Here is a 72089-nt window from a genome sequence, read left to right as displayed (position 1 = left end):
ATATCAGACAAAATCCAGGGTGGTAAATTTTTCAAATTCCAGTAAAAGCAACCAATTTTATGAATAGTAGTTCTCGATCCAATGGGGTTCACGGGCTCAACTTCATCAAAGTAAAGCTGCAAAGATATACGGAAAACTATTTCACCATCGTTACCGCGGGCAAACGTATCAACATCTGCTATTGCTGTGCTATTTGTTTCCAGTTTACCTTTTGTTTGCATACCATCAAAAAGGTTGCCAGACTTACTGAGAGTGTGGAGAAACTGGTCGTAAGCTAAACAAACGTTGAAAATTTCATCGTGAACTAGCACGACATTTTTTAACACCTCTGTTATTGAAATAAACTGACCGCAACGTTCAACTTCTTTATAGCGAGGAACACCATTAACATTCTTAATTTTGAACTGTGTGCCAAAGAAAAGATCCTCAGGACTAACAAAACATGACTCCTTCGTAAGAACACGAAGCAATTGACTTTTCGGCGATTCTTCAACAGAACAAGACTCAAAAAATTTTTTAAAAGTTTCGTTTTCTGAAACCTCTGGAATTTCAGTTTGTATTTTTAAGAGCGATAACTTAACAGTCTCAATAAGATCATTAGTGATATTTTCAGCAGCAGATGCAAAAGCGAAGCATTGGTTCCATGTTGACGCCGAATTTCTTAAACTCTGCAAAAGAATATCTGTAGACGAAGACTTGAAATCTAACCTTTTGAGCCTAGAGTCGAAGTCATTGACACCTAAACTAGAAATTTTTTCGTTCGGATCATCCTCTTCTAATTCATGGTCTAACATTTGTCCACCTAACACTTCCTGATCCTTTTCACTTGCGACAGGTTGTGCGCTCTTATGATTATCTCTTACATGTCTGCGGAGTCGAAATAAGCTACTGAACTCTCTCGAACAAAAACAGCAAAAAAGAGTAGAGGAAGATCCATGGGCATTACTCATATGAAAATGATAATTTAGAAACGTTAAACCATCATATTTACATGCAGGTTGCTTACAAGTAAAAATTTCCAATTGCTGAAGCGAATAAAAAACCTATCACGCGGCCAGTTGTATATAGTCACCGGTTTAGAAAGGTTCTCAGTTGGTAACAACATTGGCAGCGACTGAGAACAAAAAGGAAAGTCCGGAACAGTTGTGTCATCAGATACAGGAGGGTTGACAATAGATTTTACAGCAGCTTTTGCTGCTTTTTTAATTGAAAACGTAGCTTTATATCTCACAGGCTCCGCAACAGGATCTAAATTAAAACCGTCTGTTGAACCAACAGCTGAGTCTTCTGAAACTTCTAAAGCCAATTTGCTGCGTCTCTCTACGGAGAGTTGATAGATGTGTTCGCGCATGTGAGATGCAAACCTTGTGAAACTTGCAAAGTCTCGAGCGCAAAGCGGACAAATAAACACCGCTTCTAGTTTATGATTCTTAGTTAAGTGGGGGATGAACGAATTTGAATCTAACAGAACAGAGCCTGTCTGACAAAACTTGCAAAATACTTCAAATAGTTTATTGTCACATGAAAAAGAGATCTCCTTTGAGTTTTGATGCGCTGCGACGATCTAGCTTTGCCTACTAAATTATTCATATCTTCACTGTTATCAGCTTCCGTTTCTGCAGGAAAACCTGAAACATGGGAAACGTGGGTCTCATTTGTAATAGCGTTTGTCATGCTATTATTTTCAACCAAGACATTATCAACAATTTCTGATCCATTGACCTCCTCGGTATTATAAAACTCAGCATTTCTTGATGCATTGATCTGAACATTTTCATACACTTGATTTTCAGCGTCATCCAAAACACTCGAAACATTTACTTTTGATAATCCACTTCTTGTTTTGCTACTGCATAAAATTGCATGGTCTATATTAACCTTTCTGGATACATGATGACTTACATGAGGGCATAAGCAGTACTGATTATTCTCACCAAAAAAACTTTTCCCATAAAAAGTTGTTAATTCTTCTCCCGTCTCAATAGGACTGCATACTGATAGAAAAACCACACATTTTTTTCCTTTAATCTGCTTGTATTTGCAGTTTGACCTGCAGGAATGATTCACGAAAGATAGTGGACCTTGAAGTGAATAAGAAACTTTATTAATGTTGACCACTGAGAAGTTCAATTTGAAATCTATGTTTTCAGGACAGGATGCCAGAACACCATGCAATCCAGGAATAATCTCTCCAACTTGGAAATTTTTTTGCCACAACTTTTTAACCACAATATCCACGACTTGAGTCTTCACTAAATCTAAGATCTTTTTCATACGAAACAAAATTAAGAGAAACCTGGTACAGTTCATCCATATACTTATGCAAAGCTGATTTTGACGAGCAACGAATTCTTTCATCATTCCTTATTGCTCTGTGACTTCTGGCCCCATCACTGTCCACATACTTTTCCAACAAAACCCAGTCAGTACTCGCAACTTCGTAGTACTCTTGAACCATGTGCTCAATTTCTGAGAAATTCGCCCTTTCAGATCTGAAGAAGAGGTTCATGAAGACCCTGTGAGTCGGAGTTAAAGCTATAAAAATTGACCTCATCTTCAAGTACCAAATTTTGTGTTAATTCTAAACAAAAATTAGAAACCAGAATATTACAACACTCAATGGAAGCAGTTTTAGTAGCAACAGTAGATGCAGTCAATACAACCCAATCCAACATTTTTAAGTTAGCGGTAGGCTATCAATTAGTTTTCTTTGTCAACTTCAACGTTATTCAATTGACGTACAAATGCGTCAACTTGAGTTGGTACGGTTCCGCCCATAATTTTGAAGAGAACCATTTGAATATAGGACCAAACAATGCTCGTTGCTTCAGGGTATTTTAAGTTCAGCACATAGAACAGTCGGAAGGCGATGTCAACAGCTTCAAAGACATTTGAGACCATAAGCACAGATTTTGGTCCAACGACAAAAACCTGAACACAATTTTCTTTTGAAAAGAGAAAAAACGATGAACCTTTATTTTAAATATACCTGCGAATTGGAGCAGAGTATTGTGCCGACTTTATGCTGACGCGATTCAGCATCAAGATTACCGATGTCCTAAATATTGAACCCACGCATTAAAATTAGAAGCCAAAACACTTGCAAAAAAAACTAACCGATATTTCCACAATGAACGCAATACGAGCGTTTGTTATGAGCTCCGCAACCGTGAACCGCTTCTCTTTACCAACCGATTGTTTAACCAGAAGAATTAACGGCAGAGCGCGGAGCGCAAACACGGGATCGCTCACTAAACAACGTGAAAATTGAACGTTAGAAGCCAAGCCTACAGCAAATTAAATTGACATATATTAAATATTACAGTTCTGAGCTTTTAGAGAAGTCAGCTTGTCCATGCTTTCCCTTGGCGGCGCCTTCTCTGCGAGAAGAATCAATTGTGGCACCACCGGTTGGAAAACATGAGAAAATGTTTTCTCGCTGAAAGAGGGCACCCATAACCGGAACTCAGATTTCACCTAAATCCATTTTACAATTTAGAACTTAATTTATTGTAGGAGAGGCGATCCACCAAAAAGCAAACTTACTTCCTCAAAGCACCGAAGGTCAAGTCCGATTGTAAACAAATAAAGGTCGTAATCAATCACGCCCCGTGTCTGCAACAAAGACTTTCTGTCCGCAAACGTCTCCTCACGCTTTAGTGGATAGTCGATGCCCTCTCCTGAGAAAACAATTAATTTACCCAATTCTATGGGCTCCTCATTTACCTCAGCGGATTTTCTGATGCGTTTTGGCGGGGGTGTTCCTACGAGCAAAGCAAAAAAATAGACTACTCGACCGTTCTGATTATTTAAAAAAACAAGAAAAACAGGAACCTCCATTCTTCAGAAATAATTTTTTGCCCTTCGCTCTAAGGGTTTTTAGGTGCTCTTCAAGCGCCCCCGACTGCGGATGGACACGACGGACACCATTTTCGTACGTCGCATAGTACGGTTTGAAGAACACGGACTAAACACAAATACTATTTGAAGAAAATAACCAAAAACAAGATACAATACTAAACGCAAACTAACAGCAGAATTGGAGGAATCAATTGACTTCAACTCAGGATACGTTTCGATGGCAAGGTTGGCGTATTTGATTTTTGTTTTGTTGCACGGGGTTAGTGCTTGATCTGTAGGCTGCCTCTAAAATCATTTCAATTTTCAGTTTTAGATCTTAAGTCTTCTTTTCGATTCAAGTTATTACTTTTAGATTGAGGATTTCAAAAAAAAAGAAAAGAACGACAGCTACCTTTACCATTTCTGCAACCAGCACGCGATTAAATTCACGGAGGCCAGCAGCTGATTTGAGATCCAGAGTCTCAGTGAACCTCTTGAGTTTGCTAGCCGTCAGCATAGAAAGATTTTCATTGCTAGCTGTAGATGGCGTCTCTACATGCAATAGACTTGGAGTCTCCGCGTTTACAACTGGCGTTCGTGGCGTGTCTCCTCTTTGCTTTATCAGATCCTTGATCTCGATAATGGCTGGATGGGGGAAAGCCATACCAGTCAGATCCTCCTTGCTGAGCATTTGAAACGATCGAATCGTTAAACATGACTCCTTTACCAATTCAACCAGCTTGCTCTTTTGCGCCTGTTCTAGGTCCATACAATCAAGAATATCGAAAAGTGCCATTTCTGAAAATTTTGATTTGGTGTAGGGGCAACAAGGAGAAAGATAAGCCAAACACATTGCAGAGGACTGCATTTAAACCAAAACCTTAACTTTGAAGACCTTAACTTCATTTTGAAAGACGGAACTACATGCATTGGAGCAAAACAGTTAAGTTGCGAGTTGGAAAGATTGACATGCTGTAGAGCAAAACGCCAATCACCCTTGGAAAAAAAACTGACATGCTGTGGAGTAAAACGCCAGTTTTGTTAATCTTGATAGAGCGAGAAAACTTATCCTGAATGATAGTTACCGTTCTCCTAAAAACTTGATCGAAACTAGCATGCTGTCTAGCAAAACGCCGTTTCACTTTCAAATACTATTACAAAAAACTAAAATGGAAGAAAATTTAAGTTGAAAAGTTGCAAATTAGAAAGATTGACATGCTGTAGAGCAAAACGCCAATCACCCTTAGAAAACAAAAACTTACATGCGGTAGAGCAACACGCCAGTTTTGTTAATCTTGATAGAGCGAGGAAACTTATCCTGAACGATCGTTACCGTTCTCCTAAAAACTTGATGGAAACGAGCAAGCTGTAGAGCAAGACGCCGTTTCACTTTCAAATACTATTACAAAAAATTAAAGTGGAAGAAAATTTAATTTGAAAAGCTGCAAGTTGGAAAGATTGACATGCTGTAGAGCAAAACGCCAATCACCCTTAGAAAAAAACTGACATGCTGTGGAGTAAAACGCCAGTTTTGTTAATCTTGATAGAGCGAGAAAACTTATCTTGAATGATCGTTACCGTTCTCCTAAAAACTTGATCAAAACTAGCATGCTGTCTAGCAAAACGCCGTTTCACTTTCAAATACTATTACAAAAAATTAAAGTGGAAGAAAATTTAAGTTGAAAAGTTGCAAATTGGAAAGATTGACATGCTGTAGAGCAAAACGCCAATCACCCTTAGAAAACAAAAACTGACATGCTGTAGAGCAAAACGCCAGCTTTGTTAATCTTGATAGAGCGAGGAAACTTATCCTGAATGATCGTTACCGTTCTCCTAAAAACTTGATGGAAACGAGCATGCTGTAGAGCAAGACGCCGTTTCACTTTCAAATACTATTACAAAAAATTAAAGTGGAAGAAAATTTAATTTGAAAAGCTGCAAGTTGGAAAGATTGACATGCTGTAGAGCAAAACGCCAATCACCCTTAGAAAAGAAACTGACATTCTGTGGAGTAAAACGCCAGTTTTGTTAATCTTGATAGAGCGAGAAAACTTATCCTGAATGATCGTTACCGTTCTCCTAAAAACTTGATGGAAACGAGCATGCTGTAGAGCAAGACGCTGTTTCACTTTCAAATACTATTACAAAAAATTAAAGTGGAAGAAAATTTAATTTGAAAAGCTGCAAGTTGGAAAGATTGACATGCTGTAGAGCAAAACGCCAATCACCCTTAGAAAACAAAAACTGACATGATGTAGAGCAAAACGCCAGTTTTGTTAATCTTCATGGAGCGAGGAAACTTATCCTGAATGATCGTTACCGTTCTCCTAAAAACCTGACCGAAACTAGCATGCTGTCGAGCAAAAACGCCGTTTCATTTCAAAACACTATTACAAAAAAATTGGGTCGAAAAAGAATTAGGTTGAAAAGTTTCATGTTGCAAAGATTGACATGCTGTAGAGCAAAACGCCAATCACCCTTAGAAAACAAAAAACTGACATGCTGTAGAGCAAAACGCCAGTTTTGTTAATCTTCATAGAGCGAGGAAACTTATCCTGAATGATCGTTACCGTTCTCCTAAAAACCTGACCGAAACTAGCATGCTGTCGAGCAAAACGGCGTTTCAATTCAAAACATTATTACAAAAAAATTGGGTCGAAAAAGAATTAGGTTGCAAGTTTCATGTTGCAAAGATTGACATGCTGTAGAGCAAAACGCCAATCACCCTTAGAAAACAAAAAACTGACATGCTGTAGAGCAAAACGCCAGTTTTGTTAATCTTCATAGAGCGAGGAAACTTATCCTGAATGATCGTTACCGTTCTCCTAAAAACCTGACCGATACTAGCATGCTATCGAGCAAAACGCCGTTTCATTTCAAAATACTATTACAATAAAATTGGGTCAAAAAAAATTAGGTTGAAAAGTTTCAAGTTGCAAAGATTGAGATGCTGTAGAGCAAAACGCCAATCACCCTTAGAAAACAAAAACTGACATGCTGTAGAGCAAAACGCCAGCTTTGTTAATCTTGATAGAGCGAGGAAACTTATCCTGAATGATCGTTACCGTTCTCCTAAAAACGTGATGGAAACGAGCATGCTGTAGAGCAAAACGCCGTTTCACGAGGAACAAGGAAGCACTAACATGCCGTAAATAATTGTAAACCAATTCTTAAGCCTATTTAAACTTGACATTCTCAACCTCTGCTTGCAGAAAACTAAACAAGAGAAGACTACGTATTTTTACGAAACAATGATTGAGTACATCTAGGAACCGTTGCACAAAAATACGGAAATCTTTAGATCTGAAACATTATTGCAATCAAAGACCTACAGAACACAAATTATTACGAAGGATTGCAGCATCTGAACTCCCGACAACGAAAGCAGCAATATCACGTAATTTGGCAACATTCTTCGCATGCAAAACCAAAATTTATTAATTGAACATCCCTCAAGCAATTGATACAAGCCACTGACGTTTTTGCTAGCTTTGACTTCTTTATGAAGAGACCAACGTTAGGAAACTTCTTAATAAATGAGAGACACCACTCGTAACCGGCAAGTTTTTGCATTTTCCACGATGCTGGAATCTGAACCCTCATGTTTTTAGAAAACAAAAACACGTGTTTTCTGAGTTGCTTAACCGTCAAGTACGTGAAAAAGAGAGCTTTGAATATTGTCTTCTGCTGATATTCGCTGAATAGAGCAGGCCTCCAGGTTTTGGAACAAGATTCATTGAGCACAAAACGTCTCAGAGTAGAGTACGGGACACCAGTTCTCCTCGATGCTTCTCGAATTGATGAGCCCCTTTCAACTTTTTGCTTTGCAACAATTTTGAGATAACCCATAGACGTGCTTGCAGATCTCTTCCGGACATAAGATCGAGGCATCTAGAAACAAAAATAAATACTGTCTTTTGAATCCCGGCATCTGTTTTGAAAAAATCAATTGCAAACAATTTATAGGTCAATTGCAACCAATTTTTTTGCTTCTTTAACCTTTTATTGCGTTTGCACGAACAAATCATTACTATAAATCAGAAAAAGGTCTTCTGTCTCGAAATAAACGAAACAAATTTCGGTTATAGGGAAATTGCTTATTATCTTTCCGACCGATCTATTGCACATTTCGTCTCATTTCAATCAAAAGGTTTTGATGGCCGGTTATATGGGGCTTAGAGCACTTTAGGGCCCAAAAATTACAAAGATAGAAGAATTTTGATGAAAAAAATAGCGAACTTCAGAAAAATGGCAACCTCATTCAGACGAAAAAAGCACCAAGATGAAAGGGCTTCTGAGGCCTCAGATTTTTGATGCACCCAATTCCTAATATGTACAAAGCATTTGGAAACAGTATCAACCCTTAGAAACAATTCTATGTTTCTCCAGATGGTCGTGAAAAAGGACACCAACAGCCTCTCAGAAACAGAAGCAAATTGGACCCAAAATTCTATTTTTTTCCTACCCATTTCCAGTTCAAGAGTTTTCAAGCGTTTTTCACATTCAATCGCTTTTGCATGACCAAGTCATTACTGTGAATCATGGAAAAATGTGTTTTGTCTCGGAACACCGACTACTACAAAGTTTGAAACAAATTTCAGTTATAAGAAATTTGCTTAGATGGACGCCATTTGACATCTTTCAAACGTATTCATCACCCTTTTGTTGATCAAATTTTGTTCAAAAGGCATCTACAGCCTGCTATATGGGGGTTTACGGCGCATCAAGGCCAGAAAAATTAGGAAGATAGCAGAATTTTGATGAAAAAAATAGCGAACTTGAGAAAAATGTCAACCTCATTCAGACGAAAAAAGCACCGAGATGAAAGGGCTTGAGGCCTCAGATTTTTTATGCATACGTTTCTAAATGTTTACAAAAAGCATTTGGAAACAGTATCGACCCTTAGAAACCATTTTAATTTTCTCCAGATGGTCGGGAAAAAGGACACCAACAGCTTCTCAGAAACAGAAGCAAATTGGACTCAAAATTCTATATTTTTTTCGAACCAACTTCCAGTACAAGAGATTTTGAGCATTTGTCACATTCAATCGCGTTTGCATGACCAAACCATTACTATGAATCATAGAAAAATGTGTTTTGTCTTGGAATACCGACTACTATAAAGTTTGGAACAAATTTCAGTTATAGGAAATTTGCTTAGATGGACACCATTTGACATCTTTCAAACGTATTCATCACCCTTTTTTAATCGAATTTTGTTCAAAAAGCATCTACAGCCTGCTATATGGAGTTTTGCGGCACAATTAGGCCAGAAAAATTACGAAGATAGAAGAATTTTGATGAAATAAATAGCGAACTTGAGAAAAATCGCAACCTCATTCATACGAAAAAAGCACCAAGATGAAAGGGCTTCTGAGGCCTCAGATTTTTTATGCACCCTTTCCAAATGTGTACAAAGCATTTGGAAACAATATCGACCCTTAGAAACCATTTTATGTTTCTCCAGATGGTCGGGAAAAAGGACACCAACAGCTTCTCAGAAACAGAAGCAAATTAGACTCAAAATTCTCTATTTTATTAAACCAATTTCTATTTCAAGAGTTTTCTAGCGTTTTTCACATTCAATTGCGTTTGCATGAACAAGTCATTACTATGAATCAGGGAAAAATATGTTTTGTCTCGGAATACCGACAACTATAAAGTTTGAAACAAATTTTGAGTTATAGGAAATTTGCTTATATGGACGCCATTTGACATCTTTCAAACGTATTCATCACCCTTTTTTTGATCAAATATTGTTCAAAAGGCAGCTACAGTCTGCTATATGGGGGTTTGCGGCGCATCGAGGCCAGAAAAATTAGGAAGATAGAAGAATTTTGATTAAAAAAACAGCGAACTACAGAAAAATGGCAACCTCATTCAGACGAAAAAAGCACCAAGATGAAAGGGCTTCTGAGGCCTCAGATTTTTTATGCACCCGTTTCTAAATGTGTACAAAGCATTTGGAAACAGTATCGGCCCTTAGAAACCATTTTAATTTTCTCCAGATGGTCGGGAAAAAGGACACCAACAGCTTCTCAGAAACAGAAGCAAATTGAACTCAAAATTCTATATTTTTTTCGAACCAATTTCCAGTTCAAGAGTTTTCCAGTATTTTTCACATTCAATTGCGTTTGCATGATCAAGCCATTACTATGAATCAGGGAAAAATGTGTTCCGTCTCGGAATATCGACAATTATAAAGTTTGAAACAAATATTGAGTTATAGGAAATTTGCTTAGATGGACGCCATTTGTCATCTTTCAAAAGTATTCATCACCCTTTTTGATCATATATTAATCAAAAAGTATCTACAGCCTGTTATATGGGGTTTTGCGGCGCTATGAGGCCAGAAAAATTACAAAGATAGAAGAATTTGGATGAAATAAATAGCGAACTTGAGAAAAATGGCAACCTCATTCAGACGAAAAAAGCACCAAGATGAAAGGGCTTCAGAGGCCTCAGATTTTTTATGCACCCGTTTCCAAATGTGTACAAAGCATTTGGAAACAGTATCGACCCTTAGAAACAATTCTATGTTTTTCCAGATGGTCGTGAAAAAGGACACCAACAGCCTCTCAGAAACAGAAGCAAATTGGACACAAAATTCTAGTTTTTTCCAACCCATTTCCAATTCAAGAGTTTTCAAGCGTTTTTCACATTCAATCGCTTTTGCATGACCAAGCCATTACTGTGAATCATGGAAAATTGTGTTTTGTCTCGGAATATGACTACTATAAAGTTTGAAACAAATTTCAGTTATAGGAAATTTGCTTAGATGGACGCCATTTGACATCTTTCAAACGTATTCATCACCGTTTTTTGATCAAATTTTGTTCAAAAGGTATCTACAGCCTGCTATATGGAGGTTTGCGGCACAACGAGGCCAGAAAAATTACGAAAATAGAAGAATTTTGATGAAATAAATAGCGAACTTGAGAAAAATGGCAACCTCATTCAGACGAAAAAAGCACCAAGATGAAAGGGCTTCAGAGGCCTCAGATTTTTTATGCACCCGTTTCAAAATGTGTACAAAGCATTTGGAAACAGTATCGACCCTTAGAAACAATTCTATGTTTTTCCAGATGGTCGTGAAAAAGGACACCAACAGCCTCTCAGAAACAGAAGCAAATTGGACACAAAATTCTAGTTTTTTCCAACCCATTTCCAATTCAAGAGTTTTCAAGCGTTTTTCACATTCAATTGCTTTTGCATGACCAAGCCATTACTGTGAATCATGGAAAATTGTGTTTTGTCTCGGAATATGACTACTATAAAGTTTGAAACAAATTTCAGTTATAGGAAATTTGCTTAGATGGACGCCATTTGACATCTTTCAAACGTATTCATCACCCTTTTTTGATCAAATTTTGTTCAAAAGGTATCTACAGCCTGCTATATGGAGGTTTGCGGCACAACGAGGCCAGAAAAATTACGAAGATAGAAGAATTTTGATGAAATAAATAGGGAACTTGAGAAAAATGGTAACCTCATTCAGACGAAAAAAGCACCAAGATGAAAGGGCTTCAGAGGCCTCAGATTTTTTATGCACCCGTTTCAAAATGTGTACAAAGCATTTGGAAACAGTATCGACCCTTAGAAACAATTCTATGTTTTTCCAGATGGTCGTGAAAAAGGACACCAACAGCCTCTCAGAAACAGAAGCAAATTGGACACAAAATTCTAGTTTTTTCCAACCCATTTCCAATTCAAGAGTTTTCAAGCGTTTTTCACATTCAATCGCTTTTGCATGACCAAGCCATTACTGTGAATCATGGAAAATTGTGTTTTGTCTCGGAATATGACTACTATAAAGTTTGAAACAAATTTCAGTTATAGGAAATTTGCTTAGATGGACGCCATTTGACATCTTTCAAACGTATTCATCACCCTTTTTTGATCAAATTTTGTTCAAAAGGTATCTACAGCCTGCTATATGGAGGTTTGCGGCACAACGAGGCCAGAAAAATTACAAAGATAGAAGAATTTTGATGAAATAAATAGCGAACTTGAGAAAAATGGCAACCTCATTCAGACGAAAAAAGCACCAAGATGAAAGGGCTTCTGAGGACTCAGATTTTTTATGCACCCGTTTCCAAATGTGTACAAAGCATTTGGAAACAGTATCGGCCCTTAGAAACCAAACCATTTTATGTTTCTCCAGATGGTCGGGAAAAAGGACACCAACAGCTTCTCAGAAACAGAAGCAAATTAGCCTCAAAATTCTCTATTTTATTAAACCAATTTCCATTTCAAGAGTTTTCTAGCATTTTTCACATTCAATTGCGTTTGCATGAACAAGTCATTACTATGAATCAGGGAAAAATGTGTTTTGTCTCGGAATACCGACAACTATAAAGTTTGAAACAAATTTTGAGTTATAGGAAATTTGCTTAGATGGACGCCATTTGACAACTTTCAAACGTATTCATCACCCTTTTTTGATCAAAAATTAATCAAAAGGCATCTACAGCCTGCTATATGGAGGTTTGCGGCACAAGGAGGCCAGAAAAATTACGAAGATATAAGAATTTTGATGAAATAAATAGCGAACTTGAGAAAAATGGCAACCTCATTCAGACGAAAAACGCACCAAGATGAAAGGGCTTCTGAGGCCTCAGATTTTTTATGCACCCGTTTCCAAATGTGTACAAAGCATTTGGAAACAGTATCGACCCTTAGAAACCATTTTATGTTTCTCCAGATGGTCGGGAAGAAGGACACCAACAGCTTCTCTGAAACAGAAGCAAATTGGACTCAAAATTCTCTATTTTAATAAACCAATTTCCATTTCAAGAGTTTTCTAGCGTTTTTCACATTCAATTGCGTTTGCATGAACAAGTCATTACTATGAATCAGGGAAAAATGTGTTTTGTCTCGGAATACCGACAACTATAAAGTTTGAAACAAATTTTGAGTTATAGGAAATTTGCTTAGATGGACACCATTTGGCGTCTTTCAAACGTATTCTTCACCCTTTTTTGATCAAATATCGTTCAAAAAGTATCTACAGCCTGTTATATGGGGATTTACGGCGCTATGAGGCCAGAAAAATTACAAAGATAGAAGAATTTCGATGAAATAAACGCGAACTACAGAAAAATGGCAAAGTCAATCAGACGAAAAAAAGCACCAAGATGAAAGGGCTTCTGAGGCCTCAGATTTTTTATGCACCCATTTCCAAATGTGTACAAAGCATTTGGAAACAGTATCGACCCTTAAAAACCATTTTATGTTTCTCCAGATGGTCGAGAAAAAGGACACCTACAGCCTCTCAGAAACAGAAGCAAATTGGACTCGAAATTCCCTTTTTTTTGAACCAATTTCCAGTTCAAGAGTTTTTCAGCGTTTTTCACATTTAATCGTGTTTGCATGATCAAGCCATTACTATGAATCAGGGAAAAATGTGTTCTGTCTCGGAATACCGACAACTATAAAGTTTGTAACAAATTTTGAGTTATAGGAAATTTGCTTAGCGGGACGCCATTTGTCATCTTTCAAAAAATATTCATCACACTTTTTTAATTATATATCAATTAAAAAGTATCTATAGCCTGCTATATGGGGTTTTGCGGCGCTATGAGTCCAGAAAAAATACAAAGATAGAAGAATTTTGATGAAATAATAACGAACTTCAGGAAATTGTCAACCTCATTCAGACGAAAAAAGCACCAAGATGAAAGGGCTTCTGAGGCCTCATATTTTTTATGCACACAATTCCAAATATGTACAAAGCATTTGGAAACAGTATCGACCCTTAGAAACAATTCTATGTTTCTCCAGATGGTCGTGAAAAAGGACACCAACAGCCTCTCAGAAACAGAAGCAAATTGGACACAAAATTCTATTTTTTTTCCAACCCATTTCCAGTTCAAGAGTTTTCAAGCGTTTTTTCACATTCAATCGCATTTGCATGACCAAGCCATTACTGTGAATCAAGGGAAAATGTGTTTTGTCTTGGAATACCTTCTACTATAAAGTTTGAAACAAATTTCAGTTATAGGAAATTTGCTTAGATGGACGCCATTTGACATCTTTCCACGTATTCATCAAAATTTTTAGATCAAGTATTGTTCAAAAGGCATCTACAGCCTGTTATATGGGTGTTTACGGCGCTATGAGGCCAGAAATATTACAAAGATAGAAGAATTTCGATGAAAAAAACAGCGAACTACAGAAAAATGGCAACCTCATTCAGACGAAAAAAGCACCAAGATGAAAAGGCTTCTGAGGCCTCAGATTTTTTATGCACCCGTTTCTAAAAATGTACAAAGCATTTGGAAACATTATCGACCCTTAGAAACCATTTTATGTTTCTCCAGATGGTCGAGAAAAAGGACACCTACAGCCTCTGAGAAACAGAAGCAAATTGGACTCGAATATCCCTATTTTTTTTTCAAACCAATTTCCAGTTCAAGAGTTTTCAAGCATTTTTCATATTCAATCACGTTTGCATGATAAAGCCATTACTATGAATTAGGGAAAAATGTGTTCTGTCCCGGAATACCGACAACTATAAAGTTTGAAACAAATTTTGAGTTATAGGAAATTTGCTTAGATGGACACCATTTGTCGACTTTCAAACGTATTCTTTGCTTTTTTTTGATCAAATATCGTTCGAAAGGTATCTACAGCCTGTTATATGGGTGTTTACGGCGCTATGAGGCCAGAAAAATTACAAAGATAGAAGAATTTCGATAAAAGAAGAGCGAAATAGAGAAAAATGGCAACCTCATTCAGACGAAAAAAGCACCAAGATGAAAGGGCTTCTGAGGCCTCAGATTTTTGATGCACCCAATTCCTAATATGTACAAAGCATTTGGAAACAGTATCGACCCTTAAAAACCATTTTATGTTTCTCCAGATGGTCGAGAAAAAGGACACCTACAGCCTCTGAGAAACAGAAGCAAACTGGACTCGAAATTCCCTATTTTTTTTTCAAACCAATTTCCAGTTCAAGAGTTTTCAAGCATTTTTCACATTTAATCGCGTTTGCATGATCAAGCCATTACTATGAATCAAGGAAAAATGTGTTCTGACTCGGAATACCGACATCTATAAAGTTTGAAACAAATTTTGAGTTATAGGAAATTTGCTTAGATGGACACCATTTGTCGACTTTCAAACGTATTCTTCGCCCCTTTTTTGATCAAATATCGTTTGAAAGGTATCTACAGCCTGTTATATGGGGGTTTACGGCGCTATGAGGCCAGAAAAATTACAAAGATAGAAGAATTTCGATGAAAAAAACAGCGAACTACAGAAAAATGGCAACCTCATTCAGACGAAAAAAGCACCAAGATGAAAGGGCTTCTGAGGCCTCAGATTTTTATGCACTCGTTTCGAAATATGTACAAAGCATTTGGAAACAGTATCGACCCTTAGAAACCATTTTATGTTTCTCCAGATGGTCGTGAAAAAGGACACCTACAGCCTCTCAGAAACAGAAGCAAATTGGACACAAAATTCTATTTTTTTCCAACCCATTTCCAGTTCAAGAGTTTTTAAGCATTTTTCACATTTAATCGCGTTTGCATGATCAAGCCATTACTATGAATCAAGGAAAAATGTGTTCTGACTCGGAATACCGACATCTATAAAGTTTGAAACAATTTTGAGTTATAGGAAATTTGCTTAGATGGACACCATTTGTCAACTTTTAAACGTATTCTTCACCCTTTTTCGATCAAATATCGTTCAAAAGGTATCTACAGCCTGTTATATGGGGGATTACGGCGCTATGAGGCCAGAAAAATTACAAAGATAGAAGAATTTCGATGAAAAAAAACAGCGAACTACAGAAAAAAGGCAACCTCATTCAGACGAAAAAAGCACCAAGATGAAAGGGATTCTGAGGCCTCAGATTTTTTATGCACTCGTTTCCAAATATGTACAAAGCATTTGGAAACAGTATCGACCCTTAGAAACCATTTTATGTTTCTCCAGATGGTCGTGAAAAAGGACACCTACAGCCTCTCAGAAACAGAAGCAAATTGGACTCGAAATTGCCTATTTTTTTCGAACCAATTTCCAGTTCAAGAGTTTTCCAGCATTTTTCACAATCAATCGCATTTGAAGGATCAAGCCATTACTATGAATCAGGGAAAAATGTGTTGTCTCGGAATACCGACATCTATAAAGTTTGAAACAAATTTTGAGTTATAGGAAATTTGCTTAGATGGACACCATTTGTCGTCTTTCAATCGCATTCATTACCCTTTTTGGATCATATATCAAGTAACAGGTATCTAGAGCCTGTTATATGGGGGTTTACGGCGCTATGAGGCCAGAAAAATTACAAAGATAGAAGAATTTCGATGAAAAAAAACAGCGAACTACAGAAAAAAGGCAACCTCATTCAGACGAAAAAAGCACCAAGATGAAAGGGCTTCTGAGGCCTCAGATTTTTATGCACTCGTTTCGAAATATGTACAAAGCATTTGGAAACAGTATCGACCCTTAGAAAATGTTTCTCCAGATGGTCGTGAAAAAGGACACCTACAGCCTCTCAGAAACAGAAGCAAATTGGACTCGAAATTGCCTATTTTTTCGAACCAATTTCCAGTTCAACAGTTTTCCAGCATTTTTCACAATCAATTGCGTTTGCAGGATCAAGCCATTACTATGAATCAGGGAAAAATGTGTTGCCTCGGAATACCGACAACTATAAAGTTTGAAACAAATTTTGAGTTATAGGAAATTTGCTTAGATGGACACCATTTGTCGTCTTTCAATCGCATTCATCACACTTTTTGGATCATATAGCAAGTGACAGGTATCTAAAGTCTGTTATATGGGGTTCTGCGGAGCTATGAGGCCAGAAAAATTACAAAGATAGAAGAATTTTGATGAAATAACTAGCGAACTACAGAAAAATGGCAACCTCATTCAGACGAAAAAAGCACCAAGATGAAAGGGCTTCTGAGGCCTCAGATTTTTTATGCACCCGTTTCCAAATGTGTACAAAGCATTTAGAAACAGTATCGACCCTTAGAAACCATTTAAGGTTTCTCCAGATGGTCGAGAAAAAGGACACCTACAGCCTCTCAGAAACAGAAGCAAATTGGAATAGAAATCCCCTTTTTTTTCGAACCAATTTCCAGTTCAAGAGTTTTCCAGCATTTTTCACAATCAATTGCGTTTGCATGATCAAGCCATTACTATGAATCAGGGAAAAATGTGTTGTCTCGGAATACCGACTACTATAAATTTTGAAACAAAATTCAGTTATAGGAAATTTGCTTAGATGGAGGCCATTTGACATCTTTCAAACGTATTCATCACCATTTTTTGATCAAATACAGCTCAAAAGGTATCTACAGCCTTTTATATGGGGGTTTACGGCGCTATGAGGCCAGAAAAAATACAAAGATAGAAGAATTTTGATGAAATAAATAGCGAACTTCAGAAAAATGGCAACCTCATTCAGACGAAAAAAGCACAAAGATGAAAGGGCTTCTGAGGCCTCAGATTTTTTGTGCACCCGCTTCCAAATGTGTACAAAGCATTTGGAAACAGTATCGACCCTTAGAAACCATTTTATGTTTCTCCAGATGGTCGAGAAAAAGGACACCTACAGCCTCTCAGAAACAGAAGCAAATTGGACTCAAAATTCTCTATTTTCTTCCAACCAAATTCTCGTTCAAGAGTTTTCTAGCGTTTTTCACATTCAATTGCGTTTGCATGACCAAACAATTACTATGAATCATGGAAAAATGTGTTTTGTCTTGGAATACCGACTACTATAATGTTTGAAACAAATTTCAGTTATAGGAAATTGGTTTAGATGGACGCCATTTGACATCTTTCAAACGTATTCATCACCCTTTTTGGATCATATACCAACTGACAGGTATCCAACTAGCGAACTTGAGGAAAATGGCAACCTCATTCAGACGAAAAAAGCACCAAAATGAAAGCGCTTCTAAGGCCTGAGCAGAACAAAACACACAAAGAGCACAAACCATCACTGTGAGTGCCTACAACCCAAAATTCACTGCTTCTAGGCAGCGCTGCGCAAAAAAACGCACTCGATGAGTGCTGACACACGACTGAAATAATTGCGGCTCTTGGTCACAGGAGGCTTTGAGCAAAGAAAAAGAAAAACACACTGCTCAAGCCATCTCTGTGAGCGCCTACGCCCAAACTGCACTGCTACTAGGCAGCGCTGCGGAAGAAAAACGCACTCGATGAGTGCTGACACACGACTAAAATAATTGCAGTGCTTGGCCACAGGAGGCGCTGAGCAAGCACAAAAAAATGCTCAGGCCATCACTGTGAGCGCTGGAAAGCAGAAAACAAAGAAAGCACAACGTGCGTACTCACTGTTTGACGTCTGCTGCTGCTGCTCCTCAAAGACAAACAAAAGCTCTGAAAAATCAGAGCTTTAGCTTAAAAAGAAAACAAACACAGACACAGCGAAACACAAACACGAAGAAGGACGCCCAAAAAACGCTCGAAAAACGCCCGCACGCACGCACCGCACCTACATCCCCATCATGGGGTGCACCAAAGCCCAGCGGGGGGAACCGACTAACCGGCGTCTCAACGGGACAGGGGGGGAGGTGCACCCCGTGGGGCGAAACGCCCTCACCTTAGAATAATAGTATATATAAGTAATAAGAGGAGAGAAGATCAACCCCTCAACCAATATGGCTGAAAATTGGAATAGAGTTTACCCACAAAACATGGGGACTACAGTGCTTATACTGGTACCCCAAAACAACAATTTTCCTACTTTCACAAGGAAAATACACGATTTTGGGCATATATTCACGGGGGTTTGGGGGTTCACTTGCAGAGTGAAAATTGACCCCCTAGATCTCGGAAAACCCTATACAAAGTATATATGGGGAGATTCCCCGTTACAAACAGAGTTCAATGCACCTATTCGTGCAGTCAAAACAATAATTTTCAACATTTCACAAGTAGAAGCACGAAACGTACCGGTCACTAAAACGGCAAAATGACCGTATGTGTCTCGGCCAATTTCTCGAAAACGGCTGAAAGAAACAAAACGCTATTTACAGGAATTCAAGTACGGCTCAAGTTGAGTTCAAATCAACAAACAGATCAAAAATCGGTTCACTCTACGAGGAGATATTCCAACATAAATGTACCGTACCAAATGTCAAAATTGACCAAGTACGGCTCATGTTTCGCTAAAATTCACCATCTGGACAACATAAAACTACATACAAAATATATATGGCGAGAATCTCCATTAACTGGGGATTCTAAAACACTAAGATTTGTAACATAGTTCAAAGCTTCAAGGTACGAGTCAACGGGGTGTCAACGGGGTGTCAACCGCTTCTGGGGCTAAAATCGAGGGCAAGTTTACTGGCCAATTTCTCTAAAACGGCTGAACCAAAATAAACGCCCTAGTACTGCTTGTAGCACTGCTTGAGATACGCATCATATTAAAAAATGAGCACAATCGGTACATTTTTCAAGGAGTTATAGCAATTATAAGGTACCGTACCAAATGACCCAAAAAGCGAGGTGACGTGACTTCAGAGCCAAATTTGACCATCACAATTCCGTAAAACGCTATGGAAAATATATATGGGCATACTCCCCACTAACTGAGGATTCTAAAACACTAACACTTGTTGGGTAAATCGCGCGTTTTGTTGTACCGAAATTTGGGTCACCCAGAACAGCCCGAAACTTCGGCCTATTTCAAATTTGAACATTAATAACTTTTTGATTAGGCCGATTTGGGAAACCAATTAAATACTGCAAGCAAGAGGGGCTCAGTGCCAACAAAATGCGACTACTCTCGTTTAATTTGGTCCAGTACTTCAGCAGATAATAACAAAATACTGCTCTGTACCCCATTTTTTGGGCTAAAATCGAAGCCCAAGATCTCCGGACCAGACGTAAAATAACGTGAAACAGCGTTCCCGGCGTATTTGTGGGTGTAATTCTGGTCCACTTCCACGTTCTAGGTCACGGCAAACCTTCATCGTGAGGTGGGAAAAAATTTCCCACCTCACCATGAAGGTTATGATGTTTTGTGTGTTTTGACATAAAACAACATCCACAGAAATTTGATGAAATCGTGAAAAAAGAAAAATTGTTGAATTAACCCGATTAATTGATACAATTAGCTTCAGCAACTTAGAAAGTGTCTAGAAAACACAAAACGCACGCCGAAAAACTTGTTCAATTGCGCAAAACCCCACACAGCCATAAAATTTGAGAAGAGATTCATTTTTCTTCATTCATCATTAAATAACAGTTAAAAAAAATATTTTCAGTACTGTGATTAGCCGTTTCAGTGAAGAACGTCCAAAAAGCAACAGATTAAGCCATTAATCACTCGTTTTGGTCAAAAAATGAATGAGAAATTTGAAAAAGTACAAAACATTAAGTTACTTTCTCAATGTGATAAAAACAAGTTCTATCCTCCAACTTGTTGATTAGGCCGACTTGAGAAACCAATAAACACCGCAATCAAGAGGGGATTAGGACAAACAAAATGCAACTGTGCCCGGCCAAATTGGCAGAGTAGTTCAGATAAAAAATCGTCACAAACAAAAAGCGTGCCCTCAAAAATATAATTTTTACTTCAATGTTTCATGTTTCATGTTTCGCTAAAATAGACCACCGAAACGTGCGGAAATGGGGTACAATATATACTTATAGTGATATTCTCCATCAAATGAGGAATCTAAATCACTATAATTTGTCATAGGGACATAAAAATTTCTAACTTTACTATGTCACACCCGACATAGTCGAAAATTGGCCAAAGTCGATGTTCGGCGCATACAGGGCAAAAATTGACCTTCTCAACTAAATAAAACAATATAAAAAATATATATGGGGACACTCTATTTGACCCCTACTCTGCTGGGGTGTTATCCAAAGTAAAGAGCTCAAGCACATCCCCTAGAGCCGCAAAGAAAAAATCGTTCATAAACAAAAAGCAAAAACAAACCTAAAGAAGATTAATTTGTACAGTTTTGATAACCTTCTTTTCTCTTTAATTGCAATTGTTTCATCAGCAAATACAAAAAACAACACCACAAAGCAAAAAAATATTGAATGCATGCAAGAGTCAAGCACATTTGTTTTGATAGGTTGGAAAAATATTTGTTGAGGTAATATATAAAGACGGATTTGAGTTTGCAGAATTTTTGTAAGTTTTTGAATACATTTCAAAGCTTCTTTTTTGTTCTTCACGGTTTTCCCTCACATCATGATGTCTCTGCACGTCATACGTGAAGTTTATGATACGCATCACCAGTAAAAAATTTCTCTAAAATGTCCAAATTGCACTAAAAAGAAGATAAGGCTTACAAATTTTCCTACTTTGCAGAGCTCATTCTAGCCCAATCATAAATGTTACAATAATGAAAGGTATTGTCATTTGAGCTCATGAAGAAGGTGGTAAATACTGTAAGTTTCTTCTATTGAAGGATTTAAAGAGGACATTTGAGACTGCGGAATTTTTCAAATAACCCAAAAAATTATTCAATTTTCGGAGTTTGCGTCATCGACGAAAAGACTGACGATATTTCAATTGTTGTATCAACTAAAATGTCAAACCATATAGGGCTACCAGATGCCAGCTGTGCAAGGTTGAGGTTAAATTGAGGAAGAAATAGATGCCCGCGACCATCGCAAAACGAATTTTCTAACATCAAAACAAAATAAAGGGGCAAAATATCTGTACCGGGAACAAGTATTCCTGCGTCATGTTCTCTTCATTTCTTCTAAGATTTTTAATTTTTGAGCCATGGCCAACAAAGCCTAATAGTTCAATTAACTGCAAAGCCGAATAATGTAGATTTTATGCACATTTGTAACGATTGGTTATAACAAGTTTTGTCTACTTTTCCAGTCAGACTGACCTTAGTGTTCAGACAACTTTTTGAATTTAACAAGTTCTGAATCTTTTGTTGGACAAATCATGGCTTGATTAACATAGTCAGTTCTCTGCACGTTATATTTGATTGTTAGATTATGCATCATGAACATTGTTTTTCTCTAAATGATCCAAATTACCCCAAAAATGAAAAAGAGGCTGTTTTTCTTTGTGACTTGCAGTGCTCCTACTGATGAAATTATACATGTTAAAATAGTCCAAACCTATAAAATTAAAGCTGCTGAAATGATTGACTCCGCTTCAAGTTTTCTCTAAGTCCTTTTTTTGTAGCGGACGTTTCGGATTGCTATTAGGTTCAAATCTCGCGAGAGATCTGGTAAAGTTTGGGGTTTGAGTTATCGGTGAAAAGCCTGATCATGTTTCATATAATATATCAGCTCATATAGGGCTACTAAGTGCCCTTTGTGCAATGTTATAGTAAATTGGAGGGAAAAACTATAATTGCGACAATCGGAAAACCAATGTTCCAACAGCAAGCTATAATACAGCGGAAAAATATCTATCCCGGGATTAAATATTCCTATGTTATGTGCTCTCCATTTCTTCTGAGATGACATTAATTTGGGCCAGTATCTTTGATCATAAAGCGTTGCAATTAGTGCAAAACATGATTAGATGGAGATTTACATTACGTTTCTATCGATCTTTTAAAATAATTTTCGTCCAAACTTTCTAGTCAAACTGACTTCTGTATTCGGAAAAACTTTTGAATTTAATCAGTTTTCCATCACTTGATTGACAAAGCATGGCCTTCGTAACATGATCAGTTCTTCTCACGTTATATGTGATTGTTTGATTCTGCATCATGAAATTTGTTTATCTCTAAATGATCGAAATTACCCCAAAAAGGAAAAAGAGGCTCAGATTTTTTTGTGCCTTGCAGTGCTCATATTGATAAATTTACATTTGTTATGATAGTCCAAACCTATAATATAAGAGCTTCTAAACGGATCGGCAGAACTTCTAGGCTTCAATTTTTCAATTTTTGACAGCGTACGTTTCGGATTGTTGTTACGCTCAAATCTCGCAAGAAATTATGTAAAATGTGGTGTTTGATTTATCGGCGAAAAGCATGATGATGTTTCAACTAAAATGTCAAACCATATAGGGCTACAAGATGTCACGTTTTGCAAGATTGATGTTAAATTGTGGAAGAAATAGATGCCTGCGACCATCGCAAAACGAATTTTCTAACATCAAAACATAATAAAGCGGCAAAATATCTGTACCGGGAACAAGTATTCCTGCGTCATGTTCTCTTCATTTCTTCCGAGAAATTTAATTTTTGAGCCATGGCCAACAAAAGCCTAATAGTTCAATTAACTGCAAATCCGAATAATGTAGATTTTATGCACATTTCTAACGATTGGTTATAACAAGTTTTGTCTACTTTTCCAGTCAGACTGACTTTAGTGTTCAGACAACTTTTTGAATTTAACATGTTTTGAATCTTTTGTTTGACAAATCATGGCTTGATTAACATAATCAGGTCTCTGCACGTTATAATTGATTGTTAGATTATGCATCATGAACATTGTTTTTCTCTAAATGATCCAAATTACCCCAAAAAAGAAAAAGAGGCTGTTTTCCTTTGTGACTTGCAGTGCTCCTACTGATGAAATTATACATGTTAAAATAGTCCAAACCTATTAAATTACAGCTGCTGAAATGATTGACCCCGCTTCAAGTTTTCTCCAAGTCAATTTTTTTAGTGGACGTTTCGGATTGCTATTAGTTTCAAATCCCGCGAGAGATCTCGTAAAGTTTGGTGTTTGAGTTATCGGTGAAAAGCCTGATCATGTTTCAAATAATATATCAGCTCACATAGGGCTACTATGTGCTCTTTGTGCAATGTTGAAGTAAATTGGAGGAAAAAACTATAATTGCGACCATCGGAAAATCAATTTTCCAACAGCAAACTATAATACAGCGGAAAATATCTATCCCGGTATTAAGTATTCCTATGTTATGTTCTCTCCATTTCCTCTGAGATGACAGCATTTTGGGCCAGTATCTTTGATCACATAGCGTTGCAATTAGTGCAAAAATCGAATAGATAGAGATTTACATTACGTTTATATCGATCTTTTAAAATAATTTTTGTCCATTTTTTCTAGTCAGACTGACTTCTGTATTCGGAAAAATTTTTGAATTTAATCAGTTTTCCATCACTTGATTGTCAAAGCTTGGCCTTCGTAACATGATCAGTTCTTCTCACGTTATATATGATTGTTTGATTCTGCATCATGAAAATTGTTTATCTCTAAATGATCCAAATTACACAAAAAAAGGAAAAAGAGGCTCAGACTTTTTTGTGCCCTGCAGTTCTCATACTGATGAATTTATACATGTTATAGTAGTTCAAACCTTTAGAACATTAGTTGTAATTGACATGACACAATATGTAGGTCTCATCTATTCGAGTTTTCAGAGGATATTTTGGAATTCTGTTTCATTAATTTCTCGTGAGACATTATGTAAATTTTGGTGTTTGAGTTATCAGCAAAAATCCTGATGTTGTTTCTATCAATATATCAGCTCACATTTGGCTACTAGATGTCACGTTGTGCACGTTTAAGGTAAATTTGAGTAAAAAAAAACAATTTTGCCATCATCGGAAAACCAATTTCTCAACTGCAAAACATAATACATCGGAAAATTTATCCCGGGAACAAGTATTCCTACGTCACGTTCTCTCCATTTCTTTTGAGATGACAGAATTTAGAGCAAAAACCCTTGCACACATAGCATTAAGATTAATGCAAACAACAGACTACATAAAAATTTGATTCACGTTTCTATCGATCTTTTAAAATAATTTTTGCCAAATTTTTCAGTCAGACTGACTTCCGTATTCAGAAAAATTTTTGAATTTAATCAGTTTTGCATCATTTGTTCGACAAAGTATGGCCTTTGTTACCTGATTAGTTCTTTGCACGTTATAAGCGATTGTTAGATTATGCCTCATGAATTCTGTTTTCTTCTCATTGATCCAAATTACCCCAAAAAGGATCAAGATGCTCAGATTTTGTCGTGCCTTGCAGTGCTCATACTGATGAAAATTTACATGTTATAATAGTCCAAACCTATAAATCCCTAGTTGTAATTGACATGACTCGATTAATAGGTTTCATCGAGTCAAGTTTTTTTAGAGGACATTTCGGATTTCTGTTTCATTAAATTCTCGTGAGACATTATGTAAATTTTGGTGTTTGAGTTATCGGCAAAAATCCTGATGTTGTTTCTATCAATATATCAGCTCACATTTGGCTACTAGATGTCACGTTGTGCACGTTTAAGGTAAATTTGAGAAAAAAAAACAATTTTGCCATCATCGGAAAACCAATTTCTCAACTGCAAAACATAATACATCGGATAATTTATCCCGGGAACAAGTGTTCCTACGTCACGTTCTCTCCATTTCTTTTGAGATGACAGAATTTAGAGCAAAAACCCTTGCACACATAACATTAAGATTAATGCAAATAACAGAATACATAAAAATTTGATTCACGTTTCTATCGGTCTTTTAAAATAATTTTTGCCAAATTTTCTAGTCAGACTGACTTCCGTATTCAGAAAAATTTTTGAACTTAATCAGTTTTGCATCATTTGTTCGACAAAGTATGGCCTTTGTTACGTGATTAGTTCTTTGCACGTTATAAGCGATTGTTAGATTATGCCTCATGAATTCTGTTTTCTTCTCATTGATCCAAATTACCCCAAAAAGGATCAAGAGGCTCAGATTCTGTTGTGCCTTGCAGTGCTCATAATGATGAATTTTTACATGTTATAATAGTCCAAACCTATAAATCCCTAGTTGTAACTGACATGACTCAATTAATAGGTTTCATCGAGTCAAGTTTTTTTAGAGGTTGTTTCGGATTTCTGTTACGTTAAATTCTCCCGATAGCTTATGTAAATTTTGGTGTTTGAGTTATCGGCAAAAATCCTGACGTTGTTTCAATTCATCAATATATCAGCTCACATTTGGCTACTAGATGTCACGTTGTGCACGTTTAAAGTAAATTTGAGAAAAAAAAACAATTTTGCCATCATCGGAAAACCAATTTCTCAACTGCAAAACATAATACATCGGAGAATTTATCCCGGGAACAAGTATTCCTACGTCACGTTCATTCCATTTCCTTTGAGATGACAATATTTAGAGCAAAAACCCTTGCACAGATAACAATAAGATTAATGCAAACAACAAAATACATAAAAATTTGATTCACGTTTCTATCGGTCTTTTAAAATAATTTTTGCCAAATTTTCTAGTCAGACTGACTTCCGTATTCAGAAACATTCTGAATTTAATCAGTTTTGCATCATTTGTTCGACCAAGTATGGCCTTTGTTACGTGATTAGTTCTTTGCACGTTATAAGTGATTGATAGATTATGCCTCATGAATTCTGTTTTCTTCTCATTGATCCAAATTACCCCAAAAAGGAACAAGAGGCTCAGATTTTGTTGTGCCTTGCAGTGCTCATACTGATGAAAATTTACATGTTATAATAGTCCAAACCTATAAATCCCTAGTTGTAATTGGCATGACTCAATTAATAGGTTTCATCGAGTCAAGTTTTTTTAGAGGACATTTCGGATTTCTGTTTCATTAAATTCTCGTGAGACATTATGTAAATTTTGGTGTTTGAGTTATCGGCAAAAATCCTGATGTTGTTTCTATCAATATATCAGCTCACATTTGGCTACTAGATGTCACGTTGTGCACGTTTAAGGTAAATTTGAGAAAAAAAAACAATTTTGCCATCATCGGAAAACCAATTTCTCAACTGCAAAACATAATACATCGGAAAATTTATCCCGGGAACAAGTATTCCTACGTCACGTTCTCTCCATTTCTTTTGAGATGACAGAATTTAGAGCAAAAACCTTTGCACACATAACATTAAGATTAATGCAAACAACAGAATACATAAAAATTTGATTCACGTTTCTATCGGTCTTTTAAAATAATTTTTGCCAAATTTTCTAGTCAGACTGACTTCCGTATTCAGAAAAATTTTTGAATTTAATCAGTTTTGCATCATTTGTTCGACAAAGTATGGCCTTTGTTACGTGATTAGTTCTTTGCACGTTATAAGCGATTGTTAGATTATGCCTCATGAATTCTGTTTTCTTCTCATTGATCCAAATTACCCCAAAAAGGATCAAGAGGCTCAGATTTTGTTGTGTCTTGCAGTGCTCATACTGATGAATTGTTACATGTTATAATAGTCCAAACCTATGAATCCCTAGTTGTAATTGACATGACTCAATTAATAGGTTTCATCGAGTCAAGTTTTTTTAGAGGTTGTTTCGGATTTCTGTTACGTTAAATTCTCCCGATAGCTTATGTAAATTTTGGTGTTTGAGTTATCGGCGAAAAACCAGATGATGTTTCAATTCATCTATCAGCTCACTTGGGCCTACTATATGCCACGTTGTGCAAGGCTGAAGTAATTGGTAGGGAAAAAACGATGTTTAGGACCATGAGAACACCATTTCTACAACAGCAATACATAATGCAGCGAAAAATATCTCCTGGAAACAAGTATTCCTGCATCAACTTTTTTTTTCCATTTCTTCTAAGATGACAGCATTTTGAACCAGTACCCTCACACACAGTACCTTGCAATTACTCCCAGAACCGAATAAATGGCGATTTTCATGCACGTTTCCGCCAATTTTTAAAAATAAGTATTGTCCAACTTTTCTAGTCAGCCTGACTTCAGTGTGCAGAATCTCTTTCGGTGGTATGTATTAAATTCTCAGTCTTCCATTTGCCAAAACAAATTTTTCTTTAGAGCAGGGGAGGCTTGGAACTAGCCGAGTTTGCGGTTTCTGGTTTAAATGTGTTTTTGCAGAGTGGAAGATTAAATTTTTTCAGTTCAGTCAACAAAATTATATTCATTGTTCACCATTTTTTTCATTTATTTTCAATAGTAACTTCCGGTCCAAGAAAACTCCCAGAGCAATTTAGGAAATCTTGAAAATGTTTTAAAAACGAAAATGAAATTTTGTTAATGATAAATATTTTAAATTTTTTGTTCACTTCAGTCCATCTTTGGAAAAATCATAGGGAAGCTTTATGGAATTGTCTTTGCTATCTGAAAAGAAAAGCTACGAATTTGCGCGAAACCTTACGAAACCCTTGCACAGCTACGAAACTCTTGCACAGATAACAATAAGATTAATGCAAACAACAAAATACATAAAAATTTGATTCACGTTTCTATCGGTCTTTTAAAATAATTTTTGCCAAATTTTCTAGTCAGACTGACTTCCGTATTCAGAAACATTCTGAATTTAATCAGTTTTGCATCATTTGTTCGACCAAGTATGGCCTTTGTTACGTGATTAGTTCTTTGCACGTTATAAGCGATTGTTAGATTATGCCTCATGAATTCTGTTTTCTTCTCATTGATCCAAATTACCCCAAAAAGGATCAAGAGGCTCAGATTTTGTTGTGCCTTGCAGTGCTCATACTGATGAATTTTTACATGTTATAATAGTCCAAACCTATGAATCCCTAGTTGTAATTGACATGACTCAATTAATAGGTTTCATCGAGTCAAGTTTTTTTAGAGGTTGTTTCGGATTTCTGTTACGTTAAATTCTCCCGATAGCTTATGTAAATTTTGGTGTTTGAGTTATCGGCGAAAAACCAGATGATGTTTCAATTCATCTATCAGCTCACTTGGGCCTACTATATGCCACGTTGTGCAAGGCTGAAGTAATTGGTAGGGAAAAAACGATGTTTAGGACCATGAGAACACCATTTCTACAACAGCAATACATAATGCAGCGAAAAATATCTCCTGGAAACAAGTATTCCTGCATCAACTTTTTTTTTCCATTTCTTCTAAGATGACAACATTTTGAACCAGTACCCTCACACACAGTACCTTGCAATTACTCCCAGAACCGAATAAATGGCGATTTTCATGCACGTTTCCGCCAATTTTTAAAAATAAGTATTGTCCAACTTTTCTAGTCAGCCTGATTTCAGTGTGCAGAATCTCTTTCGGTGGTATGTATTAAATTCTCAGTCTTCCATTTGCCAAAACAAATTTTTCTTTAGAGCAGGGGAGGCTTGGAACTAGCCGAGTTTGCGGTTTCTGGTTTAAATGTGTTTTTGCAGAGTGGAAGATTAAATTTTTTCAGTTCAGTCAACAAAATTATATTCATTGTTCACCATTTTTTTCATTTATTTTCAATAGTAACTGCCGGTCCAAGAAAAGTCCCAGAGCAATTTAGGAAATCTTGAAAATGTTTTAAAAACGAAAATGAAATTTTGTTAATGATAAATATTTTAAATTTTTTGTTCACTTCAGTCCATCTTTGGAAAAATCATAGGGAAGCTTTATGGAATTGTCTTTGCTATCTGAAAAGAAAAGCTACGAATTTGCGCGAAACCCTACGAAACCCTTGCACAGCTACGAAACTCTTGCACAGATAACAATAAGATTAATGCAAACAACAAAATACATAAAAATTTGATTCACGTTTCTATCGGTCTTTTAAAATAATTTTTGCCAAATTTTCTAGTCAGACTGACTTCCGTATTCAGAAACATTCTGAATTTAATCAGTTTTGCATCATTTGTTCGACCAAGTTTGGCCTTTGTTACGTGATTAGTTCTTTGCACGTTATAAGTGATTGATAGATTATGCCTCATGAATTCTGTTTTCTTCTCATTGATCCAAATTACCCCAAAAAGGAACAAGAGGCTCAGATTTTGTTGTGCCTTGCAGTGCTCATACTGATGAAAATTTACATGTTATAATAGTCCAAACCTATAAATCCCTAGTTGTAATTGGCATGACTCAATTAATAGGTTTCATCGAGTCAAGTTTTTTTAGAGGACATTTCGGATTTCTGTTTCATTAAATTCTCGTGAGACATTATGTAAATTTTGGTGTTTGAGTTATCGGCAAAAATCCTGATGTTGTTTCTATCAATATATCAGCTCACATTTGGCTACTAGATGTCACGTTGTGCACGTTTAAGGTAAATTTGAGAAAAAAAACAATTTTGCCATCATCGGAAAACCAATTTCTCAACTGCAAAACATAATACATCGGAAAATTTATCCCGGGAACAAGTATTCCTACGTCACGTTCTCTCCATTTCTTTTGAGATGACAGAATTTAGAGCAAAAACCTTTGCACACATAACATTAAGATTAATGCAAACAACAGAATACATAAAAATTTGATTCACGTTTCTATCGGTCTTTTAAAATAATTTTTGCCAAATTTTCTAGTCAGACTGACTTCCGTATTCAGAAAAATTTTTGAATTTAATCAGTTTTGCATCATTTGTTCGACAAAGTATGGCCTTTGTTACGTGATTAGTTCTTTGCACGTTATAAGCGATTGTTAGATTATGCCTCATGAATTCTGTTTTCTTCTCATTGATCCAAATTACCCCAAAAAGGATCAAGAGGCTCAGATTTTGTTGTGTCTTGCAGTGCTCATACTGATGAATTGTTACATGTTATAATAGTCCAAACCTATGAATCCCTAGTTGTAATTGACATGACTCAATTAATAGGTTTCATCAAGTCAAGTTTTTTTAGAGGACATTTCGGATTTCTGTTTCATTAAATTCTCGTGAGACATTATGTAAATTTTGGTGTTTGAGTTATTGGCAAAAATCCTGATGTTGTTTTTATCAATATATCAGCTCATATTTGGCTACTAGATGTCACGTTGTGCACGTTTAAAGTAAATTTGAGAAAAAAAACAATTTTGCCATCATCGGAAAACCAATTTCTCAACTGCAAAACATAATACATCGGAGAATTTATCCCGGGAACAAGTATTCCTACGTCACGTTCTCTCCATTTCTTTTGAGATGACAGAATTTAGAGCAAAAACCTTTGCACACATAACATTAAGATTAATGCAAACAACAGAATACATAAAAATTTGATTCACGTTTCTATCGGTCTTTTAAAATAATTTTTGCCAAATTTTCTAGTCAGACTGACTTCCGTATTCAGAAAAATTTTTGAATTTAATCAGTTTTGCATCATTTGTTCGACAAAGTATGGCCTTTGTTACGTGATTAGTTCATTGCACGTTATAAGCGATTGTTAGATTATGCCTCATGAATTCTGTTTTCTTCTCATTGATCCAAATTACCCCAAAAAGGATCAAGAGGCTCAGATTTTGTTGTGCCTTGCAGTGCTCATACTGATTAATTTTTACATGTTATAATAGTCCAAACCTATAAACCCCTAGTTGTAATTGACATGACTCAATTAATAGGTTTCATCGAGTCAAGTTTTTTTAGAGATTGTTTCGGATTTCTGTTACGTTAAATTCTCCCGATAGCTTATGTAAATTTTGGTGTTTGAGTTATCGGCGAAAAACCAGATGATGTTTCAATTCATCTATCAGCTCACTTGGGCCTACTATATGCCACGTTGTGCAAGGCTGAAGTATTTGGTAGGGAAAAAACGATGTTTAGGACCATGAGAACACCATTTCTACAACAGCAATACATAATGCAGCGAAAAATATCTCCTGGAAACAAGTATTCCTGCATCAATTTTTTTTCCATTTCTTCTAAGATGACAGCATTTTGAACCAGTACCCTCACACACAGTACCTTGCAATTACTCCCAGAACCGAATAAATGGCGATTTTCATGCACGTTTCCGCCAATTTTTAAAAATAAGTATTGTCCAACTTTTCTAGTCAGCCTGACTTCAGTGTGCAGAATCTCTTTCGGTGGTATGTATTAAATTCTCAGTCTTCCATTTGCCAAAACAAATTTTTCTTTAGAGCAGGGGAGGCTTGGAACTAGCCGAGTTTGCGGTTTCTGGTTTAAATGTGTTTTTGCAGAGTGGATGATTAAATTTTTTCAGTTCAGTCAACAAAATTATATTCATTGTTCACCATTTTTTTCATTTATTTTCAATAGTAACTTCCGGTCCAAGAAAAGTCCCGGAGCAATTTAGGAAATCTTGAAAATGTTTTAAAAACGAAAATGAAATTTTGTTAATGATAAATATTTTAAATTTTTTGTTCACTTCAGTCCATCTTTGGAAAAATCATAGGGAAGCTTTATGGAATTGTCTTTGCTATCTGAAAAGAAAAGCTACGAATTTTATTTTCAAACTCAGTTTTCCTGTAAAAATTTTCCTTCAAATTGATACCTTAAAATCACAAAAAAAATTGCAGGTAAATTACCTGAATAATGTGCAGGTAAGCAATTCCGGGAAAAATTGTGCAGGTAAATTTTACCTGCACTTGGCCTTACCTGCACACTGTTCAGGTAAATTTACCTATACATTGTTTAGAGTGAAACTGGAGTTTGAGTGTTTGGTACCCGGTTAAAGTTTTCACTGATAAGTTAAAAAATTAGGTGACAGCATCTGAAGGAGAAAATTTTTATCTGGTAAATTTTATACAATCATTCGCTTAATGTGCTGAATTTTCAACGCATTTCATACATAATTTCAGCCCATTTAAACACATTAAGCTGATAATCAAGTCAGATTTTCCGCCTGCCAAAAATTTTGGTCACATATTTGTATGATCTTTTTAATGGTCGAGTACAAGTGTTCGCATAATGCAGATTTTTTCCCAAATTCACAAATACAATACTGTTGTACGTACAAAAGCTGCACAAAAGCAAGTCTGAACAGCAATGCACCAGAGCAGTCCAACTTAAAAACAGTTAAAAAATTGCCAAAGACGAGTTTGGGTCGTTTCTATTATAGCCCCCCTACAAAAATATAGCCCCTAATTTGGGTTTAACTACCACGATTATGGGGACTATAGGTTATATGACCAACAAGCTGGGGGGGCTAAAAGGTAGTTTAAGTGTAAGGGCTTTCTGATGGTTTCGATGAAAGTGCGACGCTTTTGAGTTGTCTCCTTTCCAAAGCTATGAACTATGATTTTTCAAAAAGCTATAAACCGATTCATGCTGACTATTTTATAAGCAATGTTACGGAAAAAACAGTTCAAATGTTTAATTAAATAATGTGCTGAAAGCGCTCATTTTCTCTTATTAAGTGTTGAAACTATTTAATTGTGCTGAATTTTTGTATTGTTGAAACTATGTAAGGCATCTGGTGAAAAGTGGGCTACTTTTGTGTAAAAAAACATGCTGAAAAAACTTAAGGAATCTGCAAGAAAGTGCTGAGTTTCTTTTTTTGGAAGTGCGTAGATGTGCTGAAAAATGTGCCGAATTTTTGTAAATTATTTGACAACAGTTGAATTTCTGTGTTTTTCCCAATATAGCCCCACACGAAGTTATAGCATATCGACAGCATATCCATTGCTCAATTTCAGCACCTTCACAGCCTTTCATACATAATTTTCCGATGACAACCGCTCACAACTCGACCCGATTTCCTGAGTACCAAATCAATCATTTAATTTCAACTTTTATAATTCTCGACGGGTCTTTAAGCCCCCACCAGCTTAGTGTTCAGATAATCTATAGCCCCCCCCCCCCCAACATAGTAATTATACCATAATGGGGGGGCTATAATTTCATGGGGGGCTATAAGGGGGCTATGAGTTGATAAAGACGATTTCTTGGTAAAGTTTACTTTTTCAATTATTTTTATTTGATGGGTACATTATATAATTCGTTATAACATTCCATGCGAGCGTAATTTCTTTTTTTCTGAGCCTGAGAGGTTTCTGCTGTGAACGGGCCTTATTTTCAGCTTTTCTGTTTGCCCCGTCATCCCCAATCCTTTATAACCATAAAACCAGCATGTTTGCACTGTTTAAAAAATTAATTTCTCACCCCTTAGAGATTCATTTTGTCACTGTAATTTGCCTGAAGCAGTAGGCGATTTGGTGGATTTTTGATTAAAATTCTGAAAAAATAGTGTCAAACCAAATTGCATGAAACATCGACGCAAAAAAGTTCAAGCATTCATTACTCGATGTGTGCTTAAATTATTTTTCCTTCTGTTTCGAGCCCAAACTCAAATTTGTGTGTACAATTTATCAAAGTTTCGTTTCAAATTCTTGGAAATGACTCATTTGCGTGAGCATGTTAAATGAGAAACAAAACTTGCTAAAATTTAACGGAAACTTACCGAATCTAGACTCGCACTAATTGGCTAACGTAAAGAAAAGTAAATAATAATTTCTCAAATAAATAGTGAAGTTTAGTTAATTGTAATTATTGAGTAGAAACGGCTGTGTTTTTCCTTTTGTACGAGCGAAGAATTTTAATCTTTTGCAAATTTGTTTAATTTTTGGGATTTTGAAGCAGCAGATTGTTTTGAAAGTTGGATATCTGAGCTGTTATTTGCAGATTGCTGGAACTTGTCGGGCTTGTTACTCTTTAGAAGAGCTACTACCTAACTCAGCGGAGTGAGAACTGAAGTGAGTTTTTTTAACAGCTGGTATGATAAATGTAAATATGTCCTGACCTGTATACGGTATTTTATAAAGTTTTTTTTCAGAGGCTCATGTAGATTATAAAAAATGTAAGATTCTAGAATTGCTAAAATGTCTGAAATCTGCTTCCGCAATCTGCCGAATGAAATACAACTTCTAGTGATAGATGTTGTGAAGCGGAAGTTAGAGAGACTGAATTGCGATGTGCAAATAAAGAAATTTCAAAAAGTTGATCATCAGTTTTCATTGGGAGTAGTTGCGGAGCAGATAGAAAGCGATCAGGTATTCGAGTTACCTAAATGGGTGACGTTGCTCTGTGACATGATTGTAAGTCACAGTCAATGTGAAGGCCTATTTCGCAAAAATGCTGCTGATTCGAAATTACAAAAGCTAAAGGGAAACATGTTACATCTTACCAGCTTGGAAATATCCGGGATAGAGGCTGCTGCTCTTCTGAAAATGTGTCTTCGTGACATGGAGCCAAACTTGTTCTCGAATGCTTTCACAAAGCTATTAATTTACATTTGGCAAACATTTGCTAAAAATGCTATGCGTGAATCGCTAGTCCTTGAAGCAATTTTGCTATTACCTCTACCGTATTTAGTGCTATGTGGTCGATTGTTTTCTGCTTTTAATAGTGTCACAAAGAAATCTCTTATCAATAAGATGGATGCTAAAAATGTAGCGATATGTGTTTCAATGTCATTATTCACACTCGAGAACACGAAAGTTATAACTGCTAGTGCTTTAAACGAGATAGTCGAATTCCTTATAGAAAATCACAGAAAAATAGGCACACTGACAACTGATTTGCACAGCTTAACTATAAAATCAGTTGAAAGGAAATCTTTTTCATCTGGCAAAAAGATACCATTTTCGGAAAAACTGCGAAAAAAGGCTACTGGAAAAATAAGAAAGCCAGGCCACGAGACGCCGCGGAATAGTGGACGAGAGTTGTGTGAAACACCGCGAGGGTCTTCTAGGCAGACATGGATGGAAACTGAATCTCATGGTAACGAACCAAAAGTAGGAAAATCAACCTTGTCTGTTCTAAGTGAACCTAGTTCGGCGAATCGCTCTCCTAGCTTCACATCGGGAATGTTGAAAAATGGTCCGAAGAAAAGCGGGAAAGGATGTGTTCGACGAGCCAGTATTTCTATGCCAGATAAGTCTGAGATGCCACGTTCCGTCTCCAGCGTACGGAAAAAGCGAGTCAAAATCGATTCGAGTGCTTCCAGTTCTCTAAATGAAGAGGTAGATGATAATTCGTACAACTTGTCAAAACTTAATTTTGTAACCTTTGATTCACCCCCCGGAAACAGTTTTGGCGTCGAATCAGATGCCGATGATTCGCCAAGTGAAAACAAAAGCAACACGCCACTTATTTTAAATGCGGCTTCTGCGGCAAGGGCTACTCGGCGTCGCTTGGAAATGATGAACGTCTCTAAAAGATGTAAAGCAGAAGTTCTTTGCAACATGGATTGTCAAACTAACGACTTGAACATGTCTTTCACCGAAGTCGAAGTCAGCAGAAGCAAAAATTGCGTAAAGCCAGTTGATCATATTATATATAACGCCAATGAAGCTGAAGATGAACATGCAGTAGTCGAAGATTGCGGAAATTTAGACAGAACTCGAAGTGCAGCAAAACAGCCGGTTAAGAGGTCAGCACTATGTATAATTGAAGAAGATGATTTAGCCCAACAGCGAGGTGAAGAGTCAACTTGGCAACCTGCTAAAAATAGTTCCTTTTCTGAAGAATTTGCTAATATTCAGGCTGCAGATCTTGAACAGGGTACTTGTCAAGATTTTTTGACTACTGAGGAAGAGCGGAGACTCAGTTTCTGTCTGGTATCCGAGTCGCACAAAAATAATTTCAGATCACTTAAAGAGCTTTGGGAGCAGAATTGATTGAAATAGTTTATTATTAGTAATTTTGGCTTGAATTGTGTGTTGATTTGTGAATTGATTGTTATTTCTAGTTTACTTCGACTGAATAAAATTATGGATCTTGCCTAATGAGAGCAAACCCAGAGCTTCTTTTCCGCTACCTAAGACTGTTAAAAGAAAGAAAGGGGCTTTTATAATTGCTCTCAAGCGAAGTTTGTTTCAATTATTTTTAGCCGTGTATTTTGTAATCCAAGAATTGGTAAGTTTTGCTGGTGTCTTTTTTACTATTCAAGAAACGAATTATATTGCTCCTCTTCGACGACTTGAAGACTCGTTATGGTGGTTTGCTTTTTCTGCGAATTTTTTTAATATAGTGTTTATACAATTCATAAGCAATCAAAACAGTTACGATCAATTCAAATGAAGTGAAATTTTTTATCCGTTTGAATTTGAGACGATTGCTTTTTATTTGCTCTCGAACAAAGTTCTTGACAATTATTTTGTCTATTTTTTGTGTTTTTTTGTGCGACCGATTTTGCGTCTGACCAGCTAGTTTGTTTTTTTTTGCTCGAGAAACGGAATAAACTGGTAAAAACTAAGGGCATCATGTTGATCAGAACTTCTGAGAGTCTTACTAGTCGCGCACAGATACTGCCGAGGAATAATAAATTTATAGAGTGAAGAGCAATTCCTGGGAGAACTGGAGATCGCTAACGTAGGTGAGCAGAGGTTAAAAGTTCTAAATGCCTACTAAAAAGGTCACGTTATTTCTGGTCGAACATTGAATGTTTAGTTTGTGAACTTCGTTTGAGAGCAATTTGATTGAGGTTATGTTTAGTTCTCGTTAGACAACAACGCTAGTTAGCTTTCAGTTATAGGGGGTATTTCGGTTTAAAAAACCACGTTTAGTTCCACTGAGCGTTAAAATCTTAAAAAGAAATTGTTCGTCCCAAAGCTTACAAAGCTTATGATACTGTATCAGACGAGTAGTAGAATATCCAAATTATCTGGAATTGCAAATTGGTTGTTTTGTTTTCGGTGCTTGATACTTATGTTGTTTTTTCAGAATGCAGGCAATTAAATGTGTTGTTGTGGGCGATGGCGCCGTGGGTAAAACCTGCCTCCTTATCTCGTACACTACGAATGCGTTCCCTGGTGAATATATTCCTACGGTGTTTGACAACTACTCTGCAAATGTTATGGTGGATGGTAAGCCAGTGAATCTGGGTCTATGGGATACTGCTGGTCAGGAGGACTACGACCGACTGCGTCCTCTGTCCTATCCGCAGACTGATGTCTTTCTCATATGCTTCTCGTTGGTGTCGCAGATATCCTTCGAAAACGTGCGAGCCAAGTGGTACCCGGAGGTACTACATTACTGTCCAAAGACGCCGCTGATTTTGGTAGGGACTAAACTGGATCTGCGTGATGCCTCCAATGGCGACCAGTCTCGTGATAGAGCGCGATCTTCTCACGTGACAACTGCACAAGGTATGCAAATGGCCAAGGAGATCAAAGCGTACAAATATCTGGAATGCTCCGCCTTAAATCAGAAAGGCTTGAAGAACGTATTCGACGAAGCGATCAGGGCAGTCCTAATTCCTCCTAAGAAGGAGAAGAAAAAGTGTTTTATTCTGTAAACTGAAGGAGCAAACTTATTGGTACATCTATGTATAATTAAATGGCAGTGAAGAAGTAATATATATCTATCATTCGTTTACGAATCTAGATGTCAGGACTCGTTGTGATTCTTATCTGCCTTCTATCTCCATTTGAATGCTAATTGTGCATCATTCTTAGTAGTTAATTCACATTTTACAATCAATTTTGAAATTGAAACGAGGAGAACTATCAAACGCATTATGATATTGATCAATAATTTAGCGCATACAATAATTAAGGTGACTTCAAAATAAGGGTAGATCTTCAAGTTTTGAAATGGTTGACTTATCTGAACGTATTGTGTATCCTGTCTTTTAATAGCCGCAAAGTACACTATTCAATAAAATGTCCTTCGTTTCAAGGAAATAACAAGGAGCCGCGACAATGTGCATTTGAATTGAATGCAGTTGGTTTTCTTCGATATTATCGGTTTAAGGAAAAAAATGTAGGGTTTGAACAAAAACGAAGTTTCTAATCTCCGAAGAGGGAAAAAAACTTCCATGTCAATCGGTGAAAGAAAATATTTTTTTTTCAAACGCTTTGAAAAGGGTTTACCGATAGCTAGCTTTCATTTTTGCATAGCGTATAACGATATGGAAACAATGTTTAATTGCTCTCGAAAGAATTTTGAAGCAATCATTGTAAAAGTGTAGGCCTTTTAGGCAAAATTTTATCTTGAACGTTTTTGCGCTTTGTTCCAGAACATTCTTTGACTTTCTGAGTGAAATTTGTTCATTTTTGAGTGATCTAAGTTGCTCTCATTCCGGAAAAAAGTTGGTTGCTAAATTGCGATTGTATGATTAGAGATCACAGGGGCCGGATAGCCGAGTGGTTAATCATTCTGTGGAGGTCGGGTGTTCGAATTCAGATTAAAGTGGCGAGGTCTTTATTTTTGTCCTTAGTTTTCGTTAAGTTTGTCTGCTCGAAGATGTTCCAATATGATAAGTTACGATTGAAAGTGTAACTTTCGTGTGCTGAATATTTTTACGTCAGTGTTTTTGGTGCCACAACCCTAGCACCCTTGTTTTGTCTTAAAAAATACTAGTGTAATTTGTTCGTTTTAATCTTTCGTTTTGTCTTTGTTGGGTTTTAAGGGTCAAGAAATGTTTCGATATCTTACATTTTTGGCCAATATTTGATTTTTAGCTTAAGAGCTGATGACTGAAGTGTCAATAAAAAATTGGTTACTTTTATTTTGAGCAAAATCTTCCCTTTTAAGCTCTGGTCGTCTTTTAAAAGACAATGAAGGATTTGTTGTGAGTTCTGATGGATTTGAAGTCGATACTGACGAAAATTTTTAATTTTCGAGTTCTGCTTCTTCTTAACTATTTTTGACTGATGTTTCTTTTCACGATGGTTTCTCGCACGTTTATAATGTTACATGTTTTCTGTTACATATATAATGAAAGATTTTTAGATAGATTCGAAGTCGAGGCTAACAAAAATTTTCAATCAAGTGTCTAATTGTGCTACTTCCTGACTTTTTTGCCTAGCTGTTGTTTTTGACCTTTGCTTTTAACGATGGTTTCTCACAGGTCTGTTATGTTATGTGTGTTTTCTCTTAAGTTCCTGATACAAAGATATTGAAACCAAAACTTCCAGCAAAAAAATGAATTGATAGTTATTATCAATCTCCAAAGAAATTCACCTTCAACCATTTACGCATTCACCTGTAAACTAAAGTCTGTTGCCTTTAATAATTCGATTGTATTAACCATCGGGTACAACTTTTGGCTTTAACAAATTCGGCTCCAAATATCCTCAACAAAATTGTAGTTTTTTCTCTAAATTTTGCTGTTTTAATTTATGTCTTGTTGGCCTTTGTGAACTGAATGGCCGTGTTGTGTTTCTGGAAAATGCTTTTAGCAGCCCATAACTTGACACACCTTACGAGAAATTTTATTTTAGTGTTCTTTCGTAATTGTGTTTTCATTGTTTGACTTTTACAATCTTGAATTTTTTTTCGAAGAATCAGCTTGCATGTGTGTGCAAATAACAACTGATTTTCTGGTTCTTGATTATACCCTTTCCAGAAGACAGATTTTTGGGATATTTAAAAAAAATGTTTTTAGACTAGCGAATTTGGCAGAACGTTTTACAGCCAAAACGGGCAATAAGCTAACCGACGTAAAATATTCTCAGCTGTCCTCCTTTTTTTAATTATTCCAATTTTTGCTAGCTGCACTATTTTTTTTTGGTGACAACAGCCTTTTTGCGTCTTCCCACAGAAAAATTGGACTCTATATGTAGCGAAATCAAAAGGAATGAACGGTGTCTGTTGAATAGAAAATCTTTAAAATCTAGGCCGCTTAACCAAGTCTTCTCAGTTTTCTTGTTCTCAAGAGATGTATGTTCAACTTATTCCGAGAGAATTTTTGCGCAGAATTGCCATCGCAAAACAATCGGTAGTGAACTTAATATACAATTGGTGCTATAGGCTGATATTTAAGTTCTTGATTACTGCAGGCCAGTTGAATTGTAAGTTTTCCCAAGTGGCCTGATTTGAGCTAGTTTGTATGTTGGGATTTTGTTGCTTAGATCTTTCCATACCACGAACAAGTCTGTTATGAAATTTTTCAGTTGCACAGTTAATGGCATTCAATTTTAACAGTAAACTGTTATTCTATTGATCATTCCGTGAGCATGAAACAAATGTAAAATAGATTGAAGAGTAGTTTCAAAACTAGATTTTTAATCAGCTTTAACTTATTCGATAATCGAAACCAGATCAGTATAAGAGCTGAACAAGTGCTCAGAATGAGGTTCAGCATTTTGTATAAAAGGTGTAAGTTGGTAAACTCCAACCGAGTTAATACCCTTGTCAGTGTCTGGCCATTTGCCCATACAGAACCCAGATCCAATTCAGATCCGCTCGACAATTAGTCAAATCGTAGTCGAAAGTTTGAGAGACAAGGCAAGTCGCCAAAGCAAACAATTTATCATATTGTGCTGTGTTTTGGTCAAAAGCTTTAAATTGTACTGCTGTAATATACAGACCAATGTGGGAATAGAGATTTTGCCGAAAATTCGTTTGGCCGAAAAATAATTTAGGGAATTAAATTCACGCGATTCCTTCTATTGAGGGATTTTTATTTTAAAAAATGCGAGCTAGTTTTTTGTTTTCGGTTAATTTTTGTAATTTTTGGAACAGTTTTGAAAAGCTTAAGACCTCAACGTTCTTTGTGAAATTCCATTTGGTAGAAATTTATTTCTAACGCCTGCTGTTGTTTTATGTTGGTATCAAGTCATTGGAGTTGTGTTTCTGCTAAACTGAATATGATCTGACAATCTGCATATTGAGCGTCCCCGTCAGAATTGAAGCACTGAAAAGGCACAAATCTGATATTAGTTTGAGATATTGAGCTTGAAAGTTCAGTTTCTTCAAATCTCAGTTTAGTAACTTAGTTGCATGCATAGTATAACAACTATGTTATATACTTACTATTAATAGAGAAAGTAGCTTTATTTTAAGTTTTGCTGGTCAATAAGTCGCTCTAGTTGTTTAATTTTGAAGCAAACTTTGTCTAGCAAAGAATTTGAGGACACAATTCATTCATCATAGTGCGGCCATCGCTGCTCACTCTATTTAAATAAATTGGTCATACGCTCACAAATCAAATATATATGAAGCTTGTATAATCATGCTTACGAGACAGACAGTTTCAGAAAGATTTTTGAAGTTATTTTAAAATTCTATAATTACAGCGGAGTAATTCTTCGACGAATAATTAAATCATGCAATTCCTTCCTGTTTTTGGTCAGGCAATATAACTAGTATTTTGAATCTGTGATGGTGACAATTAAAAAGGGGAAACATTTTTTTGTATGTGATTTCTCAAGAACCTAGCTAATAGTTCCCTTTATCGACAAGAAAGTTTCAAGGAAACTATATTACTGTCCAGAATGAACACGCTACTTTCAATCAGAAAGTTGAAATCAGCCAAAGGTTTTTTGTAACCAAGACTGTATGCCCCAGCCAAATGAAGACGAAATATATTAAACTTCAAATTCCTGTACTCAGACAGCTGTTTCGCTCTATTTTTTTCTAACGGGTTCAGTTGCTTTAGTATCCTCGCAATAATTCTCTATTTATTCATAATGCTCGGAAAACTGCACACAGATGGCGAATCTGCAGTAGATTTAGATAGTTTGAACGATTCTGTGCGGCTGATATAAAAGTACCACATACGGATTTTGTAACATGCAAGATCGGAAGGTAGAAAGGAACCAAACAGACATCGAGTTTAAAATTACAGACATCGAAGATGAAATGCGTGCAAAGCAATAATTGTATTTAAATTTAAGAACCATTACTTTTGCCAGTTCATCGAAAAATCAAACGTTAAAATTTTATACCGCTGCTGTGAAAAAAACATCTTAGATTCTATATTGTTAATGTTAAGTGATACAGCACGTGCTCTGGATTTATCGACAACTTTCTGAATAGACCATCTTTAAAAACAAATTTTGGAAACAACATTCTGCAACTCTAGGACTCATCTTAAAACCCCTTCCTTTTTTTTGTCTTCGAAATTACATTGTGGGGTGGATGTGTGAAGGGAGATTATCCAGACTATCGAGTTGAGGCCGAGGAAGGTCGTCAAAACTGGTTGGATCCAAACTTTACAGCCCACCCTCAGCCCCCCACCCCCTCCCTGTCGCCTTTCAGGTCATCGAAAAATACGATTCATCGAGCGGTTTGCTTGTTGAATCGTTATCGCGTTTTGACCATGAAATACAACCTAAGAGCTAAAGATCTGGTCCAGTCTGAAGCAAACCACGATAACAATTCACCCCCCTACTCAATGTTCTTTGAATATCACTGAAAAGGTGCCAGTTTCTATGTCTCCCGTCAAAAGTTACTCACAGGAACAAACCACTGGCAGTTCAGTAGAAAACGTTATGTCAGACACCTCAACTGGTTTAACACAGCGGATAAGCGAACTGACAATAAACGACGACATCTCGTTTCCTGATTCCAGTTGGAACTATCCTTTTTATCCCGACAGAAAAGATAACCTATATAAAGTCTCCATCTTGGAGCACGACTTGGTCAGGTCCAAGGTGAGGTACTTGCATTGGGGTCCAAACTACGATGAATGGGTGTGCTTGAAATCAATTTGGGCGTTTTCACAATTCACTCAACTTTTGTGAACAGTGAAAAAGATAACGAAAAAGCTATCTGCCCGCATAGACGAGTTGGTTCAATCTGCAACACTGGGCAGTGGCCCATCAGGCCCCAGTGACAATCGAAGCAAATTACCAGATTTGAAAACTATTTGCAGTAAGAATATTCCAACGATCTGCTATATCCCCGTGAAGTTTCGAATGCCATGGTCCGGGATTTTTACGTCAATCATAGAGGACTGCATCTCAAATCCTGACTTTGTTGATAACTGGAAGAAGTTTTTCGCAGTTAGCAAATGTACTTTGCATGCTTCCAACAGAGGGGGTAAAAAACATAAGCAGCAGCAGGAAAACTCAATGATGAATGGATTTGAGTAACGGAGATCAGGTGAGTATGCTGCACTTTGGTACGAAGCGGCTTCAATGAAGCAAGCGAAAAATATAAGTAACAGGACAATGGAAGCGCTTGCCTCCCGAGCGAAAACACGTTGTCTTCAAGGACAGTTTGGTCGTGCGGCAAAGATTTTATCATCGGAGGGAATAGCACCCGACAACAGGAAAACACTCATTGAACTCAAAAAACTGCATCCAGAGGAAAACGAAATTCTTGAGCCGTTGGAAGACTATAGCTGCGAAGCTTATCAATTCGATTAGGGAAAGGTCCTTTTGCAGCTCCAGTCTTTTTCGAAATTCACAGCAGCTGAGCCGTCCAAAATGTACCCAGAGCATCTTCTCCACGCAATCAATTGTTCAATTTCTGATCAATCCAAGCGGGCAATGAATTCCCTAGCCAAATTAGTGAACTTGGCCAGCAGGGGCCAGCTCGCAAGTTTTGTGGCTCCAGCTTTCCGTAAGGCTACATTAACAGCATTGAATAAAAAGAAAACCGGCGTTAGAACTATTGCTGTGGGTGAAGTTATTCGGCGCCTTGTTGCCAAGTGCATTGCAAAAGAAGCAGCCATCGAGGCGGTTGAGGTGTTTGGTTCAAAGCAGTTGGGAGTTGCTGTCAAGGGAGGTGCCGAGAGCATAGTGCATGCCACAAAAAAACCTTCGAAAGAATGAAGTGTAAAAAGTGTTGGCATACTTTTTGATTTCAGAAACGTCATTGATTTCAGAAACGCATTTAATTCAGTGAAGCGCAGTCATCTCCTCGGCTCAACAAAAGTTTTGATGCCTAGTATAATTTCATTTGCATTCTTTTGTTACTCGAAACATAGTGATTTGTTCTTCAATAGATCAATTGTTGACAGTCAGACAGGAGTGCCACAAGGTGATCAACTAGGTCCACTTTTGTTTTCATTGGCCATCTGGCCCCTAATTGACGAAATCGAAAACAAAATACCGAATCTCTTGCAACATTGCTGGTATCTTGATGACGGAATTATTGCAGGAACCGAGATCGAACTTTGTAAAGGGTTAGGAATTCCCTCAGAATCAGGAGAAAAATTTGGTTTGAAACTCAGGAAGGATAAGTGCGAGCTTTGGTCAATCAAAAGCTTGACAAAAATTGACAGTTTGATCAAGAGGAACTGTGTAGATGGAATTGAAATTTTAGGAGCTGCTATAGGATCTGATGCTTTTGTTTCCTCTTGTTTACTCGAACGCGTTAAAAAATTAGGGGAACTTGTAGACAATTTAGCATATGTAGACGATCGTCAATGTGCTCTTGGTATTTTGCGTTTTGGCCTTGGTGCTCCCAAAATGGTCTACTCTTTGCGATGCAATTCTCCCTCGAACGAATCAAATAAAATCCTTCGGTTCAGCGTGCAACATTTGAAGGTATTCTTGGAGTTTTGTTGTCAGACACCTCTTGGACCAAGCATGCCTTCCAATCAATAAAACCGGTGTAGGAATAAGACGATCAGCAGATTAAGTTCAGGCTGCATACGTTGGATCTGTTTTTCAAACCTCTGTTCTTGTAGAAAAATTAACAGGCCATAATCCAACTGAAGACATCTCATTTGCGTAAGCAGTTGAAGAATTGAGCGAAGTTGCGACGACATATCCTTCTCAAAGAAAAATTCAGGAGGAACTTGATAACTCAGCCTTTGACAACTTGTTAGGAAAACAAAGTTCCATAAGGAAAAAAAGCTCGCTTATAATCTCTTTCTCTGTCGCAGTCTGGTGCCTGGTTATCCGCAGCCCCAATTCCAGCTCTGGGACTACACCTATCTTCCAATGAGTTCCGTGTTGCTCTCAGAGAAAATGTCCTTTTTGTAAATCTGGGACTCTTGATGTAATGGCGACCATGCGGTGTCATGCCATGGTCGCGGTGATATGATCTCTCGTCATGATCGTATACGAGACAAAATTATATCAGCTTGCTCGGGAGCTCTTTTGTCACCCATCTTTGAACAGAAAAGTTTACTACCCGACAATAACTCCAGACCGGGCGATATCTTCTTACCTGTATGGAATGCCGGTCAGCCAGCAGCTTTAGACGTTACCGTCACTTCTCCCTTGCAGTCAAGCCTTATTATAAATGCGTCGGAGAAGAGTGGTTTCGCTCTGTCAGCTGCTGAGGACAGGAAGTACGAACAGTACGCCCAGAATTGTGAAGTCAGAATTCAATTCATTCCTTTGGCTTTCGAAACGTTTGGAGGATTTTCAGAGACAGTTCGTAAGACCCTCAAAAGAATCGCTACTCTGGCTGATAACAGAAATTTGCAGCCGGCGGGGTTGTCGGTAGCCTTAAGTAGGTTATCTCAATCAGTCTCTGTTACAGCAATTCGGGGGTCTGCAATCATGCTCCTTGCAAGGGATGCGAGATTATAGACACATATGAAACGGGAGCAGATCTTTAAATCCTTGTTGCAGAAGTTAGGAGGCGAGTCGGCATTGAATAGTGTGTCGTCCATCAGCGGGGACAATCTATAGTGATAAGTTTTTGACTCACCCAATGAGCGGGGAGCCCAAATTAATTGAATTGTCATACTAGTTGCACCTCAGTGGCGGGTGAAATGTGATTGTCCAGAACAGGAAGTTTTACCTCAAACAATTTTTCTAAAAAGGAAACTATTTTGATTGCATGGGTGATTGCATGGGTTGAACTGATAACAATGATCGTTGATCGTTTATGAACCGAGATTTTCTAATTGTATGAATGTTAATTGTGGTAACATGAATTTGTTGTTTCTTTCCCATAAAAAAATTTTAATAATAAATTTGTCAACAATTTCTTCTTAGATTCTATTATCTGTAACAGATGGGTAATCAGCTGCTCTAATTTGCTGTATCCATTCAAGATCAGTTTTATGAGGTTTTAAAAATTGAAGTTTTTCCGGTTGCTCATCAGGTGAAAACATTATTTGCGAAATTAATGGGAAGAGATCATCAGTGAAAAATCCAATAAAGGAAGAAACCAATAGACGAAAATCGTCTAAGGGAATGAATTTTTGACTTGCTGATACTAGTAGTTTTTCCGGGTAGAATCAATGCTATAATGTTGTTTAAAAAAATGAAAAATGTGTCCAAAAAATTTAATTGTGTTAAAATGCCTTTTGATGAAATCATAGGTATCAGTTACATTCGGTTCAAACTATCTTTGTATAGTTTTATTAACCTTATTTTTTTGAAAAGAAAATGAAGTTTAATTGTTTTGCTTAATTTAAAAATTTGCTTAAAAATTAGGAACAAAATTCCAGACAAACAGCCAAAAAGACATTAAAATAGGTTTTCATTTCCTTGTCTCATTGCGGTTTTTATAATAATACTTAAGAACTGTTAGTGAAGTTGTCTAGATAAATTTCTTTAAAAAATCAAATGTTCGTACGAGAATTGAGTTGATGGTTGCTATTGGAAAGTTTTATCAGTTTAGCAGTATTCTTTCGCGTTCTATGAACCCTATGAGGAATTAATTTATCTGTAATTCTAGCTAGTAAGTTTTTATCTATGTGATGAACTTGATATTAACATTAAACTCTATTGAAGGGTTGACAAGTTTTTTTTTCAAGAGCTATTTCAAAATATAAACCTCAAGTCTTGGTACATAACGGCTGTAAGAACCAAAATAATGTGGAAGCTTCAGGTAAACAATCAGCGTTAGTTTCAAAAGTGCCCAAACTTTATTAATTTCGAGCTTGATTGCATTTGGGATCCAAAATAAATAAAAATGATTGCAAGTTTTTTGTTTCGCCTGTGCTTTTTTCAGCAACATTTCGAAGATTGAGCTTCATAGTGTCAAGTTTTTGCAAGTTAGTGTCAAGTTGAAGCTCAAAATGTCGGATTTTGGCTTTATCAACTGGGAGTCTAGAAATTTTTTTGGCAACAGGATGCCTTTAAGAAGTTGCGCTTCTATTTTTTCCCGGAGAGTGGACAAATGTTATCAAAAGTTTACCCAAAATTGACTCATAAGAACTTGTCTTACTTTATTATTTTTCTTTCAACAAAAGTTCTCTTTTGGTTACAGAATTAACTTTAAAAAAGTATTTTCTCGGAGAAAGTTTGTAAATGAATAAGAATTTCTCGAGCAAAAAAATCATCTTGCGTAGTGAGAGTATAAATCAGATTACTGTTGAATGAAAAGGTGTCTGAAAAACGATTGCTGAATTTAAACATGGATCAAAATGGTTTCGCTAAATATTGTCCTCAGGGAAAAAGATTCAAAAATGATGCATTATGTGTTCGCAAAATAACAGATTTTCGAACTACGCTATTTTACAAATAAAGTAGGGAAAATTGATAAATAACAAATCTGCGTTATGAAACACATTTTTGAAAGCCAACTTCATTGGTTGTTACTGAGACAGGTACAACGCCACTGATATTGTTTAATTGTAAAGTTTGCCATGTATCGAAGCTTTGACCTTTCTCATTCTTTTATTTTCGCGACTAGTAGTGAGAGTACATTGCAGATCTTGTCATTTATTGCTAGCAATAAAAAGAAAAACTTAAAACTAACGGCTCGCAGGTGGCGTAAAAGTTTGTCAGTTATTAACTCACATGCTCCGATTCAATAGTTATTTCCAAATACGCAGAGTTTTATAAATGGCATTAACCTTTCCATGATGTCTTAAAATGTTTCTCCTTATGAAATTATATACTTTGGATTGAAGCTGCCACGACATACGACAACTAATTTATACCGGATCACCGTATTCGTAAGTTAAATGATGAGGTGCGCGACTCAAGCCAGATGTGATTAGACAGACTAGGATTGCGCAGAGGGTGGATAAACGGCGACGTTCTGCAGTCTGACAGGCCTACTTACTGTCTTGAAAGTGTGATCAGGGCCACATCCAGAGTCTGCACACTCTGATCAGCGTATGCCTACGATCTTGAAAATCCGATCAGAGCCCCGCCCATGATCCCGATAGTCTGATCAAAGCGTAGTCTAGAGTATGAATAGTTCCCTGTTATAATTTTGATGGTCTGAACAGCGCCTTTTCCAGAGTCTCAGCGGTTTGATCAGACATCCTTTCAAAGTCTACAAAGTATGCACAGAACCAAGATGTTCAACCGTGAAAACAGCCAGTCTCCCGAAAACCAGAATAGATAATTAAACAGTTTTAGCTGATGAAAATCTAAGAGCATTCCAAAAACTAAGTTCTGGTAATTGTTGTTGAGCTAAAAATTTTTGTTTCCTCAAAAATAATAATTTTTCAAAACTCAAAAACCATATATAAAAAATGACATCTATTTTTTGAAAACAATACATCAATGATTACTTCCAGTTGAACGATTAGAATTGTCAATCGGCGAACTCCCAGTGGGTGTCCCGAATGGGTCTGGCACCACCAGTGCTTGACCCACTTTGGTCTGGCACCTCCAGTGCGCAACCCAAGTAGGTCTGACAACTCACTGAGCGGCCCAAGTGGGTATGACGCCACTGTACGCGTTTCAAATTGTTCTGATCAGAGCCGGTTTTGCCCTGAACGGTCTGGTATCTCTTGTGCTGAGTACAAATCAGCCTGATCAAAGCCGGTTTTAGCCTGGACGGTCTGGTACCTCTTGTGCGCAGCACAAATAAGTCTGATCAGCGTTGGCGTGGGCCGAACACCTCATCCTGCGTGATAATGGCTGGCTAAATTTATTAGACCTTGACAAACTGACCATTCTAAACCCAAAATGGGTGCTACAAAGATAATCGTCCCTAAATGAAAAACGTAGGATAAATGAATCAGGATTATTTCAGCTAACGCAATGCGTTGACCTAAACAGATAAATTAGATTCGCTTTTGTTTTATACTCTCTGGGTATAATTTTGTTTCAAAAATTTGAACAAAATGTAGGCACGGTGAAAACGTTTTTAGATGCAAAATTTGCATTTTAATTATCACAAGCGTTTCTTTCAAATCTTGATCAGCTATTAATACTATATCCATCGCTTTTTGTCTCAAAATCAGCTTCATGTATCAATATATTCCATTCTTTTCACGCGTAGTTGTTGAAAAAGATGGACATAAAAATTAATACTCAAAACTGCATTTACAGTCATGATACTTTCATATGTTGCATGCATCAACTTGCGGTTTAAATATTACTCATAAATACGTACTCATAATAAAAAGTCATTCTTTTTTGCCAGTCCTGGTCACTTAAATTCAAAATGACATTCTTATTGTTCTTTCAAATTCAAGCACATTTTACGAACATCAAAAACTTGAACACATTGATGATATTATCGAGCAAAATTAAACCTTGTTTTGATTAACAATATCAATGAAAACCTGCTATCGTAATAAGCTGTGCATGTGGTTTTTTTTAAACAGAAGCTCCGAGCTTTCAAACTCAGCATTTTTACAACTCTTCTGAATTTTAACGCTCACTCGTTTATCAAGAGCTGAATTTATTACGCCAATTTTGAGCTCTATATACCGCGTACTAATAATTTATTTTGAGTGTGTTGTACGCAAAACAAATGTAATAACTAAGTAGTTATGGCTACAAAGATATCTCAGCAGAGAAAAATCAAAGAGAAAACGGGGGCGGTCCTGGACAGCAAAAAGAAATTGTCGGGTCTTGGCCATGGAGAAGGTGTCCAATCGTCGCAGCAGGCAAGTCGAAGCCAGACGAGCATGACAGCTGGTGGGAGTGAGAAGAAAGAGTTGAATTTTGATGAAGATGATGGCACGTGCAGTATGTTGATCAACTGCAGAGGCCAAAACATATACTGCCATAGAGGTGTTTAAGCTTTCATTTCTCTTCCACAACAAGGGGTTATCAGCCCGGCTTGATCTCACACCTGAAAAAATTTTAACATTCAGCTTCCTATTATAGTGTCTATGAGTAATTATAGTTTTGTAGCTGTCATTAAAAAAATTCATCCGCATAACTTTTGCGTACAAATTTTGAAAACCGGAAAAAAAGAACGCCGAAATCATGTTTCCAGGAAAATACTCGCACTTACTCGGTGTTTTCAAAGCTAAATGCGAAAAAAAATTAAACAATGAATGCGTATAATGCTAGCCAGAACAATTGCTAACCTGATCCTATTCGTAATGATTTCATATGGACCCATCAATCTTTTATTTTTGATTTTCGTTTTTTTTCGAGGAGTTATCGAGGATTGAAGTTTTGTGTGAACACGGGATATTTGTTAACTTTTAGTGTAATTTTTCTTCAAATTAAGATATTTTCTATAAAATAGTATTCCAAACTTAAATTTCTTGTCAAAAATGAACCCATTTCGTGTTCCTTATAGACTAAAGGCGTTACAAAAGACTACTTCTGGTCTCATAGGGAGGTTCAATATCAAAAAAATTTGAATTATATTTGAGAGCTCTTTTTTATAAAACTTTTCTACTTTTTTTTTGCTTTTTTAAGTCACCTAGAGACAAGTCACTTTTCATATCGAGGTTCCGTTAATGACAAACCAACCTCCTTCACAGTCAAGTGTAGTCCAGTGAACAAAAGAAATCGTTTTCAAGGAATTGCTCATGTTGTTTTTTTGGCTTCGACTCTGAGTTTTCTTAATTTTAAAAGAAATTTTGAATTTTTTTGGGGTTTCAACAATTTTTTGAAGTCCTATGGCATGGACTCATTGACGAACAATGCAATATATTCCGTAAAGATGTAAGTGAACATATCTAGTGCTTTGGGAGGACAGCTAATAGCTGTTAAGACTTTAAAAATAAATTTTCGAAAAATTTTTTCGAACATTAACCAATCGTAAACTTATTATCGTGAACTGTAAGTCAACCTCTGCGATGACAGCACACTCCTCCGTCCTACTGTAACCAAATTTGATCTGGCTAGCAGTTTTATCTTCTAGTTTTTAGTTATATGACTTCAATGACACAAGGTTTCAAAAAAATTTTAAAATTTTTTGGATGTTTCCGTATTATTGTTACTTTTGAAATCCTATCACATTATCCTAAAAATGACGGCTTCTATTGGCTTAAAGAAAACTTTCAATGGATTACAGATAAATTTTTCAGAGAAAAGCTTGAGGTTTAAATGGCTTCGAACTTTTCTTCTCGCACTTTTTTACTAAGTTTTGGTTTTTGCCTGTTTTTGTTGTTCTTGTTTTTATAGTCATACGGCTTGTTGTGATGTCGTGTTGATCACTTATGGATAACAACCATCCCTATACTCCCATTGGGGCATTTTTGAGGGTATTTGTTGACTTCCGTCGAAACCTATTGAATTTAATGGCTGTTAAGAATTTAAAGATAATTTTTCTGTTGTTGTTTTCATAGTCTTAAGACTTATTTTGATGTCTTATTGTCTATCTATGCATGAAATGTTTCTTCCCTCGTCAATGTGTTATTCCCGAGCGTAGTTATTGACCTCCGTTGAAAGCTTTCGAGTTTGAAAACTATTAAGTTTTTAAAAATAGTTTTTCGAAATTATTTTTTGAACATTAACCAATCCTGAACTTTTTTACTTGAACTGTTCGTCGGCCTTTGTACTTAGAGGATCTTCTTTTATTTCTAGTCCAGTAAAAAATAATCTGTTTAGCGGCTCCTTTTTCTACCTATTAGTTTTAAAACTTCAATGCCACCAGTTTTCATTTATATTTTTTTGGTTTTCGGGTACTTTTTATTATTTTTGGATCCTTTTGAAATCTTATCACATTATCCTATTAGTATCCTGATAGTTTCCATTGGTTTAGGGAAGATGCTCAACGGATCATAGATAAAGTTTTCAGAGACGAGCTTATGATTAAAATTTCTTCGACACTTTCTTCTGGTACTTTTTTTTTACTGAGTTTTTAGTTTTTGCCTGATTTCGTTGTTGTTTTCATCGTCAAAAACTTGTTGTACGGTCTTGTTGATAAAATAGGAATTACAAAAAACTTGTTGTCCCACGGAGGCATAATCTCGCGTATTTAGTGGATTCCGTTGAAAGCTTATGAATTTAATGGCGTTGAGACTACGAGTTTTCTCAAAAATTTCGTTGCTCCATTTTATTTCTTCAAATTCGATTTTTGAAATTATATTGAAAAAAAGAAGAATCCGATTTCTGTTAAAAATATTTCAACATAGAAAAGTTTTTGGGGAAAAGTTTATTTTTTAATGCCTTTGACACTTTTCTCGCTCTTTTTTTTCTCGAAATTGCTATTTTTGCCTGTTTTTGTTTTTTAGGTAGCCGTAAATTGCTGACAACTCTCTTAAGCTTGTAATTGAGGGTTGAGTTAATGATGTTACCCGAAGCAGTCAGTTCGTAGCTTTTAGTCTTAAAGTTTATGATATACACTTTCAAATGTTTTTCAAACTTTTCAGTTTTTGTTGTTTTTTTCCTCAATTTGTAACTTATTTTCATCAATGAGAAGTCACATCCAATTTCTTGTGTTTCAAATATTAACATATCTACTGATTTTTTTTGTCACCGATGCTTTGTTTGGTGGACAATACGCGTTTTTATAAACCATTTTTTAATGCTCATTTTTTGCGTTTCATTTTCTCTTCTTTCAGAACAATCGCGTAGTAACAAATCCCAATGGTTTTCAAATGATGTCCTAATCAACATATTTAATCTCACAGTATAATTCCTTCAACTGAATTATTAGAAATAAGAATTCAATTAAGAATACATGATATTCAGATAATAGCTAATGATTTTAATGGTAGCAATAGTTTGTGTTTTCGCAAATCGTTCGTAATTTTTTAAATTTTTCTGTAGTTCATTTCTATGGCGTAGTCTACCCAAAGACAGTTCCTTTTCGTTGTGTGAAAACTTTTTAGTAATTTATCAATTATTATTTAGTTTAAAGCTAATGACTTTTAAGACTTTTGAATTGTCTTGGTTTAAAAATGTTGATTAATTTTTGAATTTCGCCTCATTGATCGTTGTCTTTGTTGACTTGCTACACAGTCTCATTCAGAAAACTTTCAGTCCACAGTTAGGAGAAAAAAATTCGAGTAGTTAAGGTTTCATCTGACTGCATTTTGACGTTGTTACTATGAGCTTTTAAATTTAGATTTTCAGTTTTTGCCGTAAAATTTTTGTTTTTGCTAAATTTGTTGTTTGTTTTTTTTTGTCTCGAAGTCTGTTTAATGTCAGGTGTCATTGGCGCTGTAATGAGGCATGGCATTATGTAATTCAATTAGTAGAGAGATTGTGTAACGATTATTTTAAACTCAATCATCTATTTTTGTTATTTCATTTGGTTGACAATTAAGTCAAAAATGTAGATGAGCTCGGGTCGTAACATCATGCGCGAACGCACATTAACGAACCGCCTTGTTGAGCTCTAATGTCATTGTTAAAATTGACAAACTGATTAGGTTATACCAAACACAAAGTCGAGTGTACAATTCGACATTAAATAATAGAAGATGATAGCCGTTTGTTTCAATCCGAACATTTTAACTTTACCTCACATCAATTAATCCACTACCCTCGCCGAGGCGTCACGCTTAATCTAACCCTAATTAGTGGGGATTAGGGTGTAATGCGTATTCCGCTCCTATTTATCGGGGAAAGGAGGGTAAGAGTGTAATTTTAAAAGATTGTATTGACACTCTTTTCTCCACTCTTTTTACAATGTTTGTAAAGAGTGTAATTCCGGGTGGACTGATAAAAAAATTACACTTTTAGAGAATTACCATTGTAACCAAAATGAAATGTGTAGTCTTAGTATCAATTGGTGCAATGGTTACAGCACAGAGTGAAAGTAACAGGTTCGACAAAGAGAAGACGGGGGAGCAATCCTCACTTCCTTCCATTATTATTTTTCAAATTACTCTCTTATTATAACAACTTCGCCCCCCAATTAAGCGTAGAAATAGGGGCGTGTTTTTTAATTTTTATACACTTTACACTGTTGCCCGTTATTTTTGGGGAAAATCTTCAGCCAAGGTAATTTTGACTGAAAAAATTTTGAGTTGTTTGAATGACATAGACGTCCAGATGACGGCTGTGCATGTTCAAAAATTAGAATTCCTTGTTACTATTAACTGCATTTTATTTTTTGATGCAAATGTAGCACTTATTTATTGAAAGCTGGGTTATTTCACATCGTAACCCCAAGAGAGCAAAATGAAAAAAAAATGTAATTATATGAATGTCAATTTTGGTAATTTTCATTAACCTAATTAATGGTCTGTGACGTTCTCCTTCCCGGGCCGAGGAATTTGGCCAAAATTATGTAAGATCAGCGGCAACTAGCGTTGACAAGTCGGAAAATTCACCGCAATTTTCGTACATAATTTTGCGTTGAATGCGTTGAATTTAAAGACAAAAATTCAACGCATTCAGCGCAAAATTATGTAAGAAATGGCGGTGAATTTTCCGACTTGTCAACGCTAGTTGCCGCTGATCTTACATATTTAGCGTTGAATTTAGCGTAGATCTTACATATTTAGCGTTGAATTTAGCGTAGATCTTACATATTTTTGCGTTGAATTTAGCGTTGATCTTACAAAAAATCAACGCGTAGAACTCTTGGTATAGGACTCGAACCACTGACCTCCTGTTTACTTGTCGCCTTTTCTACCATTGCGCCACCGTACCTTGGTTTCATTAACAGCCGAAATCCTTATAAAGCGTAGATCTTACATATTTTGCGTTGAATTTAGCGTAGATCTTACATATTTTGCGTTGATTTTAGCGTAGACCTTACATATTTTGCATTGAATTTAGCGTAGAACTTGCATATATTTCGTTGAATTTAGCCTAGACTTTACATATTTTTCGTTGAATTTGGTTAAAGTGGTCTGAAATGGAATTCAAAAAATTCAACCTTAAATTTGTAAGATCTAAGCCAAAATTCTACGCAAAATATGTAAGATTGGTGTTGAAAGCGTTCAATTTATGTAAGATCTACGCTAAATTCAACGCTAAATATGTAAGATCTACGCTACAATTCAACGCTAAATATGTAAGATCTACGCCAAACTTCAACGCAAAATATGTAAGATTGGCGTTGAATGCGTTGAATTTATGTAAGATCTACGCTAAATTCAACAATAAATATGTAAGATCTACGCTAAAATTCAACGCTAAATATGTGAGATCTACGCCAAAATTCAACGCAAAATTATGTAAGATTGGCGTTGAATGCGTTGAATTTATGTAAGATCTACGCTCAAGCGTAGATCTTACATAAATTCAACGCATTCAACGCCAATCTTACATAATTTTGCGTTTTTTAGCGTTGACACCTCGGCCCGGGTTGTTATAATAGCAAAAAAATATCTCGGATGAGAGCCATTTCTATGCAATTGGAAAAAAGTCATTCAATGGTTCATATTTTTGCCACTTTTCATCGTTGGTGCACATTGCTTAACAACTGCCCCGTCGCTACTCCGGCAACTAATTTGTAAAACTTGGCAAATATTTGACAAGGTGTTTGTTTGGCGAGATATTGCAAATAACTCTTAATGTCTGAACAATTGTTTTTATATGAGAATAAGTTAGTAAAGTGCTCTTAAAAGTGCATTGAGCATGTGCAGACTTTCGGTTTATTTGGATCCCCTACTTTTGCCATTGTTCTCTTGAAGATATCGATCCGCACCCAAAAGTTTTCAACTAATCAGATAAAAGTAAAAATTTTTTCGTCTATATCATTTTCGAGGGCTGTAGAAATGGCGTAATAATTTGAAACTAATACTACGTTTTAAAAACACCATTAACTAATTGTCATTTAAAAACAATTGGCGGAGACACTTGAGTAATTTAGAGCGTGCGTGGCATAAAGCTGCAAGTAAAACAGACTACCGAAATTTTCATTTAACATTTTTTTGCTCTAAGGAAACATATTACAACAGTAAAGCCACTTATTAGCTTTCTCACAACGGTCATAGGGACAAGTGTTATTAGACGGTAAAGTCGTTGTTCTGATTTGACTGGCATTAGTCTGTTTCTGATAATTGAGATCGTAGCCGCTCACCATTCTGTACAAAACCGAGCAGAAAACCAAAAGATATTAAGTTTAAAAACGCACTATTTGATAAGCCTATTGATTAGGTTTAATGAATTGATGTTATTTTCACTTTTTCCGAGCATTATACATAAATTGAAACGATTTCTAAAAACACTTCCTACACTTGTATCTGATTGGCTGAAAAAAATGTATTAAATTGATACAGTTCTCGCGTACGTTTATTTACTTAGCAGCGTCTTCCAACGCAGAAGAAGATGTTGGGAAAATGGGTGCTAAGTTTACAAGCGGATGGACAAACCATCAAGTGGACGTGCGAAATACAGCGGAGCGTGCGATGCAGTCGGAGCCGTAACGAAGATCAGTGGTCCGAAAATTAGGGTAATAAACCGTAGGGTTGCTCTCTTCAACTACCCAAACCATGTCACCGATCGTCAGTTCAGTGCCGGGAGGTACTTTTTGATCCAACGAGACCAAATAGCGTTAGCGTAAGACTGTGCGCGAGAAAATTGCTTACGGTGGTCAAACCCATCAATTGTCGAAATTGCGATTGCTTAGTTTGCAAGTCGAAAATTATTTGGTGTTATTGCCTCTAGATTGATCGGGTTGGTGCCTACGGGTGCCAACGGGCATGCGTTAAGTGAGTATTCTGCGAGACAAAAAATGGTGTTCAAAATCTCGTCAGTGAAGCGAAGAGTACCAACGTTAGTGTATGTAAAGTATTCGCTTAAAACTACGTGTTAGCCTCTTCCAGATGCCACATCGATGTGGCGCACTGTCCGAGTGAAATCTCCAAAAAATGCCTTTGTGGGCAAGTTCAACTTCGATGTTAATGGCTTTCCGTTTTTCAAATTATTATCAAGGAGCAGCTTCTCGGCACCAATAAAGTTAGTAATATTGCTAGAACAAATCAAGCTAGCTTTTCAACGACGAGACACAAACCACTTTCGTCCAATAACACACGATTAAGCGTCCATGGACGTGACGATGTACATGTGGACAACACAGGCAGTCAAACAAAGGAAAAAAATTCTTCACCTTTTCTCGGCAGTCAGAGGAATGGTGACATAAAATGGTTCAAAGTGGTCGAAATTGCTGTTGGTAAAGGTAGGAGATTTGTATGCATTTGTTTCTACTGAGAGGTTAGCCGTTATTGGTTGAATATTGACAGCGTAGGAAATTCTGCACGTAACACGGTTAGGTTTATTTAAACGCAGTGAAAATCTTGGTTTGAGGATAGCATAAGGTTCTCGTATTTTAGCCCGTAGATAGTCAACCCATCGGGCTTGAATTTGTAAGTGAGTATGCTGCAGAAGCAGTTTTTAAAAAAATATGGAGTGCATTGATTACGATAAGATGTTTTACGTCACCATTAATTTCGGTCAACCGTCTGAGGCAGCTAGCCGAACGGCTGAGACCAATCGGTTCAACAAAAAAAAGAAAACGAAGCAACACAGCTACTCGGTTTAACGGATTGCTTTTCGATGCGATCTTTTCTTTCGGAATTAAAAGACTCTTTTTGAACAAGGTACTGATGATGATTCAGTAACTAAGTGGTAAAACATACTACCGAAGTTTAAATTGAACATTGTTTTGCTCTGAAGAAACGTACTACAACAGTCAAGCCACGTTTTGAGGATCATAGGCATAAGTGCTCTTAGACGGCAAAATTTTTGTGTTCATTTGACCAGTATCAGTCTGTTTCTGATACTTGAGGTCAAAGCCGGTCACCATTCTGTAAAAAATCGTGCAAAAAACCGAAAATTTATAAGTGCAAACACGCTCTCTTTGATAGATTTGTTGATAAGGTTAAGTGAAATTATAATATTTGCACTTTGTCCGAGCTTTATACGTAAATTTGAACGATTTCTGTACGCATTTTAAACACTTGAATCTTTAATGCTGAGAAATATGACGCAATTTGATACTTTTCTCGCTTCCGTTAATTTTTTTAGTAACAAATGAAATATATATTACTGTCCTTCAGTGTTTTTATAGGTTTATATATTTACAGTGTTTTAATAGAGTAATTTAATAATGTGTTTAATAATAAATTTAACAGTGTTTTAATAAAAACAGTTTTAATAGATTCACATAATTTACATCAAACGTTAGTTGAAAACTTTCACTTAATAATTACTAAAATTTCGAAATTTTTCGCTATACGGCTTCGCTCCAATTAAAATTTTTTGAGTGCTTTTAATTTCTCTCTATATATTTTCTGGTACAAAAACATAACCATAAAGTGCTCTTTTAGTAGAATATTGCAAATAAGAAGTCTATTTTGATGATAAAAATAATTGCACTGCTTTATTTGATAGCTATCAAGTAAGTATCAAGTAATTTTAATTGAAATACAGAAAAAGAAAAATAAAACCAGAAAAGAAAAACAGTGCCTGACTTTTGTTAATTTTTTTTAAAGTTAACGCTCAATACAGTCAGGACTTGGGTTTTGTTCACATATTTTTTCTGTTTCTTTAATTGAGTGCGGGCCCAAAACACAATAATTTTTTTTCTATTTGTTAATTGACTGCCTGCTATTTTTTAACCCTTCACTGAACCTTGCGTTGCTTACTAGATATAAATGGGTCTAATATAATATTCTGTGAGTCTTTTGTAAAGTTTTAAGAATTGCAGAATTTGATGTAAGAAGTGAATATATTCACTTTTTTAAGACAAGGCCGGCCTATGAATGTAATAGTTGTACACAGCATTAAAAATAAACATAGCACAAATATGCCAATAAGAAAACATTGTTTTTTGTAGCAATAGGCATTACTGATTGTGTTGTAGACTTTCTGTGCATCTGGTCTCCAGTATTCAAGACTAAATGCAACCCAGAGCAGCCTGGAGGTGACAAAGCGACTGGAGACGGAGACAACGATGATGAACAGCGAAATGATAGGTAAAATAGCCAGATCTATTTCGTCGAAGTAAAGAAAAAAATTGTAAGTTTTCTTGCAACAAAATAGTAGTCAATTAGTTAAAGAAAACAATTATCTTTCTTAGAAAATCTTTGCGATCTCTCTCAGCTTCCTTTTATTTATGGAAGAGTCTTTGAAGTAGGTTCGTGCACATTGAGCCATTTGAATGAGGTCACCTTTTGAACATAGTTCTATTGCTTTCTCTTGTATTTCCAATTATCGCATTTTATGTAACACCATAGGCAGCAAAATGAGCATGATGAGGAACTAACTTACACAGAGGAGGGTCTGCTGGAACTGGGTCTGGATGAGGACCCCGATGACATGAAGGAGTTCCTGTCTTGTCTATACCCAGCTGGAAAGGAGATCACCAGTTAGTTCAGTTTCTTTTTGAAGAAAAATTTTTCTGCCCTGAGCGCAGAATATCCGATGAACAATGAAAAACTCTATCCCCAGAAAACCATATAGTTCGCAACAGAATCTTTGTTTATTTGAATCAAAGATTGCTAGTTCATACATAGACGTTTGCGCTTTTCACATGCAGACTTTCAAAAAACAACTAGTTGCTATTTTTGATGCTTTGAAACTCACTGAACGTTATTGACACCTGACATTATTTCTTGTTTTGGAATGAAATCTTCAAAAAAGCGGGCTTCAAACTGACAATATTTAATTTAAACAAACGAATTACAGACGGGTTGCAGACAACAATAAAAGAGCTTCATTGTTCCGACCGCACTTGTGGGGGGAGGAACTATATACTCAAATAGGTTTTTTTTGTTCAGTCAATTTTGGCCGATCGATATATTCATCGTAGAGAAATGTGAGTGGTATCCCTAAAAAGCTCGTCCAGCGTAGATTTTGGAATTAAAAAGATTTTTTTTTGAATTTCATTTTTTTCGAGGAGTTATCGAGGTTTAAAGTGTTGCGTGAACACGTGATGTTTGGCATGTTTTGTTCACTTTTAGCATAATTTTCGTTCAAATTATGATTTTTCTCTATAAAAATGTTAATTCAAAATTACATTTTATAATACAAATGAAACAATTTTGTGTTTCTAACAGATGAAAGGCCATAAAAAGGCTAAATTTTGTGTCATAGGGAAGTTTACTATCAAAAAAAATTTGATTTCTATTTGAGAGCTGCTATTTGAAAAAACCAATTCATATATTTTTTCAGGTCACTTAGAGACTGGTCAATTTTCAAATCAAGGTTCTGTTGATGCCAAATATTATTTACAGTCAAATGATGCCCAACGAAAAAAAAATCGTTTTCAAAGAATCGCTCAAATTTTCATGGCTCCGATAATGAGTTTTCGTAATTTATTTCAATTTTGATATTCTTTTTGAGTTTTTAGTAACATTTTGTTGTCCTATGGCATCGATTCGCTGACTTAATGTGCAGTGGATTTCCTAAAGAGCAGTAAGATAACCTATGTAGACATTTGACGACTGGACAGCTTATGACTGTTATCTCTTTTAAAAAATTTCGAAAAAAATGGTTTTGAATATTAACAGATGTTAAACTTGTTTCTGTGAACTGTAAGTCGATCTCTCTATTGACAGGGCCCATTTCTTTTCTAATGCAACCAAAATAATCTGGCTTGTGGTTTTTTCTGCTAACTATTTGTTTGCCACCAGTTCAATGCCACCAGTTCTCATAATTTTAAAAAAAATTTTGAGTGTTTTCTTTCGTAATTTTGAAAACTCATTTTTTTTGGAAACTCATCACATTATCCTAATATTGACATTTTCCACTGTCTTTGGAAAGATATTCAATGGATCATAGATGAAGTTTTCAGAGAAAAGCTTATGGTTTAACTGTATTCGACACTTTCTTCTCCCTTTTTTCTACTGAATTTTACGTTTTTGCTTGTTTTTGTTGTTGTTTGAATAGTCATAAGATGTAACGTGATGACCTAAAAATTGCAAATATCCTTGTCTTCCCATCGAGGCAAAACTTTTGCAATTATTGGTTGTAAAGACTTTTAAAAAATTTGAAGTATTTTGAACATTAACCGAGCTTATTTTGGTGGACTGTAAGTAAGTCGGTCTCAGACAAGATTACCTCCCTTTCTACTGCTACCAAAATTAATCTTCTTAGCGGTTTTATCATTTAACCATTATCTTTTTGACTTCGATGTTACGACTTAACCTATTATTTACAGTTCTGATTGGCTTAGAGAAATTGTACAATTGATCGTAGATACGTTGTTCAGAGAAGATTGTATGATTTTAAGGGCCTCAAAGCTGCCTTCTTGCACTTTGATTTTGATTTTTTTTGTTTATGCCTGTATTTGTTGTCCTTTTCATGGTCATACGACTTATTGTGATGACTTATTCATGATTCAAGAATGACACAAATTATTGTATCGGTTAGAGGCATGATTGATAACAACTTATTATTTATTGACCTCCATTGAAAGCTTTTTTTGGCTTTGATATCACGGTTTTTCTCAAAAATTTCGTGGTTTTAAATTAATTCTTCATATTTTTTGGTTGCTTTGATGTCGTAATGTTACAAAAAAATAATTCCACTGTTGGAGAAAAATGATTTGAAAATGAAAAACTTTTTACTGAATAGTTCATTTTTTAACAGCTTCGACACATCTCTCTCTCAGTTTTTTTTTCAATCTGCTAAATTTGCCTGTTTTTTTTATATAGTCTTAAAATGCCGAGAGGTCTCATAATCTTCTAACGGAGGATTGAACAATTGAAGCTACTAAATGCAGTAAGGTTATAGTAAAAAGTCTTAAAATTTATGATAATATGTCTTTTCAAGTATTTTTTGTAAACTTTTTTGTTTTTATTATATTTGCAACTTGTATCTTTTTGTCATCATTGAGAGGTCCCATCCACTTCCTTTTAATTCAAATATTAGCGTGTTTAGTGATATTAGGTCATAATTGATGTTTTGTTTGTAGGACAATAATTGTTTTAATATAAATTTTGTTAGTGGTCAACATTTGTGTTCATTTTCTCTTCTTTAAGCGTAATCGCGTAATACCAGATCCCAATGATTTTCTAATGAAGCTCAAGTGAACATATTTAATCTCTCAATATAAATTTACTTGAATTAGTTCGAATAACATTCGAAATAAAAAACATAAAAATCAGATAACAGCGAAAGCTTTTAATGGCTTTAAATATTTATCTATTAGAAAATTCTTTTTAACTTTTTCAGTTTTTTTTACATCTTTAGTCCGTTTCAGTGGCTTATTCTAAGCAAAGACTGGTCCTTGCGGTTGGTTATTGACTTTGATAAATATATCGAGAAATTTTTCGTTAAAAGCTAATAATTTTTAAGACATTTGAAAATTTTTGGTTTAAAAATCCGGTCTGCTTTGTAGTAACAAAAAATAATTTGTGTGGCTAAGGTTCGATCTGATTGTTTTTCAACCTTGTTACTAGGTAAGTTTAGATATTGAATTTTTGCCTTAGAATATGTTCTTGTTGTTGCTCATTTTGTTGTTTGTTTTTTTTTTACTCCCGCAGTCTTATTGATGGCCAATCTTTTGAGTGCTGTAATGAGGCATGGCAATATTTAATTTTTCGGACCTTGAGGGGCGAGGGAACTATATACTCAGATGGGTTTTTTGTTCAGACAATTTTCACCAATCGATATATTAATCGTAGAGAGTTGAGACTGGTATTAATAGAATGCTCGTCCAGCGTAGAATATGGAAATGAAAAGATTTTTTTAATTTTTGTATTTTACAGGGTGTTATCGAGGTTTAAACTTCTGAGAAAAATAGAGTGAACTCCGTTGTTTTTTTTCATGTTTTCCGGAATTTTAGCCTAAAATTTTGTCATTTTTGTAAGAACAGTGTTGTTGATTTTGTTTTCAAAGACAACGAATTGTTGATTAATTTGATTTAATTTTTTTTATCATAACTTTGGGCTAAATATTTTAAAATTCAGCCTTTTTCATCAAAAACAGCACGTTATAGGCTTCTTTAGTCCACTTTGATTAAGTTTTCCGGAATTGCATCCCAAAACAACACCAATTTAATCTTTGTACACGCAAATGGGGGGCTATTCTTTTTTCAATTTCTGTTGAGAGTGCTCTGTAATTAGAACTTTGTCGTATTTTGCTAACTTTACTCGTTCATTATCCAGAAAGCAGAATTGATTTTTGAGCTTATAACTAATAAATTATCTATAATTATAACATTCATAAATTAAGTGTTCCTAATGGACAATAAGCACTAGCAGTGCTAGTTTGGGACCAATCTTGGACTGTTAAAATCCAAAAAATTTCAAATCGTAATCAGTCCGTCTTTTTTTAAAATGAATTTTTTTAAATATTAATTAAAGATCAGAACATATCAAATAACAGTTCAGGATTGATAGGTCCAATTGGCTTCCTTAGAGGCTCCAAGCTAACGCATTTAGGTTTTATTTGAAAACTTGTAGTTGTCTTGATTTTTAAAAAGTATTTGTTTTTTAAATAAAAAATGGCTTAATGAATTTTTCCCCATTTTTTTCTTAATTTGGTCAGCTTGTAGCTTAGTGTCAGCACAGAAAGAATGCTTCACCTTTCTACTGATTTAAATGTTAATCATTTTGGCAATTTTAATCCTCAAGTTATTGTTTTCTGGCTTTGATACTACTAGATTACAAATCACTTTTAATTTTAGATATTTGCCTGTTTTTCACGTTTTCTAGTTTTGTCACATTATCACATTAGTGACAGTTCTCTTATCACATTATTGGCGATGAGAATATGGCAAAATTGAACATATTAAAATCCTGAAAGATATAGAATGTAGTTTTACGGGCTTCGATTTTTCTTTCTTGAAGAGTTTAATTGAATTTTTTAATTTTGTCTGTAACTGTTGTTTTTATTTTTTTTTTCGGTCGAATGAAATTTCCTGTATAAAGACAGATTGCATTGGCTATTCAAAAAAAACTTTGCCGACATTTTGATATTAGTAGATAGCTCATGGCTTTCATTGAGAATAATTGACAATAATTGTTTTCCAAATTAAAAAAACTTTTAAGCTTTTGTTTTTGTGTGTGTTTTTGTTTTTTGTGTGTGTTTTTTTTTTTGTGCAATTTTGTTTTCTGTGTGTGTTTTTGTTACCTAGTCTCGTTATTTACAGGTCAAATATAACATTATTGTTGTCAAACGAAGGTGTCAAAAGAAATTGGTGTCACAAAATCTAATAATTCGAAAGAATTCGTTATGACCTTACTGGCTTCGACACCTGTTTTTCACAAAACAAAAGTAATTTAATTTGGTTTTTGTCATAATTGACGTTCTTTTTGTAGACGCAAGACATATTCTGGATAATTTCAGGTCTCAAGAGCTTCCTTTGGACAAATAAACGAACATATTTTATTATTTCATTTTGTAATTAATGGCTTTCATGACTTTGGAAGTAATTTTGTTTCGAAAAAAATCAAAAGTATTACTGAATTTTGCCCTTTTTTCTTTTTTGTCTACGTGTTACCTAGTCTCATTAATGAAAGGCCAATAGTAAGTTATCGGTGTCTCAATGCCGGTGTTTTGAAAAATGCATATTCTGACTTAAAAACAGTTTGATTTTAGTAGAAATAGGCACTATTTTGTGCATAATTCCACAGAAAATGAACGTTTCAATTTCAAAACAATTTGAACACTCTCAGAACATATAAAGTCTGCAACCTATTGTCGGTAGTAAAGTTCATGCGTTTTATAGAACCATATAGCCATGACGGATTCAAACTCATGTGCAGATCCATATAACCAATTCTCTTCGATTTTTTGAAGTGTTATTTTTTGAAATGTTCATCTATACTTAAATGAGAGTGATATCATCTGTTCAGAACGTTTGTTTATCCAAAATAAATTTCTGGGAGCTTGATCAATGTTGATTGCCTTTCTGTGCCAGGTGACAACGCGGAACAGATAGCAGCATTGGCCTATGTGTACGGGACAGAACAGTTGAAGGAAAAGTGTGAACAGTTCTTAATTGATCACAGACAGCCAACAATGGAGTTGATGGTAGTTGCAGAGAACTATGAGGTCGGTCTCATTGTTGGAGTGTTCTTTCTTTTCTCTTCACAATTTTAGAAAGGAAATTTACAACATGAATTAATGGCCCAGTCAAAATTACCCTCCACATGAAGGGTAAAACTGGGCGCATTAGGGCAAATTACTCCATGTACATATTAGTCCGTCACTCTTAAAACGTTTTATGGCCCCGATAGAGTTTCTCAATCAAAATAAGGTATGATCATATCATCAAAAAAGCACCGGAGGCTGAGTTGCGTTCCTGAATAATCTTCCACTTCTGCACAAAGACTTATCATGGCAAAAAAATGACTCACATCAGCCGAAGTCTGATCAGAATTAACCTACAACGATTGAAAGGTTGATTATCAATATTTAGTTTTGCAGTTTTGTCAAACAATATAAACGTGAAATCTACGATTCAAAACATCCGCGTAGGCATTAACTTGATCTTCGACTTAGCTCTCCAATTTACTGCTTGCTCACATACAGGAGCACTATCAATAACCACGGAAATCGGCTAATATTTTATCAACTATTTACTATTACATAGCGAGGACCAATTGTCCACAAACAAAAAACTTCTGCGCCTGGGTGCTGTGTTTAAGTCCGGAGGAGAAGTTTTAGGTTTCTAAGTTTCATAGAGAATCAAAAGGGTAAGAAATGAAGCGTTTTTGTTAAACTTTGTCAGATGTGAGATTCTGCTGTTGTGAGACAGCAACTAAGAGGGGAAACGCATTTGCGTACGTGGCGAATGTTCACCGCGTGAGTTTTAGAGAGCCCAGTGTACGATTTCACCGATCACTAAAACTTCGCGGCAGAGAGCTCAGTTTGAAAGACTAAACTAACTTACAGAAGTGAAAGTCAATTTTTTTGTTCAACACTTGGTGTCCTATATAAGTTTAGTACAAAAACCTAGACTTTCATCTCTTTAAGTCTAAGTTCAGTCTTTTAACCTAAGAAATCTAACTTTTGACTCTTGAATCTGGAAATATGGAACTATCTAGCGATTTTGCTGTATCTGATATGAAAGATGCACCAAAAAAGTCTATTGGGTAAGAAGATTTCGACAGCGAGGAGGAATTGGTAAAAAAAGATCGAAATTGTAGAAAAAAATTAGCAAAAATTGAAGAAAGTTTTTTTTCACTAATCTGCAAAACTGTATTCTTAATTTCGATTTCAAAATAAATTCAACGCCTTCGTACCCTTTGGTTCTCAAAATACGTAAGAAAAAATCTTAGTCCGGCTCGGGCCTTGTCCCCAGCACTCGCGCGTAAGCGCCCTCGCAGCAGGGCACTAGTTCACTCTGGCCACTTAAATGTTGGATCTTTTCCGTTTGTGCCCTGCAGCTTGGAGCGCGCATATTATTTGCACCCCCTCAGACAGACGTCCCAAATATTTTTTTAAAAAAATTTACTATGTAATGTAACGTGCTCTGTAATTGTGGGGCATATAACATACTGGGGGGAGGCACAAACGAAAAAGATCCGGAATTACTGTGTAATGGCATGTTCTCTGTAACTGGGGGCGCAAAACTTAACGGGGGGGGGGGGATAGACGGAGAAGATTCAAATTTTTTGTTCTGACATATACTTTTTTACCAATTGATTACCGGAGTCACCACCCAGTGTATTTCAGAATTGAGCCTTTACAAAAACCAAACTTGATTGAAAATAATGCAAATCTGTCTACTTCAAGTTTAACTCATCATCTGTATGCGCAATAAAAAACAAGAGTATTCTTTTGTTCTGCCTAGTCTGCCTAGCAAAAGTATTCTTTTGTTCTGCAAATTAAATGACAATTTCTAAATCATGTGAACGTGGCTGAACCAAATATAACGTAAACATTTCTTCTCTGGATCTATTCTGCCCCCCCCCCCCCAGCTTAGTGAGCATAAATTTGTTATGACCCCCAGGCGCACGTGCTATTTCTTACATATTAAGGTGCTATATAACAACATAAAATTTGTAACTGGGGGTCATAAAAAACACTGGGGGGGGTGAAACAGAATAGATCCTCATTTTTGATAAAATTTGACTTTTTAACCTACGCACATATATGATTTTGAAGTAGAGTGACATATTGTTTTTTTTCTGTAGTTTTGCCATCCATCTCAATTATCCCAAAGCTTCAGATCATAAATGACAAAAACGGATGTGAGCTCATTGTATATTGAGTGTTTCGCGATGGCTCTTTTTGAGTGCGTCGTGGGACAAAAATTCTTCTTTTTTGCTAACTTGGCAAAGTAAATTTAACTGTGCTATGACCTACATTTGGTTTCCGTTAGTATTTTTGGTAATTTTTATAAGAAAAATGAATAATTATTTAATTTTGTTGGATCTTGGATCATCACAAGGAACAACACAACCTTTTGCAAGAAAAAAACACCTCAAATAGTACAGCACTCGAAAAATTTATTTTGCTTTTAAAAATTGGTATAAACAAAAAAAACCACTGTTAGATAAAAACTGATTTTTGCTGTTTATTTGTTTTTCAAAGAACCGCCATACTTTGAACCCTGACTTGAAAATTTTTTACATCAGAGTCATTACAGTAAATTTTTCCACTTACAACTGTCTATTCCAAGATGCATTTTTTGGCAAAAAAAAAATTTCGTGTGAAATCAGTGTTCGAAATTGGTAGAAAACACAGTGAGCCTGTTTCTTCTAATTTTTTTACGATCTTTTCCATGCCACATGACATTGGAACCGAGCTGACTTTTTTGAACGTAAAACATAGCATAAAAATTTCCTCGCTTGTTGGATTTCTAAAGATAAAATGGACCATTTTTCCATTTAAATTTATCGGTCGGCTAGTCTTGACGGAACAAAAATTGGAGCGGAGAACAAATATTGAAAAATTTCCTCCTGCAACAGATGGGCTCAGAGCAAAAAATGAAAAAAATAACAAAAAAGCGAATCACAAATTTCAATACATGTTTTTCTCCAATATTTTAGATGTTTTGCTGGGCAATATTTCTGATGAACATAATGAAAAATTAAAGAGGCTCCAGATTTGTATCGGTGGTCTGACGCGTTGAATGTAAATCACTGTTTTGGTGTTCTTTAGAAGATTTTAGAAGTTGGCTCTAAAAAAAAGCTCGGCAAGAATGTATGATGTTGAATTTGTTCAGATGGAGAAGCTACGAGTCCATATCGCCAAGTCTCTCTCTGGTAGACCACTGATAGTGACAGAGGCCGAGGGTGAATTCGAAGAGCTGAATGAGGAGAGCAGAATGATGATATGGAGGGAGAGGGCACTCGCACTGGAGGCACAGCAGGACCAAATTGACGAGGTCAATTTAAATGTACCTACACCTCCTCGTATCCCCCCTCCCTAGTCCAGACCTCGAGTTATGAAAAGATAATGGGGTCATAGGGGCGGGTATACAGTTACTAATAATTCACTGGGTGAGGCAAAGGAAAGAAGAAGTCTTCTCATAGGTCGACCAATAATAGTTTTTTCATGAGCCCAGTAAAATTCTTTTCCAATGAATTTTTCCAACAAAAGTCTAACATTATTCTGCTCAGACTTAATTTTGGTGTATGAGTAATTTTCAATACAGGATCAATTTAGCCTGGGCGAACTCAATATAAACATAATGAAGAAACTTAAGACTCAAATCCGTGTGTGTGTGTGTGTGTGTGTGTGTGTGTGTGTGTGTGTGTGGGTGAGTGGGTGGTTTTGGGTGTGCGTCTGTATGCACCCGCTCCCCCCTCCTCCTCCCCCCACACACACGCTTACGTAAAGACTATTTTTGTGATTATCTAAGATATAAGGTCAAAACTGCTTCAATTGCTAGCATTTTTCTTAGAAGTTTCTCACTCTTTTGCAAACAACTGCCGTCTATCTGGCTGCTGGTTTCAATTAGTTACCTGAAAAATAGAATATGCCTTCCCGGACTGAACGGCAAGTCAATATCAGTACTGGGAACGTCAAAATGCAAGTCTTATATCAGTACTGATTCAGAGCTATGATCATGTCACTTTTTACACTTGTCAGTATAAATGCAAGTCTTGGCCTAGACGTGAGAGTCTAAATGCAAGTCTTGGCCTAGACGTGCACGTCTAAATGCAAGTCTTGGCCTCTCAAATTTGTAGGATTGTACAGTGCATCAACGAGTGGTCGAACGAGAGGGCCTTGGCTTAACATGGGCACCCTCACGGTATTTCCTTTTTAAAGGATTTTTCCCCGAGTGATATTCGACATTTGCCAAATGTGAAAAATTAAGAAATGTGAATTTTCGGCTAAAATTCGGCTGAAAACGGCTTAAAAATGGCTGAAAACGGCACAGAACACCTGAAATAGTGCTGAAATACAATTTGGTATGCCCCCGGTATCATTTTACATCATTTTACAAGTAATGTCAAAATCGTGGCACGTTGCGAAAATTTTTTGAATTCGAAATTTTCACTCGAAATTTTTGGAAAAGTTGGTTTTGACTTGGAAATCAACTTGCAAGTGTAATCCATGTCTTGGCAAAGACTTGTCAGACTTGCAGACTTGTTTTTAGACGTGCACAGTACTGATATATGCTTGTAGACTTGCGATTTGACGTGCCCAGTACTGATGTTGACTTGCAGTTGAGTTCGGGTGTGCGAGTGTGTTGTGTGTGTGTGTGTGTGTGTGTGTGTGTGTGTGTGTGTGTGTGTGTGTGTACGTGTGTGTGTGTGTGTGTGTGTGTGTGTGTGGGTGGGTGGGTTGGTGGGTGAGTGGGTGGTTGTGGGTGTGCGTCCGTGTGCACCCGCTCCCCCTCCTCCTCCCCCACACACACACGCTTACGTATAGACTAGCTTTGTGATTATCTAAGATCTAAGGTCAAAACTGCTTCAATTGCTAGCATTTTTCTTAGAAGTTTCTCACTCTTTTGCAAACAACTGCCGTCTATCTGGCTGCTGGTTTCAATTAGGTACCTGAAAAACAGAATCTGCTTTGTTCACTGCTCCAGAATAAAGGGATAATGTCTTTGCTCCGGGATATGGTTGTCGACAAAGGAATTAGTTAAAAAGCTTCATATTTAAGATTTGTGAGACCCAATTGAAAAACCTAGAGTCTAAGTAAATTGAGCCAAATAAACGCCAAGAGTTTATAAACTCTTTTCGAACAAAATGCGAGTAAATAACATGTAAAAAATGATTTTTAGCAAAACGAGCGCATTTTCAAGCTGGCCAAAGTGCTTGTGAGAGGTCACAATCATTGCAAAACTATTTCGGAAAGCCCAGACAATTTAAGCTTCGGCACTGTCACAACCGTGAGTCGTGACCCTAAAGGGAAGAAAAAGAAGGAACAAATTTCAAACTCGGCTCAGTTCAAAATATCAGAACTGAACGAAAAATGCAAAGAGTGTATGAAAAACTTGGCGCTTTGTGGTCTGGAACAAACTGGATCTTTCGACCATAAGAATCAGTTCGAAGCATGTCGCAAGAAAGAACGCGAACGCCATGACGAGCATTTCTGTCATGGCCACTTCAAGTACAAACCTACGCTGTGAACAAATTGGCAGCTTCGATTGAAAAATAAACATTTGAAGATATTTTCCAACAACTTTTGTGAATGTTGACTAAAGATTTATATTAGTTAAAACAGGGCTCAAATTGAAGACTCGATTGTGTGGGTTCATCTGCAGCTATGTTGAAGTCTTGATTAACTCGATCATTTCGCGAGATGAACTGCCGCTCACTGTTTCCATAAAATATAAACCAGTCTTATAACCAAGTTATTTGTCAAATATTAATAACAGCATCGTTTCACAATTGCAGATTTCTTTTATTCAATTTTTCAGGTACCTTGTTTGACAAGATCTTCACTAGAACAGAACAAAAGCGTTTCGAATAGACTTAGGAAGCTAATGTTTTCAATTAATGTTCAAATGAACCTGCGTTTTCCTATTAGTATATATTAAGGAGAAAACATTAGGTGTTTGCGCATTATGAGCCAAGGTACCTGAATAATGTTGTCACTTCCTCAAACAAGTTGAAATGTGATTTCATACCTGAAAAAATGAAACGTTCTGTTCTGTTCTAGGTAGCCGACAAGCAATACAATCTCCTCAAGTTTATTGCCAAAAAACACAAATGCAAAGTCATACCAGAGGAAAAGTTCACATCCGTCACACAGTTTAGCAAAGATTCCAGAGGTCGCAAGGTCAAAGAGGTCATTGAGAACGCGACCATGGTCAAGATCAACGAGTGTGACCCCACGTGTGTTTCCTGCAATCGGGGTGAAGGACGAAACGCTTTAGATAAAATAAAAGCTTTGGACGACTTGAACGTTTTCGAGCTCGAAAGGAAGCACGATAACATTACTCATGTCCATTTTCATCCCAAAAAGTAGAGTTGAATAAAAATGAGTATTTTGAATAAAAGCATATGTGATTTCATTTTTTTCATGTAATTGTTGACCCTAATGATGCTTCAGCTTTGGCATACTAAAATTGAATATAATATTAGTAGATTTCTATCTTTCTGCAGATTTTATGTTACTGCCTTAGAGGACAAAAATTCAAAGGAGACTCGCGAAATTGGTCATTGGGAAGATTCTATTAAAAACAAACCTAAATTCCGAGGGAAAGAATTTCCACCAACAGTAGATCCCTTTTCAAGATAACAAAAGTTTACAAAAATCCGCAGATGTTATTCCGTTAGAAAATGTCTAACGAGCGGCATTTAATTGATTTTGTATGTCTTTGTAATTTAAGCATTAGAGCCATAGAAAAAACTTTCCAGTTGAGTTTAACAGTTTCACAGCCAAACAACAGGAAATGTATCTTAAAAGATGGTACTTTAATTGCTGATATTAATGACCTACAAAAGAATTTTTCTCCGGCAAAAAATAACAACTCCTGAGAATTTTTACTTAAAAAACAGAGAGTAGCTCAAAATTTCAAAACTGAACTAATATATTATAAACCTGTAATTTCTTCCATCCTTACTGGTCGATATTTTCTAAATCAGATGCCCTTATAAGATCTGGAATTTTGTCATAGTTTCAAGTAAATAGTTTGCAAAGGAAAATTTTCATTCATTTTTTTGATCTGTCGCATGACGCTAATTTCTTTTTGCATCCAGAATTCACAAAAATTCGTTCAAATAAT

At 36.1% G+C, this 72089-nt stretch overlaps 2 protein-coding genes across 4 annotated transcripts; both read left to right on the top strand.

Moving 5' to 3' along the window:
- The first annotated feature begins 33809 nt into the window (after positions 1 to 33809).
- LOC142339338 (ras-related C3 botulinum toxin substrate 1-like) lies at positions 33810 to 37844 on the top strand. Of its 2 annotated transcripts, none has more exons than XM_075389317.1 (2): positions 33810 to 34102; positions 37086 to 37844. In XM_075389317.1, exon 2 carries the CDS (start codon positions 37087 to 37089, stop codon positions 37657 to 37659), a length of 573 nt encoding a protein of 190 aa, XP_075245432.1. In that variant the 5' UTR covers positions 33810 to 34102; position 37086; the 3' UTR covers positions 37660 to 37844. The 2 variants fall into 2 exon arrangements, with proteins under 2 accessions (XP_075245432.1, XP_075245431.1); XM_075389316.1 differs by having other exon boundaries at positions 33812 to 34114.
- Positions 37845 to 49510: 11666 nt separating this feature from the next.
- LOC142339959 (uncharacterized) lies at positions 49511 to 71455 on the top strand. Of its 2 annotated transcripts, none has more exons than XM_075390329.1 (6): positions 49511 to 49930; positions 58869 to 58980; positions 59242 to 59372; positions 64875 to 65008; positions 68130 to 68291; positions 70140 to 70770. In XM_075390329.1, the coding sequence occupies exons 1-6, from the start codon at positions 49687 to 49689 to the stop codon at positions 70485 to 70487; spliced, it is 1131 nt and encodes a 376-aa protein (XP_075246444.1). In that variant the 5' UTR covers positions 49511 to 49686; the 3' UTR covers positions 70488 to 70770. The 2 variants fall into 2 exon arrangements, with proteins under 2 accessions (XP_075246444.1, XP_075246446.1); XM_075390331.1 differs by lacking the exon at positions 70140 to 70770 and adding an exon at positions 71021 to 71455 and having other exon boundaries at positions 49513 to 49930.
- Positions 71456 to 72089: the final 634 nt, after the last annotated feature.

This window comes from Convolutriloba macropyga, chromosome 5 (assembly GCF_964194025.1).
Source record: "Convolutriloba macropyga chromosome 5, txConMacr16.3, whole genome shotgun sequence".
Taxonomy (NCBI): Eukaryota; Metazoa; Xenacoelomorpha; order Acoela; family Convolutidae; genus Convolutriloba; species Convolutriloba macropyga.
This window is presented reverse-complemented; position numbering and strand designations above follow the sequence as displayed.

What these genes read in the sequence shown, in the direction of transcription:
- LOC142339959 (XM_075390329.1), top strand. Translation starts at nt 49,687, where the DNA reads ATGGCTACAAAGATATCTCAGCAGAGAAAAATCAAAGAGAAAACGGGG. An exon ending in GATGAACAGCGAAATGATAG is followed by an intron (nt 58,981 to 59,241) that starts GTAAAATAGCCA and finishes GTAACACCATAG; the next exon opens with GCAGCAAAATGAGCATGATG. An exon ending in AGCAGGACCAAATTGACGAG is followed by an intron (nt 68,292 to 70,139) that starts GTCAATTTAAAT and finishes AATGATTTTTAG; the next exon opens with CAAAACGAGCGCATTTTCAA.
- LOC142339338 (XM_075389317.1), top strand. Translation starts at nt 37,087, where the DNA reads ATGCAGGCAATTAAATGTGTTGTTGTGGGCGATGGCGCCGTGGGTAAA.